This window comes from Periplaneta americana, chromosome 3 (genome assembly GCF_040183065.1).
Source record: "Periplaneta americana isolate PAMFEO1 chromosome 3, P.americana_PAMFEO1_priV1, whole genome shotgun sequence".
In the NCBI taxonomy this organism is placed as follows: Eukaryota; Metazoa; Arthropoda; class Insecta; order Blattodea; family Blattidae; genus Periplaneta; species Periplaneta americana.
Window position 1 is genome coordinate 24,298,902 of NC_091119.1, and position 72,089 is coordinate 24,370,990.

Genomic DNA, 72,089 nt, shown 5'->3' on the forward strand with positions numbered 1-72,089 from the left:
CATCTTATTAAATAATTATAATTTCATTTGTTGCAGTAGTTGTGTAAATTGTGAAGAAAATACGTTAAACAAGCCAACAATGAAACTGTTCCCATAGCAATCAAACGTTTTCTATGAAACAAATGAAACTAAATATATAACTAAATAAGATACCAAACTTTCAGAAAAAAATAACATGTTGTCATTTAAAAATGTTGTCGATGATATCACATTCTGTACAATAATAGCTGATTTTTTTTTCTAAAATTTTCCTTTTAAATTATCAAATTTAACGTGTTCGAGCATTAAAAAAATGAGTTATTTTAGTTTTATTTGCATTATTCCTTACTCATGAAAAATCCTGTAGGCCTCTATACAAATTACCAACCCACAAAATTTAAAAACAATTGAACCAAAACTATAGAAAATGTCAAATTCAGTCTCAGTGTCCCTTAAAGGGACTCTATTCAGGTGGAATTGTGTCACGAGGACCAGGTTTTCCCTACCCATCCCTTAGTCCGATCCAAGAGGAGTGGATTCTAATAATATAGCCAATCAGCCATTGAAATCGATTCTTTCCTTCAGTTACCGTACTTTTTATTTATTTTGCCGCACTCTGCAGTTACAGTGGCGACTCGTGATATTTTTTGTATATAGGATATGAGATTGACGACTGATGACCAAGGCAGAAACTAATATTAATAATAATATAATATTGGTAATAATATTAATAATAATAATCCGTGGCGCCACAGCCCTTGAAGGACCCAGACAGACCAGCCGGCTGCTGGCCTCACTTTCACATGCAGAAACAGAAGTAGACGATCATCCAACCAGAATGGGGTGTCGTGTGGTTAGCACGATGATCCCCCCAGCCGTTACAGCTGGCTTTCGCAATCGGATTTCGCTACCTATCGTAGCTCCCCAAATGCATCACGATGCTGGGTGAGCACCGGTCCCATACACTGGCCAAAATTTCATGAGAAAATTTCTCCCCCAAATAACAATAATAATAGAGCATGCAAAATCAATACAAGTAGCCCTATGTTAGTCTTTGACTCACCATTCTGGAACTGGCAATTTATTTGTAGTGAAGTTCTATTCTCCTCCCCTTTTAGTTGTGAAGATGGCTCCTAAGCCATTGTACTGCCCGATATTTACCGATGCTCCGTCGCACGTTTGCGCAATTAATTTCTTGCTACAGTTAAATTCTTCTAAATGATCAAATACAACTTCAGATATTCTTTCGGCTGTCCTGTCATCTGAAAGTCCTGTTAATTCTTGTATTTATTACAGCTTATTTTATTTATTTTTATGTAATTTTGTTTTTTATTCATTTTACTTTTTATATTATATCATTTTAAATTATTTATTGTTTCGTTTATTCTATTCTTTTAAAATGATCAATGAACTGCATTTAAGAAGGTTACAAGGGTATTTGAAAATTCTTTTTGTAGTCTCTGAGAGGGTCTCCATCACCCAGAAAGAAGGATCGTATTATTAGGATACGCGGTCATATCCTCAAACGCGGTTAACTCAAGTAATACCCCTCCCTCCGCACTCACCCCTGTTCACTAACTTCACAGCTACAAAAGATATTTGGATGGTTCCTCGGAAATTATTTCTGAATTGTGCAGTGGCGACAACTCACGACAGAAAGTGGAAGCTTAAAGGAAATTATTACGTCGGGACGCATTGAAAATCAGAATCTGTAACTAAAATGTTTTCTATCCTCAGAGTTACGAAATTAAACTGTAGGATCATCCTCATATCCTTCATGGAGTAATCGCCACTGTGTATTGTCGGACCATCGGATCTGTGCCCCTTCAGCGCTGTCGTCGTTCTTGGAAAAGTTAACGCCTATACTCACTCCATTCCACCCGCTTTCCTCCCACCACGTTAAACAGGAGGCCACGAACCTTGCCAAATAGGGATGTCGCCAAACTTCCGTCAAATGATGTCATAAATAACTGGTCCTCCATGCGACAATATTATTTATTTTTTTTTAATTGGGTTATTTTACGATGCTGCATCAACATCTAGGTTATTTAGCGTCTGAATGAAATGAAGGTGATAATGCCGGTGAAATGAGTCCGGGGTCCAGCATATTGGATTGAGGGAAAACCCCGGAAAAAAACCTCAACCAGGTAACTTGCCCCGACCGGGAATCGAACCCGGGCCACCTGGTTTCGCGGCCAGACGCGCTGACCGTTACTCCACAGGTGTGGACACAATATTATTTCTTTCAATCAAAATACATCTTGTATTTCTACATTTTTTAAACCTAAATCCCATGTCTCGAATCACTTTCCGTAGTTTTTCTCTCCAACCTTGGAAATTATTACTTCTCTCGCAAGCTTCAGTAATTTCTTCAATGTTGAAACTTCTTTCTGAACGGTATAAAGTTCTTGTATCTTAAAATACATCGGTTCATATCATTTACAATAATTAAAAGTTCCATTGGTCTGTTCTTCACTGGTGATACTAGCTTTTCATCTCCTGCACAGACTCCCTCTCTTCTGATTTTCTTTATTAGGAGTTCTGACCTGTCTATATAAATTACATAAAATGTTGTATTATTAGTATTAGTTAAGTAAGTAATTTTAATACATAATGAATTCAAATAAAATAAGCCTCACCTGTGATATCAGTTGCTCTTTTCGTTGCCTGATTTATAGGAAACAGATATTGACCTGTTTGTTTCTCTTCATCGCAAAATGCTATTACGTACTTGCTTAATAATATATGCAAATCAAGCTTTCAGGTATAACTCCCTGTAAAGTTGATTTGAATAATTTCGAGGGAAAAATTGTTCCGGATACCCGATACCCGGCTCCGGAACAATTTTTCCCTCGAAATTATTTTAATAATATTTCTTTCGCCACTCCGTGCTACAGTATTCATGTTGAGTTGACAACACTGGACTGCAAGTGCAAATATTGTAAACTGTCCCGCAAGAAGGCCAAAATTGTGAGTAGTGACGGACAGAAAGGGAGAGAGATAGGAATGCAGAGAGAGAAATGAATTACCGGGGCTGAGAAGGAATTAGAGTTCAGTTCGCATATCTTACGGGGGCACAGATCCGATGGTCCGACTGTAGTTACGTCTTTAGTACAAAAGGCTTTCAACTTTCAAGTTCCGTTTACCTAGCTTTTGTGGCGATGAACGAATTCTGACTGTATGTTTGACACTTTCATGGACGAAAATGAATCCGGACAACTGAATAGGTCTATATATGGTATGATCATGTGTTCTAGCATTTGATGCACATGTAGAAATTATAATATCGCAGTTCAAATAAAGTGTAACCGCAGTTCTTGGCTGTCCTATCGAGTGGAAAATAATGCTTATCTTTCAACTTCTAACCTTTCGCGTATAACGACATGAAGACAAAATTCCAGATTTTCTGTTTTGGACTGTTTTATTAATGAGATAAACTTTGATACTTCTATTTCTGTTCAGTAAATAGAAAAAAAAAACAGTTATGTCGACGACATTTGTATATCAGTTCACTTCGTAATTTTCAGCGAATTGATAATTTAAATTGGCACATCTTCTATTCTGTTAAACAGAAGCAGTATGAATCCTAGTTTAGTTAATTTGTCTTTACAGTTCACCGTTTAGGACACTGAGAATTCTATGGGTGTATAAATAGGTAGGCCTACTGTGGAAAAATTAACGAGTAGATGAACTCAATCATTAAAATATTCGTATAACGAAGGTGATACATGCTTTCTCATTATACAGGGCTCCTACAAAAGGCCTTTCCGGTTTCGAACACATGTAATTTACGTTCTATGAATCCGAGGTGCATGAAAATAGCACCAATGGAAAGAGAAACTCAAAATGCTTATGATGAAGGATGGGTAGAACGGAGAAAAATTCTCTCCGGCACCGGGACTCGAACCCGGGTTTTCAGCTCTACGTGTTGACGCTTTATTCACTATAAACTATTATACTATGAACAGTGGAATGTAACGCAGCACATTGACGTCATTGTTTACATTCACAATACCTATGTCTGTCTACTATGTTCAAGGAACTCTATAGTCCAGTTGTGCGTAAATTGGTTGCTAAAGTGTCCCGGATCCTAAGCCTAATTATAATCAATATTATTATTATTATTACTAGCCGTACCCGTGCGCTCCGCTGCACTCGTTAGAAATAAATATAAAGTAATTACATAATTAAAATATGACATTTGATCCAGGGAACATTCGTGTTTGATATAAGGATAAATCGTTTATTATATTACTTAATTTAAATTGTATTTGCATAATTAAAATGCGATCATTTTGATCCAGAGACCACTCATTTGGTCATAAAAATTATTTTAGGAAATACAGGAAACGAATGTAGAGAATAGCCTATCAGGTTTTCTGTGCATAAGAAGCTACTTTAAACCTTACTTGACCTCGATTCACTCAGAAGTTACTGTAATAACATTATAGCATTATGTCCATCTAGAGAAACTATACTTTCCAATGGTGAATTAATAATTAATTATACAAATCGGTTAATTTAGCTTCTAATATTACTTCATACAAACACAGAAACGTTATCTGTAGGCTATCTTTCATAGCTTTCGATTGTTGCTGTCCAAGGCTCCTTATAGACGAAGTCATTTGTTTTTTAATTCATTACACGGCCTTAGATGCCAGTTATTTTAATTTTAAAACTCATTTATCTCATTAAATATCAGTCCTATCAAAATTTTCAAGGAATAAAACTTATCGAAATTATTTTTAAAGAAACTTGTGTTATGTAACATTTTCCACAAAAATCAATAATAAGCGAGATATTTCGATTTATTTAATTCAGGTCCCCTTTATAACCCCTCTTTTAAATAATGTATTTTGAATGCCATATAGCCTAAAATCTAAGTTACAACGAGCTTAATTTATATTCCAATTTTCATCGAAATCCGTTCAGCCATTATCGCGTGAAAAGGTAACAAACATACAGACAGACAGACAGACATACAAACAAAAATTTCAAAAAAGCGATTTTCGGTTTCAGGGTGGTTAATTGTATATGTTAGGACCAATTATTTTTGGAAAATCGAAAATACCAGAAAAATTTCGGCTACAGATTTATTATTAGTAATAGATTAAGGAGCGGATTTCTATGTAATTAAATATTATTTTTGCGTGTGATAAAACACAATTAACAAAGTTAAAAATTCCGAACATGAAGTTTCAAGTTTAAAACCCGAATTTTATGTCACATAAAAACACATATTTTCACAAAAAAAATTATGTAAATACATAGGCTATTTTCAGGAAATCTATTATAAACACATAAATCTTGGAGTTTTTTTACTTAAATAATTGTTTTTACAAGAACTTTTAAACATTTTAAAACTAAATCAATTATGTCACTCAGAGGTACGTTATATTTTTAAGAATTCTTAGTTGCTTCGTGTTTCTAAGCGCTGTGTGGTGTATCCATGATCCATTTTTGTAATAGTATCGCCACAAGTTCTGAGAACTGCTAGGCAGCATATCAGTGTTATTATTAGAGAATAAATTAACATGGACAAGGAGGAGAGAGCTTGCAACACATAATTATGAATGTTTATTGTTGCTGAAGATGATTTCATTTCACGTTTTGTTTGTGAAACACAACAGATAAGAGTTCGGGTATGAACATTATTTAATTTAAACAAATCTCTCGCCTCTCGCTCATGTCCATCAAGTAAGGCAATACGTCTTGTTGTGATTCCCTGTTATCGGGCTTGGTCAATCGATATCCTTCGAGATATACTGAAAGATGGTTGTTTAAAAAGCGATTTGGCTTTCCTATTAGCAAATCTAAGCTTTTTGTGTGACACCATAAAAAAACTCGAAACATAAAAAAATCTGTTGTCTGAAACAGGGAGGTGCGTGCCATGGAAATTAAACTAAACCTGCTAACAGGTTCAGAAGTACAATTACTAAGGGACAAATTCCAGAATGTGTTTGGGAAAAACAGTGGATATAAAAAAAATGTGTAAAGTTGCTCAACTATTGGAGGGTGTTGCTGTAGGTGAAATTGACGGTGTTTGTGTTTGTGACATTCCTCTCTTTAAATATGCACGTCTGACGTCTTGTGATATGGAAAGATCGTTTTCACAGTATAAGTCGTTGTTCAGAGATAATCGGCATGCATTTGTGATGGAGAATTTGGAGATGACCTTTGTTGTTCACTGAAATTCTCGGCCAACTACTAGCACTCAAGGGTGGTTGGTGAGTACCTAGTAACATTTTTTTTTCCAAGCTAAGTAAGGTATTTTTGTCATATTAAAAAAAATATTTTTATTTTTATTTTTAGCACATAAAAAATAAATATATTTAAATTTTTTAGCACATAAAAATCCGCTCCCTAATTATGATCATCATCTTCCTCATCGCCACTAACTATATCATTATGATTACCATAGGCCTATTATTAATCGCCATCTTTTACTATCATCACTACCTTTATCATCTTAATCATCATCGTCGTTGTGACCACACCACCCCACCACCATCACTTGACTCTCTTTTTATGTTGAAAACGTCGCTAAATAAATTTAAAAAATAAAGTAACAAAACGAAGTATAATTCCATAAGAAGGAAAAGATTACCTGTGTACAAGGTCAACAGGACGATTATGACATGAATGTATGAAATTTCCTGGAGTTAAAGTTCTGTGCAGATTGTTAACTGGAAGGTAGCCAAAGCGGAGAATTGAACTGTCAGTTGTGTGTTGCGCATGTGAAGATGTTGGTAGTGGTGTCTTATGCCTTTACATCTTAGAACTTGTTATTGTTTCTGTAACTACACAGACATCGAACAGGTTAGGTAGGTTTGCCGACAACGAGTTTTATTTTTGTTTGGGTATTTAACACATCTCAGACTGTACGTCAGCTTCGCGAAATGTGTCACGTGTTGTACCACATAATATTGTGTTATTGGGCACACATATCAATTTTTAACTATGTGCGACAAATGTTCAGTGGATTAAATTTGTATTATTTATTGCCTCGGTGAGTTTAGCCTGGTTTCTGAAAAGAAATACAATAACATTACGCAGAAGTGTCTATGTTTACTTACTTACTGGCTTTTAAGGAACCCGGAGGTTCATTGCCGCCCTCACATAAGCCCGCCATAGGTCCCTATCCTGAGCAAGATCAATCCAGTCTCTATCAACATATCCCACCTTCCTCAAATCCATTTTAATATTATCTTCCCATCTACGTCTCGGCCTCCCCAAAGGTGTTTATAAATAATAATAATAATAATAATAATAATAATAATAATAATAATCATCATCATCATCCGTGGCGCTACAGCCCATGAAGGGCCTAGACCGACCAGCCGGCTGCTAGCCTCACGCTCATATGCCGAAGCAGAAGTGGACGATCATGTTTATTTTTTTTAGTAGGTTATTTTACGACGCTTTATCAACAGCTTTGGTTATTTAGCGTCTGAATGAGATGAAGGTGATAATGCCGGTGAAATGAGTCCGGGGTCCAACACCGTAAGTTACCCAGCATTTGCTCATATTGGATTGAGGGAAAACCCCGAGAAAAACCTCAACCAGGTAACTTGTCCCAACCGGGAATCGAACCCGGGCCACCTGGTTTCGCGGCTAGATGTGCTAACCGTTACTCCACAGGCGTGGACATGTTTATAAATTATTGTAAAGAAAAGAAGACTTATGACAGCAAATCAGATGCGAAATACGGCACCCTGTAATAATCGATTTGAATATAAAATTTTACAGAAATTTCACTTTGTCCACGCAGTGTTTTTCGAACTGAATAAACATCTTAAATTGTCCTTTGATTAGTAACCCTAAGGCGACAGCCAAAAGAAGTTGCAGAAAGTATATTCCTGAATGCGGAAAAAAATTAAAGGAACTTCAGATCCCTTTCCAGTTTGTTACAGCTAAATATAATAGCTACCATGAAAAAATATTTGATCTAAAATAAAATAATTAATTAATTTCTGCCACCCTCACAATCACATAAACACTTGTACGGTATAAGTAATGCAGTATTAGTTTTGCGAAAACGATTTGAACTTGCGAAAAATAAATTTGTGTTTATCACGAAAATAGGTCTACTCTCTCAGATATTAGAGCTACGAGTGAAATCTTCAGGAGTATTATTATAGGGGCCATATTCATAGACATTCTTAGTGCGGGCTTCCGGTGGATGATCAGCGAACTAACGTTTTTCGTATTCATAAACCAGTGTTAGCGATATGGCATGATATGAATCCTGTACAAGTAATCAGTCGATAGCCGGGGCTAGTTTAGCACGCTCGTAGCGCGGGCTAGCGAAATGTCTATGCATAGCACCCTAAAAGTTTAATGGTTAACCACAGTCTAGTATATACAGTCACGAAGCTCAATACGTGGTAAATATGCATCCATAAATAGTTGTTAACCACTAGGATCGCTAATATCGCCTCATTACAGACAATGCGAAATAGTACTGGCACAGTCTATTGTTCCTAGCACCCTCACAACTCAAGCTTCGTGACTGTATATACTAGACTGTGGGTTAACACTGCAAGCTGGTATGTTCTGAAATGTGTCGTAGTCTATGTAATGCTTAGGCCTAAGGTTTCTATTTTAAATAAGGATATTGCAAAAATGAATCTGCCTTCCTGAAAGCGACTACGCCTAGTCTTTCAATAATGTGTAGAACGTGACGTGTAGAACATGTGATGTTCTTATCACATAATGTTCATAAAACTATGTATATTTGTTTTGTTAAACAATGCTAATAAACGTTAGAATAATATTATTTATAACCAAAAAGATAGGCCTATTGTATTAGCAATGTAGCGATTATTAGGTTATATGAAATTGACAGAGGATATATAAGTTAGGCCTAAATGCTTAGATAAAACCTGGAGTGCAACAATTTCGATACAAACTTCCAGGAATTTTTTAGAGCAGCCACAACTCCGGTCTTCTAAAGCAGTGGTATTCAAGTATGTAAAAATGTTGACATATTTTATTATAGGTGTTGACAGTTATTGTAGTTTACATATTTTCTTTTATGCTCGACCATGCCGAAATGTAGTAATTATACACTTGGTAATAGCCCTTTAATGCACCTCATTAAAGTATACCTATTCATTATAGTTCAGTTGTTCAGCCAATGAGAAATCACCATTGTACTATTATAAAAGCGCAAGTATCGATTATTCTCGGATATGCAATCAAAAGACAACTAGCGAAAAGTCACGGAGGCTGGAAATCCAATACTGTCGCAGAAGGTTATGTTCTGTTACTATAATAATTAGCGTTAATTGTAAATAATATTCAAATAAATTCAATTTGTCATCTCGTTTTTCAATTCTAAATCAATTTCCAGGTTATATCAAGACTAATGTTCATGTTATTCTCTAGATTATATCAAGGTCAATGACATTCGTTCCTCGGAAAAAATCAATACTTTCGCGTCTGCGCACATCTCACAATTTAGAAAGTCAGTTCCCCTCCTCACTTACATAACCATAACATGAATACTTATGAATAATTTCAAGTTATAAATATGGTCGAGCATAAAAAGTCGTATGAAACTTGCCTATAACGGTAATTAAGACGCTCGTTTCATAAACAAACATACTCGCGTCTTAATTACTACCATTATAGGCTCGTTGCATAATGTACTATTACAATATCAACTCTTGTTTTCCCTCGCTTGAAGAAAATTTTACTCAATTCATTAAATTATTACTATTATTATTGCATCAATATGTTGTATGTACAGTAATAATTTACTTACTTACAAATGGCTTTTAAGGAACCCGAAGGTTCATTGCCGCCCTCACATAAGCCCGCCATCGGTCCCTATCCTGTGCAAGATTAATCCAGTCTCTATCATCATACCCCACCTCCCTCAAATCCATTTTAATATTATCCTCCCATCTACGTCTCGGGTCCACACCTGTGGAGTAACGGTCAGCGCATCTGGCTGCGAAACCAGGTGGCCCGGGTTCGAATCCCGGTCGGGGCAAGTTACCTGGTTGAGGTTTTTTCCCCGAGGTTTTCCCTCAACCCAATATGAGCAAATGCTGGGTAACTTTCGGTGCTGGACCCCGGACTCATTTCACCGGCATTACCACCTTCATTTCATTCAGACGCTAAATAACCTAGATGTTGATACAGCGTCGTAAAATAACCCAATAAAATAAAAAATAAATCTACGTCTCGGCCTCCCTAAAGGTCTTTTTCCCTCCGGTCTCCCAACTAACACTCTATATGCATTTCTGGATTCGCCCATACGTGCTACATGCCCTGCCCATCTCATACGTCTGGATTTTAAGTTCCTAATTATGTCAGGTGAAGAATACAAGGCTTATTGTAGGGATTCGTAACAAGCTGTTTTTTACGGTGATGGGTTGTTAGCCCTTCGCCCAACCCCCAAGCTGGAGGACCACCCCTTATCGGCTGTCCGCGACTGCTTATTCAATATATTCGCAGCTACCCTCCATATCTGGAGGCCGTCTCCTCTATCCGCAACGTGAGGACGCGCCATGCCGTGGTGATAGGGATGCACCATATATGGGATAATAATAATAAAAGGTAAAAGGTAAAGGTATCCCCGTAACATGCCATGAAGGCACTTGGGGGGCATGGAGGTAGAGCCCCATGCTTTCCATGACCTCGGCACTAGAATGAGGTGGTGTGGTCGGCACCACGCTCTGACCGCCTTTTACCCCCGGGAAAGACCCGGTATTCAATTTTATAGGAGGCTGAGTGAACCTCGGAGCCGTTCTGAAAGTTTGGCAAATAATAATAATAATAATAATAATCAATTAGTCTTTTGTTATTTTTTATATAATTTCAATGCAGTTTCGGGGTACGAAGGTAAAACAATGCATTTTGAGAGTACGCTAGCTTAAAAGATTGAATAGCACTATTCTAGAGGACAGTTCAATTCGCGGTTGTGTTTTCTGAGTTACCGCTAGAGCGGCTTCTGATGAGGAAATATTTTTAGACGAAGATATCAACATAGTAGCATAGCAAAGTTCTAAAAATCGTATTTCAAGCTCTAATGAAGTCGCATACGCGCGCAGTTGCGTATGTTGCATCACAGCTCCAAGGAAAACCGCAAGTTCATCTTTATCTTTAACGGACGTTGATATATAGCAGCTATTGCGAAGCAGAACAAACTGGCTGTCGCGTGTATCGGTATTAATTCGCTGCGATCTGAGGAAGTGAGGCGTTGCAGGCCAGTTACTCGATAACAACTGGCGCAGCATGGACGAAAAGCTCCTCCGCCTGTCAAAAGTGCCTTTGCAATTCGCGTTTTTAATGTTAATGTTTCATTACATTTCGGCAGAAGTTAGCAATTTTTGTAATACAACTCTGTTTGAGACAAACAGTACGGGATTGCAATTTACAAAAGAAGTTAACACTTACGACTATGCTATAGTCGATCGCTACAAACAATTATCGTGCTGTGCAAAAGGCTACACGAACATCACATGGTAATACTTGAATAATATGTAATGGCTTCTTTTTAAGAGTTAAAATATAAGAACAGTATGCCATACGTAAAATATAACTGGATTCTTGTGGTATGTTTTATGTGTGTATTAGAGAAAAACGGGGTTTGTGACCTGTAAAGAAAGTGACTTTCACAAACTGTTGCTGTCGGTGTCGCGCAACAGTGGAAGGTGTAAACGAATCAGTGGCGGGAATTTTAAATAGCTATGATGAAATCTTCATTTTAACTTCGTGTAAATAACAAAGTTTTAATCTCCTACGGTGTATGTGAAGATAAAAATCAATTGAATGGGTTATTTATGAAAGGGCCTAAGTAGCTAATTTTGTGAAAATGAGTTTGTAATGTAATACTGCTCTTTGGGTGCAGATACATAGATTTAGATATGAAGAGGACTAAGTTTCACACTCTATAATGCTGAGTAGAATTTATGATACAATTTTTATTTCAGCCTTAATTTCAAAATTTCGGCCAGTAAGCAGTTTTTCTTAAATTGCTATTTAATTTAGTATTAAAGACTTAGGCCTTTTCATAAATAACCCATTCATAGTGTGATAATAGCACATTATGCAAAGAGCCTATAATGGTAGTAATTAAGACGCGAGTATGTTTGTTTATGAAACGAGAGCAAGCGAGTTTCATAATTTTCATACGAGCGTCTTAATTACCATTATAGTCAAGTTTCATACGACTTTTTATGCTCGACCATATTGATTTTTTCCGGCAATTGGTGAAATGAATTTGCGGGAATGTGCTTTGTGAAAGACTGGAAGATGACGGTGAATTGATGTTAATTTGTGTGTTGTTTTTCTCAACTGAGTTTAATATTGTCTAATCTCGCGCTAGTTGTCTTTCGATTGCATATCCGAGAATAATCGATACTTGCGCTTTCATATTGCTGCAATGATATTTTCTGATTGGTGGAACACCTGAACTTTAATGAGGTCCATTAAAGGGCTGCTACCAGGTGTATAATTACTACATTTCGGCATGTTCGAGCATAAAGAGACAATTACGATTTTTATTCATAATACACTACCTATAATACGAATTAACCAGTGGTGTATTTCTAAACAAAGTAAGTGTCCTGGTTCTGGAATTTCGATAGTACCGGTAGTAATTGTCTTCGTCGTTTCCATCATTGTTACAGATCTCGGATTTTATCTCTGCCGGTGGGCGATGTCGTAACTGCGGTGGAGAAGAAAAGGGAAAGCAGCGGTTGTACTAGTATTTAACAATGACAAGCGTTCGAATCCCAACTGCCAGCGTTCGAATCCCAACTGCCATTCACCGGCAGAGATAAAATCCGAGATCTGTGCCACTATTTGCGCAGGAATATGTATGACATGTCAGACGAAAATACATGAGTTCGAACCTAGATATAGGGGTTGTTAGATCTGCGGAGTAGACCTCATTATGAAATTGTTTAAATATGAATAAAATATAAATTATTATAAATGCAAAATTTAACGATAATATGAAAATCATAAAAGTGCCCTGGCGCCGACGAGCCTCGAAAAATTCATATATATTAAACAAGAGTGGTGGTAAAGAGCGACCCTGTTGCACTCCACAGTTTATTGATTTCCAGTCAGAAAATTCTGCCTCTATTTTTACTGCTATTACATTAGACTTATATAATTGAAGACCTCCCTGGAAAAAAAAATGTCACATCAAATTATTGAAATATACGTAATGAAGGTGGAAAAGGTAATTTTAAAGCATTTATTTATAACAATAAATTATTCCATTCAATGGCTGAATAATCTTGTATCCTTCATTGGTCAAATGGTTGTGATATTAAATATAGGCAGACGTCTCCAAAAGTCTACTCGCGAGTAAGCCCCTGAACGGAACCGAAGCCAGTACGTAATGAGCGCGCTCCGCCTCACCCATCCCCACTTGTACTGTAGTCAATGTTTATGCGAAAACGAAGAGCAGTGGCGGACTGCCATTATCACTGTGTTGGTCGGCGTGTTCCACCTTTTCACAATGTCTTCTAATCATGGACGTAGTACATTCAAGGATGAATAGGAAGAGAATTTTTTTTTGAGTTAGTGGGGAGAATGTGAGAGCTTAATATGTTCGAAAATTCTTAAGGGTGTGTTAAAATTCAACATGCGCCGACAATACTCGACTCTTCACATTAGAAAGACAAAAGATAGAAATGACAAATACTGTATCATACAATTACAGTCATGTTCGACATGTGAAAATAATTTATTTTGGGGCTATCTGTATGACTGTTGGTTATATATAATAATCAGTATATTACAATGCGTTTACACTCAGTTCCGCATGACAAACATATAGTTTTTCGTTTAGTTTTAGGTGAAATGCGTAGGCCTACAAATATTTTGATAAATATAAAACGAAAAAATACAAACACAAATCACCCCGTGTCCTCAGTCTTAAACAAAAAAAAAAAAAAAAGCTTCTTGCTAGCTATGTTCTAGCTTGGAATATTGGAAAATCAATGAAGCCTTTTACAGACGCATCATTTGTAAAATCGTGCACACAGAACGTTACTAAAATAACAAAGTCAAAGTTTAAGAAAATCAAAATGTTTCCAATTAGGCCTACAGTTCAGAGAAGGAATTTCAAGATTGCAAATGTAATTGAATCTGAAGTCGAAACCACAATTAACCAGTTTGTTTGTAGCTTACTCACTTGCATTGGACGAAAGCACAGATAGAAATGACAAAGCTCACCTAGCCAATTTCATCCGAGGAGTTAATGGACATTTTACTGCCTGAATGTCTTCTAGATGTAATTACAAAATACAACTGGAGGCCCTGAAAGGCACCATAGAACAGAAGAGGTTGAATTTGCAATGGCTTGTGTCTATAGCAAGAGACGGGGCTCCAGCTTCATAGTATGTCAAAATAATATACAAACGTATGATATTTCTTATTCTTTTGATATTATTTGTAAACTTAAACAGGCCGTTGCCACGATCCCCCACTGATTGCTCCCATCTGTTGAGGTACGAGTCTCTTCCCCTTCTCTAGCCTTACAGCACACTGTGTTCGGCGGGCAGCATTGAGAGCACAAATGACGATACGCTTTTTGGAGACCTCTGAATATAGGCCTAATAAAATATGCCCCTGAAATAATTTTCCTTTCTCCTGAAACATGAATTACAGTTTTGTTGGTTATATCATTATTCGGGAGGATTTCCATTGGAAAATTGTATGTATTATTTGATTTGGAGTTTCATCACCTGCTAATATTTCTAACAACTACTTCTCATCAATACGAACAAATGCCATATGAGTTTCTTTATTAGATTCTTTATATATTTTTTTTTAATTGAAAGCTTTAGTTGAAATAGTGATCAGCAAAAGATCTGCTCTCCCAGTAACCATTTTATTCTTCATCAAATTTTCATAATGAACTTCTAGTTTTCTGGCTATACAGGGTGATTCACGAGGATTTACCGTCCCTTACGAAGCTTATTTTCGAAGATATTCTGAGCAAAAAATGTCATATAAACATTTGTCCTAATCTCAATATTTTCAGAATTACACCAATTTGAAGTTGTTTGTAAAATACCATTATTCTTGAGTTTTAAGGGTAAAATAATATTGCAGATAATGAATAAACTATGCAGGAGTATCAGTTCTTTCATTAGGTAATATTCTGAAGTTAGAAATGTGTTGTGAATTCCATAGTTGCTTCGTACAGATTTTTTTATCCGATTTTTAACTACAAAATTGCATTTTCTTATGCATTTATCACAAAAATTGTTATAAATCACGCCACTCTTGTAAATTCTTTAATATATACATTAGGATGCATAATTAAACTGTAAAGAATCAAGTTCCTAAAGTCGTATGATTTGTAACAATTTTTGTGATAAGTGCATATGAATGATGTAAATTTTAGTTAAAAATTTAAAAACAAAATCTGTAGAAACCAATTAACAACACATTTTTGGCTGCAGAACACTAGCAAATTTAAAAAAATGACACTTCTTAATAGTTCATTCTCTATTTGTAATATTTTTTACCCTTAAAACTAAAGAAGAAAAGTATTTTACTAACAACTTCAAATTAGTGTACCGGTAACTCTGAAAATATTGAGATTAGGATAAATGTTTATATGACTTTTTTGCTTAGAATGTCTTCGGAAATAAGCTCCGTAAGGGAGGTAAATCCTCGTGAATCACCCTGTATATCATTATAAATATTTTATATCCGTTGTTGAGAAGACTTATTCCTCTATAATTTTCACAATCTTTCAGGTTTCCCCTTTTAAAAATTGGTACAACAGCAGCTTTCTGTCAAGATTCTGGTGGATCTTCTCTTACCTACATTCTATTTAGTAAATGAAGAATCTTTAATATGAGACTCCGATCTGAATATATGAAAAATTCAATGTTAATTCTGTTAATATTCATTGCAGCCATTCTGAGAATACAGATAGTAATGTAGAATAGGTTTGGAAAAAATGGTAAAGTGGGCCTTTTCGGCACTTTTTAAGATTAGTAATAGTAATAGTAATCTATTCAACATAAGATTTTTACAATCTTATTTCTAGGTCTTAATCTAGTTTCTGATTATACTATAGGCATATTTATGAATTTGTAGCTTTGTTATTGCAGGACATCTGCTGTTATGATTTAAGATGAATTGTACCTAAGATAGTATAATAATAATAATAATAATAATAATAATAATAATAATAATAATAATAACACCAACAAAAACAACAACGACCACCTCTGTGGTGTAGGGGTCAGCATGCTGGTCTCTTACGCAGAGGGCCCGGATTCGATTCCCGGTCGGGTTGAATTTCCTGGTTGAGGTTTTTCAGGGTTTTTCCTCAACCGTAAGGCAAATGCCAGGAAATTCACGCCACAACATCCCTGAAAATCACCGGCCTCATTCATCACCGAAATCATATTCATAACAAATCAGTAACATATATACAGTCGCCATCTAGTTCACAACAATAGAACCAGTCTCAACAATAGTACACAGGCCTTTGGATTTCAACCAAAGATTAACTCGCGATATGGCCAAAGATGTTAAAGCGAGTATAAATAACAGCGAAGGGGGGGGGGGAAATAATAATAATAATAATAATAATAATAATAATAATAATAATAATAATAATAATAGAAATGTTCTTAAGAGCAATAACGACCTATATGCCTTCACAATTACGCATTAGTAGGCACTTTCATGCAAGGTCTAAAGACATAAATTCCTCTACAGTATATGCCATATGATGCAGCAGCAACCTGTTGACTATGCTTTTAAACTTCTTTTGTTTACTACTTATTATGGAACTTGGAATTTTATTATACATGTTTATGCCTCTATGTAAAATACTTTTAAGACTTGTGGTAATTCTATGAGTGGACAGATGGATACGACTTGATGTTCTTGTTTAATACATGTGGTAGTCTGAATTCAATTTGAATTTTGCTTTGTTTTTATGAATGAAAGACACTGTTTCTAGAATGTATATACAAGGCACTGGCAGAATTTTGAGTTCTCTAAAAATTGCTTTACTTTCCGACTTTATAGGGGGTTGTTTCATAATTTTTATAATTTTCTTCTGTAGCTTAAACATTTCCGTAATTTTGCTTGTTGCGTCCCATAATGGTATACCATACTGAATCTGGGAATGTATATAGCCAAAATACATAGATCTGAGAACTTCATTAGAGGTTGTTTTGCTTAAAATTCTGAAAGCATATATATAGCGGTTCAATTTTTCTATAGTTTTCTCAACATGATAGTTCCAGGTTAAAGCAGAGTCAATCCAGATGCCTAGAAATTTTGTATTTTTAACTTCCGTTATGTCTTTATCATTTATTTTGATAGGAGTAGAATTTTGATCGCTGTTATTGTCTTACTAATATTCAGTTGTAACTTATTTTGCTGAAGCCAGTTTTGGAGGTAGCCATTGCTCTGACTGACTGTATTTAGCAACTCATTTTTATCATTAGAATTAAATAGCATATTTGTATCATCAGGAAACAAAACTGTCTTAGCAAAAAGTATATGATGTGGGAGATCAATGATATATAATAAAAAAGTACTGGTCCAAGAACTGAGCCCTGCGGAACACCGTGCTTCATAGAGGTGGAAGTCGAACGTATTGTGTTTATTTCTACAAATTGTTTTCGACTGTCAAGATATGATTTAAACCAATTACCTGCTAGGCCTCTTATACCATATGACTCTAATTTAGCTATTAATAGATCATGGTTTACCATGTCAAAGGCTTTACTGAGATCTATAAAGAGACCAAGACTATTTTCTTTCTTATCTTTTGCTTCGAAAAGATTTTCATTGAAGGAAAAGAGAGCATCGTTTATTGTCTGATTCTTCTGAAAGCCAAATTGAAAGTTTTGAAAAACATTTTGCGATACAAGAAAGGGAACTAGCCTGCTATACATTATTTTTTCTAAGATTTTTGAGAATACTGAGAGCAATGATATTGGTCTATAATTTTCCATATTTTGTTTGTTACCTTTTTTAAAAGACAGGATGGACTTTTGCTATTTTTAAATATTCTGGAAAGATTCCCATCGATAAGGAGTTGTTACATATATCAACTAGGGGCACAGAAATGAGGGGTGTACAACTTTTTATTACATAGTCTGGTATTCCATCGGCACCACATGAAAATTTATTTTTTAGGCACCGAATAGTTTTGGTGATTTCTTCATTATTAACAGGGGACAGAAATTCTGGCAATATCAATTATAAAATTGTACTATATTCATCATAATAACTCAATATGATATTTACTGGAAACAGACAAAATTAAGTGTTGTCGGAAAGCTCTCAAGTGTTGTCGGAAAAATTCACCATTAAAATGGGACACACTCATGGACAGGAGAACGCGAATTCGATTATGCGCACTGTTCAAAACATACAGAGGTGAGCCTGCCTGGAGAGAAATAAAAAATAGGTTGCAGCCGCCAAATTACTCTTCAAGGAACGACCACTCATATAAATTGAGGGAAAGAAGACAGAGGACGGACACTGAAAAGTTTTCTTTTCTCAATCGTACTATCAGAGATTGGAATGCTTTACCTGCAGACTTACTAAAGGCTTTACCAACAACCAAAAATGTATTTAAAAATAGGCTTAAGGACTTTACTAATAAACGGTAATTATACACAGTATTTAAAGGGTGTAAATGATATTTTGTTATTTAAGTGTTGTATCAGTGAAGAATTATGTTGTGTCAGTGAAGTGTGTTGTGTAAGTGAAACGTGTTTTTGTCAGTGAAGCTTTATAGTTTATAGTGGCAGTGCAAAGTATTTGAACAGTGAAATGTTTTTGAAGTGTTAGTGAAATCAGGATAGAATCAGTGAAATGTGTCGTAGTTCCAGTGCAGTGAGTGAGTTGACAGCGAAATGAGTGTAATGTTGAAAAGTATTTGTGCAGATATGAACATATCATACTCGTGGGTTTTAGTTCGAACTTAGGTTTAAGATACAAATTAGATTTATTTTAAATGATATTTTAAGTGATCGTGCTTCATTTAATTTAGGATATTCCCTGTTATTATTATTATTAATTATTGTTAGTATTAATTATTAATTGTATTTTTAATTAATAAGTTTATTATTGTCATTATTGAGTGTAATTGGTTACCACTGCCACCGGGTATATACCCATTGCAGTGTGAATAAATACATACAAACATACATTAAATTGTTGTTTATGGTCATGAAAAGTAACGTTATGATAAGTTCAAGTTCAGCCCATAATGTCCCTTCAAGGCACGGGCCTCTTCCTAGGAAGACAGCTGATTAAGGTGATCCCGGTTAGCCATGCTGGGAAGAATCTTCCTTTAAGTCGTAACACTTTTTGCACGTGTTCTTTTAGTTTCTCCCTTGCTGCTCTCTGGTCCTCTGCGATGCACTCTTCTGTGTGTTGTCTCATTGTGGGATGTTCTGCGATGCTGTGCTGATATGCTGCTTCCACACTGTCCTCTCTCTGGCAGCTGTTGTCCATCAGTTCCCAAAGGTATTCCTGAGATCGTCGACCCAACGTATCCTTTGACGCCCCACGCTCCTTTGTCCGGACCTGGGGTCCCAGACTTTCGCCTTGTGAGTCCATCCGCTGGAGTTTAGCCTCATGATGTGGCCCACCCAACTCCATTTCAGGTTTCTGCTGGCAGTTACTGCATCATTTATTTTTGTTTTTATTCTTAGTCTCATTTCGCATTCTGTCCTTCCATGTGACGCCTAGTATCTTTCTCTCCATTCTGCTTTGGCATACTTGTAACATGGTTCTGTCTCTCTAAATAGTGATACATAATTTTCATTTTAAATTTAGAATGAATAGAATTGGATACTTTAAAGTAGAAGGGTGCAAAGTGCCAAAATGAAACATTGGGGATAAGATAAAAAAATGTAGCTATAAGAATAATTGTACACATATTTGTGTCATGTTTTTTTTTACTTATAGAAAACAGCAATAGTACAGTGTTTACTCATTAATAATAGTGGTGTGTAAAGACATTATTTCTCCATATTTAATTATATAACACAGATTGTGAACAGGGTTAAGTAATGGGTACAGTTGCAGTAGAATGGTGCAAAGTCCAATACCTATTTTTTCCTATTCTGGAGCAATTTTTACTCACAGATCTGCCTGTAGAACTGCCTATGCTCCTAATTTGGAAGATAGGGAGTCATTGCTAGTAGATCCCCCTTCTTTTCTTCAGTAATTTCCCTATTTTATGCTTTAACCTGAAACAATGCTGACTGCACATCTTTCATGTTTTTTTTTTTCCTTTTTAAGCACTTTAATGGTATGCACTGCTTCATTATCATGGGACTATTTCGCAGAAACACTACCTGCTTTACTAACATCACACTGAATGCAACATGCCTTAGAGATATTCAAGTTCTTGATGGAAATTTGTTGATCAGCAACATCTTGCATATTAAGGAAATATGACTCTAGCATTGAAACGGTTTGAAATGGTTTTACAACTTTAGAGTCTTGTACGATTTTAAGCAGGTCATTAGGAATGAAGGCTTTTGTCACTTTCTGTCGTTTTTCAATCAAAGCGAAATCAGAATCGCATTGCAAGAAACTGTGGCTGCTGAGAAGGAAACATTGTTCTATGTGCTCAAATAAGCCAATGGCAACTAAAAAGAGACACATGAAAACCATTACACGATTTTTGTTTTCAGCTGCACAGTTATCAGATTCTTCTTGTTTGTTATGTCCTTATTCATCAGTTTTAGTACACATGAGGCAATCTCATTGGCACCTCTACTCGCGATGCTTTCATCCCACATACACATATAAGACTGCATTGTATCACATGCATAAACTCCAAAGTTATAACGTGAAAGCTGACATCTGTAAAACATTTCGCTGTGTGTAAGTTTGGGCACAAACATGACCTGTTGAAGATCCATTGCATTCTATGATGCAGCTCAATAGGGCACTTACTGGCTGACACTGCATGGTGCTGGCAACGTAACATCTAAATATCTCGCTTAAGAAACACAAGTGGATGTAGCCTCTTTCATACATCATCCTCCGAGGTACATTGCACTTTTCTGCATAATAATTTCGTTTTCTATGATTTTGGCACTTTGCACCTTTCTGCTTTAAAGTATCCAGTTGTATAAGGCATAGAATAATGAGATAGAATATTACTTCCATTTCTATTTTAATTAATGTACGCTTTTTTATTGGAAATTTAAATTAGGTACCTACTGTTTGTTACAGGTATAAAGATGAGAAACTGATTTCTCCAACTAACGAAAATGTTACATTTCATTTTTACTTCGAAAACAATCAAACTCTGGCTACAAAAAGAATAACAGAATGGGATAACGGTAATTATACCTGTAAAGTATACAATGGAAGTGACTTCATTAAACGTGATATTCGACTGAAAGTTTTTCGTAAGTATAATATTTACATTTTATGTAAGCCAAATAATAGGATCATTATAATACTAAGTTGGGTGCTCCTGTTATGGTCATGTTCCTGATATGGCCACCCTCCTATTGTGAGTTAGTTAACCAAAAAATCCGCTAAATCGCAGCAGCATCCAGTGAAAGGGCATCCTGGTATGACACTTGATCGTTTTCCATCCAGTCAAGTTAAGCGATATGGCATCAGTTGCCTGTTTTGCGGTTTTCATGTGACCTCTTCTTATTTTTCTCTGGTAAGTCTCCTTTGTTTTATGATGTTTTTCAAAGACTTGTTTCATGAAAACCATCGTACTCCATTCAGTTTTTAATGTTCTGTTGATTGGTGTTGTAGTTGATAGCGTATCTTTTACGAGTTATTCATAATCAAACGATTTTCGTGAAAGCTTACCTGCTCCTGATATGGCCATATCAAATGCACCATGGCCATATCAAATTCACCATGACCATATCAAGTTCATTTCATTTTTATTTTTTCACCTGACAAATTTACATTCCTTATAGCTGGGATTATGCAAAAGTTTTGTGTTTTAAGAAAAACAACTTAATTTTTTATGGAAAAACCTGTTTTGACTACACTTTTGAATTACGGTATATAAAAAGATTATTAAGTGTCATTTTTATTCATTTTACACCAAAATTATTTAATTTTAACACAACTGCGCTATCAAACTGAAAACAATCACGATTTGTAGAACATGGAACAAGGGTGGCCATATCATGTGCACATGTTCCTGATATGGCCACTAGGTAGACTTTTGGAATTTGGGACTTTTTGGACAATTAAAGCTATTTTTATGGGGAAAGGAAATTGTTTTAAGAAAGTCCATTAGACTGAGAACGAGTAAGAAAAAAGTGGTTTACATTTTTTTCAAAATGGCGGCTAGAAAAATTCTCAAACCTTAGCATGGCCATATCAGGAACACCTACCTTATATGTTGTCGTCTTGTACAGGTGTCACATTAAATAACATGTTATGTAGGCCTGCGATTTAAAATAAAAAATGTATTCTCATGATATCAAACATAGGCCAACGAAACCTGAGTTATTTTTAGGTTTAAGTTGATTTGTGGTGGTGGGGGGGGGGACGGAAAAACACACACACGAGGTAGGCTGCGTGTATAATACTCGTACATAAGTTTTTGTGAGAATACCGGTACTAAACAAGAGAGTGAATTGTAAAATGTCAATTATCATTTACTATGACAGAAATGGAGGATTTTGCATACCGGTGTATAATTTATGATTTAGAAGTTTAATTTTCGTTCTCCTTACCAGATTTAATGTGTATTTCCCGTTAATATAAAATTACTTCAAATAAGTTGAATATTAATTATTATTATTATTCTTTCAATCAGCTGAAGAGAAATATCTTGGAAAAGCCTTACTTACATACATATCTGAAGATCAGTATGCCCAAATAGGAGAGAGCGCAAGATTTTTCTGTGAAGCATATATAGGTAAGTATAATTTATTATCATGTTGTAAAGATAAAAATATCCGTTTAATTACGTTCAGTGCATCAATTCTCCAATCAAACCATATAAAATTGATTTGTTAATAATAATAATATTTCATAAGTTGTAAAAGAAAAATATTTCCAATTTATTGTTAGGTTCACGATCCATTTTCAACTCCTGGAAGACAGTCTAGAAGAGCTCTTTATTAGACGCTTGTATAATTTATATTGTACCGAGAATAAAACCTTATTATCAACTGCTAATTTATGCAATACCGGTATCGGTATGTTTTCTTTTAAAATCTGACTCAAACCAGCCTATTATTAGAGTTTTAATAGGTTCCTCATTTTGTATTCTTGTGCTTAGGTATCATAATATATGTCGTGGTTCATTTTACGTAGCCTAATGCTTTTTGTAAAAACACTAGTATAGGCCTATATACAGGGCCTCTGACAGAATTTATGGGCCCCTATGCAATACTATACTCAGACTCCCTTGAAAAAGTACCAATTACAAGTTACCAGTTATTCTAACCATAATAATTATTTGCAAAATAAATAAAAGAGAACTCCATACACAGATACGAACCTAAAAATATACACTTTTATTACATTGAAACCTTTTAGCAAAACTTCACATTAACACAATATATTATATTCATAAAACATTATTCCTAAACACCTGTAATTTCTAACTTGCAAACTACTCTCCTTGGCTTCATTGATGCAAAATCATCAATTATATCATCAAAATTTAAAAACCTAGCAAGATAACTCTCCAGACTAAGGAGATCAAGGTTGCTCTGTCGTTCTTGACACATTGTTTATCTGAATACGGTATATTTTTTATTTTCTTCATTTTGCTGAAGGGTCTTTCAGCATCAGCAATTGTCACAGGAATTGTATAGAATATTCTACTGGCTGACCAGTTTTAATTCCCTCAGACTATTTAGGAGATTCATAGGTTTCAGTGGGGTTGGTTCTAAATTAGAGGCATGAATTGATTTTAAATATTTCGGCTCATCACTGATCTCTTTGTTAATGTCTTCATAATATTTTTCAGGATTAAATGTTAAGTACAGAAACGCCATTTCGTAATTTCAATTAAGAAACACGCCAAACGAATTAATTATCTTTACACCAAAAACGGATGCTCCCTGGACCAAACTTTTCACGCAGTCTAGCACCCATATTAATATCTTCTAATTTTTTCTGTCTCTCCTTGTGCTTCTCAGCTCCCGACTTATGCCTGTACTTGTCCATTGTGCAGTTAAACTGTAATCGGTAACACTAATGAACAGAATTTACTAGACAAACGACAACGAAAAGGCGAAAGTTTCGACACGAAACATACAATGTACTGAAAAGGAAACGTGATCCCGTGACTTCGGTTTGGAAGAGTCCACTAGCATATTGTGGTGGGCCAGCCAATAAATAATTGAACGTGTTCGGTACAAGTAATGGGAACATAGTTCAGGCAAATGCCGGGACTCTCAAGTGTCGTGTAGGTGAATGTTAATGCGGGAAACCGATATTCTATTATATAAAAGTCAAATATTTACATATGAAGTGGTAATTTGCATTAATTCTACTATTGTTGAGTTACTATGTCAAATTTATGTAACAAATATTCTTACAAAATTTTATAGTACCCGTATGTATCTACGAATAATTATTCATAATAATAAAAAGTAATCAAACTCACTTAAGCTGACGAGCCCTTATTGCTCATGGGCCTATATGCACTCGCCCCCTTTGCCCCCCTGCCTATATAGTTGCAAGAAAATTAAAGAATAATATTACCTAATACAGGCCTACCATGTCTGTGAGTGCATACTCACTCAATATCTGGATTTTAATGGTAGGTCCTGTGTCCTGGATTGAATTATATTTGTCCCAGAATAAAAAAAAATAGAAAAATCCAATTTTTTGTTCATTTTATAAAGTGCTTTTTTAAAATTCTTTATTAATTTTTCAAGACCTACCTACCGACCTATGTCGTTGTTAACACCGCCTCCTGCTGGGTAATTTTCGGTGCTGGACCCCGGACTCATTTCACCGGCATTATCATCTTCATTTCATTCAGACGCTAAATAACCTAGATGTTGATACAGCGTCGTAAAATAACCCAATAAAATAAAAAAATAAAAACACCGCCTCCTATAGGGTTCGAATGAAATAAAAACGATAATACTATAGCATGTAACTGAGTGGAAACGTTCACTGATGATGAGGACAATAGTATGTATTAGGTCTATACTTACTTACAAATGCTTTTAAGGAACCCGCAGGTTCATTGCCACCCTCACATAAGCCCGCCATTGGTCCCTATCATCATATCCCACCTCCCTCAAATCCATTTTAATATTATCCTCCCATCTACGTCTCGGCCTCCCCAAAGGTCTTATCTACACCTGTGGAGTAACGGTTAGCGCATCTGGCCGTGAAACCAGGTGGCCCGGGTTCGATTCCCGGTCGGAGCAAGTTACCTGGTTGAGGTTTTTTCCGGGGTTTTCCCTCAACCCAATATGAGCAAATGCTGGGTAACTTTCGGTGCTGGACCCCAGACTCATTTCACTGGCATTATCACCATCTCATTCGGACGCTAAATAACCTAAGCTGTTGATCAAGTGTCGTAAAATAACCTACTAAAATTAAAAAAAAAAAACCAAAGGTCTTTTTCCCTCCTGCCTCCTAACTAACACTCTATATGCATTTCTGGATTCGCACATATGTGCTACATGTCCTGCCCATCTCAAACGTCTGGATTTAATGTTCCTGATAATGTCAGGTGAAGAATACAATGCGTGGAGTTCTGCGTTGTGTAACTTTCTCCATTCTCCTGTAACTTCATCCCTCTTAGCCCCTAATATTTTCCTAAGAACCTTATTCTCAAACACCCTTAATCCCTGTCTGTGAGTGCATATTCACTCAATATCAGGGTTACCAGACATCCTAAATTTCCCAGTATTGTTGGATGTTCTGGATTTTAATGGTATGTCCTGTGTCCTGGATAGAATTATATTAATTGTCCCGGAATGTAAAAAAAATTAGAAAAAAATCCAATTTTTTGCTCATTTTTATAAAGTTATTTTTTTAAGCTCCTTATTAATTTTTTTTAAGACCCTGTTCAACCTATGTTCAATGTCGTTGTTAACACCGTCTGGTGCCTCCTGTCGGGTTGGATTGAAATAAAAACGATAATACTATACCGGTAGTATGTGAGTGAGTGAGTGAAAACGTTTACTGATGATGATGATGATGATGATGGTTATGAATGTAGTATGTATTAGGTATTATATACCGATAATATCTTTATTCTTTAATCTCTTTGGAAGTTGAGTTATTATTCATAGGATTTAAACAATGTATCATGCATTTTTCCTGTATAGGTCAGAGTGTAAAGTGACATTATTTTTCCACACTTTATCAATAATTCAAAGAAAATTTCATAATCTAGCAAAAATTTAACAAAACTAAAAATTTAGGCAAACCCTATATAATTGAAATACATAAAAACGAATAAAATCAACTGTATTGCAAATTTAATTAATTCAAATGTGTATTTACGTTAAGGTATGCAGTATCATCACCTGTCCTGGATTCCTGATTGTATTTTATTGTATTGTATTTATTAACATTCCATGGTTTCATATATTGCTTACAGCTACAATATGGAACAAGTCAAAAAACTTAATACTATTATAAAATCTTAATTTATAGCCACAGTCTAGATGGAAAATATACAGACGAGATTTACAATATAGTCTACTAGTACAACACAAAGTTTTAGTATCAATTTCATGAAGTGTTATTGAATGTCATGAATTCACCTACAGAATAGAAAGCGTGAGAAATTAGGTACTTCTTCAATTTGGCTCTAAATAATTTTATGTTTTGAGTTTCATTTTTTATATCGATAGAGAGGCTATTAAAAATTTTTACTGCCATATAACGCATTCCTTTTTGATAGCACGATAGACTTGCCGATGGAGTATGAAAGTCATTTTTTTGACGTGTATTTATGCTATGAACTGTTGAATTAGTTACAAAGTTTTCACGATTACATACGAGGAAGATTATTAATGAAAAGATATACTGACAAGCCATGGGCATTATTTGTAGTTTTTTTAAAATAGTCCTACACGATTCCCTAGATTTGGCACCTACTATTATTCTAATTACTCTTTTTTGTAATAGAAATATACTGTTACTATCTGTGGAATTTCCCCACAATATTATTCCAAAACTCATTACCGAGTGGATGGGAGAATCTGGCAACCCTGCTCAATATAATATGATAAATATTTAACATATTTATTGAACATTATATTTCATACTCATTTGCTACATAAAAACTTCCTAACAAACTTCAAACTTGAGAACTTGCACAACTTGTGAGCTTTGTGGTGCATGAAATGACCATGAAGCAGGTTTTCCTTTTCGAGGGCATTGGTGTCCCCTGCCAATCTTATTGTTCTATTGTTCTGTTCTCATCATTATGCTTCCCATACTGTACAGTAGTAATGGAAACAGGTCAGCTCTGGACTTTCTAAAAGAAGTCGCAAGGCATTACTGCAGAATCTCTGACTAGCTGAAACATTCATTTTGTCATCATTAGGGTCACCATAAAACGGTGAATAAAATGCATCATAATCGGTAAATAAAACTATTATAATTCGTGAAAAAGTCGTTATTTAAATATGTAAATCAAGAAAAGTCGGTATTCAAACTTGTAAATCGTGAAGAAAACATTTGAATTTAAACATGTTGTTGTTTTCTAATGCCAGACATTTGACAATAAAGTCATTTGACCTCTTGCACTCCAATATTTTTCAATCATGGTTAGCCACTGACGCACAGATTTTGAGATGTTCTGAATCCATTTCTTGATTTGAGTTGCATAATGGACAGTTAGGAGACTGATATATTCCAATTCTATGCAGATGCTTGGCCAACCAGTTGCCAATCTAAATGCAGCTACAGACGATTTGCGTGGTAAATCAGGAATCAACTGTGGATTATGATGCAGAGAGTTCCATTTTTTCTCTTGAGATTGTGTTATCAAATTTTGTTTGTTGAAGTCTAAGTATGTAGATTTAATAAATCTTTTCACAGAGTAATACGTAGATTTAGTAACAGGTCTGTAAGTAGCAGTGCTGCCCTTCTTTGCTAAAGCATCCGCATTCTCGTTTCCCAGGATTCCACAATGGGATTGTATCCATTGGAATATAATTCTTTTATTGAGTGTTATTAGTTGAGAGAGCATTTTAGTTATTTCTGCTATTTGAGATGAAGGTGTGTGTTTAGAGACTATTGATAGAATAGCTGCTTTGGAGTTTGACAATATAACTGCATTCTTAAATTTATTGATGTGGCATAGAAGATTCCTGAGACTTTCACTTATTGCAGTGATTTCTCCATCAAAACTTGTTGTTCCATATCCAAGAGATCTATAAAGTGAGAAGAGACAGCACGTAACACCTGCACCTGCACCTTGTTCCCTGGAGATCAAGGATCCATCGGTGTATAAATGAAGCCAATTTTGTGGAGGGTACCTAATATTAATTGTCTCTAAAGACAATTGTTTCATTATTTCAGTGTTTACTTCTGATTTCAGTATTTCTTGTGTTAAATTTAGATTATACTCTATATTTAATAGAGTTGAAGGGTTTGATTTAATTTGTAAGTTTTCTTTTAAATTCGGGATGTTGATTTTCTGTTTTAATTCTTGAACCATGGATATGAAACTTTTTTGAGTTTTCAATCTACAGAGAGGACTGTATGAATGCCAATTGTTTCCTGGTAATCTGATAAGTTTTTCATATTGAATCAGTGCTTTTTCTTCTATTATCATTTTGATGCTGTTAATATTAGTGAGGACTCTCATAGAATCTATTGGAGTTGTTTTGATTCCACCAGTAATGAACCTGAGAGCTTGGTTTGAACACGTTCTATTTCGTTTATGAAAGGTGAAGTAATTAAAATTGAATTTAAACATGTAAATCACTTTTAAAAATTCATAATAAAACACTCATTCTCCTACAGATTTTACCACTGTTAATAAGGCCAGTTACATGCCTATAGATTGAGGAAAGTGTCATGTGAATAACAATAACGTTAGACCTATGTTCATTTGCATACCGTGACAGGCTGCTTGGCTGTTGAATAATCAAAATACATTAGTCCTTAGCCTGGCACAAACTTTCCTATTACACATTTTATTCGGTACCGTAACTCTTAAAAGTCTATTTTACGTAATCTTACGTCAAATGTATTGTATGCAACCACAGTCTTAATAGATGCGACTATCACAATGTTTCTCGTGCTTATGAGGAAAGTTATCTTGCATAGAAACTTCATATAATTTTCCTTATATCATTATTTCTAGGCCATAGAAAATGTTGGCAGTTCTACACAACAGACCCAAACAGGCATTCATCTGTGAAGTGTGTACTCTTATACATCTTGATTACACAACTTTTAACATTGTGTCACTTTGGAATATGTATTATATGACTGTCTTGTGTTAAATTCTATTGTACCTGGTTTACATGTTTCGACCTATTATGGGTCATCCTCAGAACTCCTCCTCTGAGGATGACCCATAATAGGTTGAAACATGTAAACCAGGTACGATAGAATTTAACACAAGAAAGTCATATAATACATATTCCGATGTACTCTTGTTCAAAAATTAGACATAGACATCAAGTGTCAAACTATTTTAGTAAAAAAAGAAGAAACATTTACTATAAATTGCCACTGTTAATCTCTTTTTGACGAATATTAAATAGTACTCGTATGTCTTTCGTTCACTTGTAAGTGCAGGATAACAAAAGTCATCATATTTACATTTTAAAAATTATAAAAATATTTCCTATTGTCTTTAGGGAATGAGAAGATCGTGAGAATGACCGACAAAGTGCGAAATGAGGTACTTGGTACAGATATAAATTATTAAACAAGAGAAACATATTGCATTATGGTGAAGTAGATATTTCTGGTACAGAGACGGCTAAGGAAGAGACAACTAAGGACTTAGTAAATAAATTGAAATATGAATTAGAGGAGTGTAATAGGAAGTTAGATAAGACGATAGAGGTAATGAAAATAGATAAGGCGTTTGATGGAGGAGGCTAGCTAGGATAGTGAAGTATAATGTGTAGAAAATTAGTGAGATCTGAAAATGAAATGTACACAAGAAACAGACATAATAACGAACATATTGGACAATGATGTAATATGTTTTAGTAACAACTATTAGTAGAAACAGTGTGTGTTCGATATAGTCTAAGTAAACTGAAAATCTAGAACGGAGTGATAAAAGTGTCAATTTTGAATGAATTAGAGGAGTGTAATAGGAAGTTAAGTAAAACGATAGCGGTAATGAAAATAGGTGAGGATTATGGCGGGGGAGGCTAGATAGGATAGTGAAGTATAATATGTAGACAATTAGTGAGATCTGAAAATGAAATGTACATAATTAACAGACATATTAACGAACATATTGGACAATGGTGTAGTATGTTTTAATACAAGTATTATTAGAAACAGTGTGTGTTCGATATAAGTGTACTGAAAATCGAGAACAGAGTCGTAAAAGTGTCAATTTTGAAACATCTAAATGGGGTCGAAAATTAAATTATAAGGCGTCTACAAAAGGGATAACTGTAATGAATGTAATTGTGGCACTGGATACAAATTGTGAGGTCCACATTACATGGGTGTAAATGTTGACATCAAATATATGACCTATCATATCATATTGCATTATCTATTTGAGTAGGTACTTCCAGTTAAATTTCAGAAGTGCACAATATCCTCACAATCGTTTTGAGAAACCACGCCTCTAATGAAAATGACTTGTTCTTTCCTGGTACCTACTGGTCAATCGAGGTACGGTACAGTAGAATTACAGGGTGTTTCAAAAGTGATGATAAAAAATTTAGGGATGAAAAATAAAAACGAAGAGAAGCAAAACAGTTCCAGTAAACATGAGTCCGCAAATAAACCCTAAATGTTTTAACATTACTTCTGAAACACCCTGTGTAATATAGCCCATTTGTTTAATTTAGTTATCTCTGCATATCGGATGTGCTTTTGTTCTGTTAGCAGACTGACAGAAAAAGAGTATAAATAATTCTGTAGATATTAATTTTTTCAGAGATGTAATTCTTCCTTTGATAAGAACTATACATATATATATATATATTCATTTGTCAGTATATTCTAAGTACCCGGTAGCATAATAAAAAAAAATCACTAAGAAAATCTTTACATTTTATGTAGGTCTATTTCTGATTATTTTCAATAATAATTATTCACTAAAAATTATTAGAACTTTTCATGCAGGTAAAATCAGGCTAAATTGACTCGTAGGTGTGATTATGCGCAAATCCTTTAATAGTTAGGAGAAATTGCTATACATAGAAAGATGTCTCCATTTTTTCTGTATTGACAAGAATGTTGAGAACATTTATTTATGTGAGCATCACGAAATATATATATATATATATATATATATATATATATATATATATATATATATATATTAAGTACATAACAGTACTTTCTCTTTAAAATTTGTATAATGTCAAAATAAAACAAAAGATAAAGTAAAAAATCTTTAATGAATAATGATGCTTACTAGTTTGAGAAATTCTCATTCTGTGCTACAGATTTTTGGAGAAAAAGAATTTAATAAGTTACTGACAGTTAAAATTGATGTTAATGTTTAATGAAGAACAATTAAAATTAATTATAAATTAAATATTAATTAATTATTAAAAATTAAGTATTATATAAAATACCGGTATTACTTACAATTAATTTAAAACATCATCTAGTAATAAAATAATGCAAATGCCACAGGAAAACGAAATATTAACAACTTCATGTTTTTTTATGTTTAAAGGTTATGGAAAGCGAAGTGATAGTCAGGTTATGTGGGTGATGAATGAGGGGATGAAATTTGCAGATACAGCTGACGGACACAGATGGATAGAAGAAACAAAAAGGTATGTACAGTTGTCAAAAGAAAAAGTGGCCACTCTCTAGAAGCAAAGTTCCCTTCGGATATCTTCGCTACAATTCGGAAACAGATGGTGTTACATGTTGTTGGACCACGTTGCCTGATATCTACAGTTATAATTAAAGTATTCTGTGTGTTGCTTTATAGCGTAATGGTAGCGTTCCAGCCTGGTATTCGTGAAGTCCTGCATTCGAACACAACCTAGTGCTTTTTATGTTTTTTTTTTGTTTTGTTTTTAAGAGAGAGAGAAAATATACACAATTGCTCCTGTCTCTTTTATGATTATTTTAGTAATTAACATCAGGTTCATGAATGTATTATGTCATGACTGTATCATTATTTATTTTGACATTATGGCTGCAAATGAAAAGAAAAAAAGATTTTATTCTCAATAAAAATATCTTTCGTGGCATAAACAAAACAAACTTAGGTACTGGCGTCTGCCTTAGAACATTCAAATAATTAAGCGTTCAAAAAACAAAACAAAAAGCCACAATTCAATATTTAAACTATCTTCTCCATATCTCGATCACATTTTGCAGTCGAGTGGACATGGAATCGACTAGTCTTTGCAAATAGCAACTGTTCTCAGACACGACATTCCAGGCATCTTGGACATACATACATAAGTGTTCGCCCAGGGCCAGGTCTTCCACTGCAAACCCAGCATTCTCCAATCTTTCCTATTTTCTGCCTTCCTCTTAGTCTCAGCATATGATCCACATATCTTAATGTCGTCAATTATTCTTCTCAACCAGTGACTCAACCAGTTCCTTTTTCTCTTTCTAATCAGTTTCAGCATCATTCTTTCTTCACCCACTTTATCCAACACAACTTCATTTCTTATTCTCTCTGCCCACTTCACACACTCCGGTCTTCTCCACATCCACATTTCAAATGCTTCTATTCGTTTCTCTTCATTTCGTCGTAATGTCCATGTTTCTTCCCATACAATGCCACACTCCACACAAAGCACTTCACTAGTCTCTTCCTTAGTTATTTTTCCAGAGGTCCGCAGAAGATGCTCCTTTTTCTATTAAAAGCTTCCTTTGCTCATGTTTGCAGTTTTTCTTGGGAAGGTTAAATGCGGTAACTTCCCGTTGCTTTCCATGCACCATTGTCTCTTTCGCATCTTATTAGATCTCAGGGGATCCAAGCGTGGAGATGAGGAGAGTGGATTTGACTAATTGGGCCCTCTAGACTTCACCTAAATTCATCGCAAGGGTTAAATATTAGTTCTATTAGGATTTTTGACCTGATCAGAGACTGGGAAATCCCAATTAGCCCTTGTCTCCCACATCGAGCTTCTACAAATCATCAGACAATCTCGAGGGGGATTGAGTCAATTTTTCCGCAAATGTTTCTATACTTGTGCCCTCGTAGCTCAGTCGGAAGAACATCAGAATTTAGATGTCAACATCTCAGGTTCAATTCCTCGTCACTTCTTTTCATTTTATTGTGTTTCAAGATAGTATAATGTAATAATATAAAAAGAAAAAACTAACACCAGTATTATCCAACTGTATTGTTCCAAACCTAATATTAAATTTATGATATTTATATCGCTAAAGAACGATAACTGAATATAAATTATAACTTGAATATTATTTATATCGCTAAAGAACGATAATATAAATAACTTGAATATCATTTATACAATAGAGCCACCGGCGTAGCTTGGTCGATTAAGGCGCTTGCCTGTCGATTTGGAGTTACGCTCGGGCGCGGGTTCGATTCCCACTAGGGTTGATTACCTGGTTGGGTTTTTTCCGAGGTTTGCCCTAACTGTAAGACAAATGTCAGGTAATCTGTGGCGAATCCTCGGCCTCATCTCGCCAAATATCATACCGCTATCACCAACTCCATCGACGCTAAATAACCTCATAATCGTTAAATAATAAAGCAAAAAAAAATAATTTATACAGTAACTTATTTCTAAAGAACGATAACAGAATATAAATGATAAATATCAGTTTGTTTAATTAATATAAGATGTTATATAATATATAATTAATTATTTAAATTTAATAACCTATTTTACAAAGAAAAATGTTTATTTATATTATAATAATTACACATAAAATACAGATTATTTATGTCGCGAAAGAACAATAGCAGAATAAATGATAACTTGAATATTATTTATATCGGTTAAGAACGATAACAGAATATAAATAACGTGAATATTATTTATATCGTTAAAGAACTTTAACAGAATACAAATGATGACTTTATTATTTATATCGCTAAAGGACGATAACAGAATATAAATGATAATTTGATATTAATTATATCGATAAAGAACGATAACAGAATATAAATGATAATTTGATATTATTTATATTGCTAAGGAACGATTAAAAAATAAAATGAAAACTAGAACAAGGCCCGAGCTCACAATCTTCGAATCACTAAGCGAGCACTCTACCGCTGGTCTACGAGACGCAAATATGGAATAATTCCATAGTTCCGGAACTGCTTCTACAAACACATGCATCGTGTAACATCACCGTGACCCGAAGTGGACTTAAAAAATATTCGCTGTTCACAAGTGTGGCCACTTTTTTTTTGTTGACAACTGTACAGTATGTATAGGGTATCATTTAAAAAATTAGTTTGTCACACCTGTATATCTGAAAAACTGTTTTCGAACACTAGCATAATATTGTATGGTTTATCTCCAACAGTTTTTGTATAAAACTTTTTTTTTTTGTAAAATTAAAATAAAAAAGTTATTAACAATATTCCACATTTATTGTTCACCCTATATAAATAGCAATAGATAATTTTGTAGTATGTGTCTTATAGGTATCTTTGAGAGGCAGTTTCTCAGCTTTGGAAAATTATTTACTAATTGCAGTTGAAAATGCCTTATTTTCAATTTCTTTGTAATTCCAACAATTGTAATTTTAACGTATTATTACTTCTAGAATATGTATTATATGTCTTTTACGTGTTAAATATTACTGTACCCGGTTATACATGTTTCGGTCTGTTATTGACCTTCTTCAGAACTGGTTGTTGCTGGTCTTGACGCCTTTTGTTTTGTTTCCTGTGGGGGTGTGTTTGTGTAATGTAATGTGGAGTCAAAGAGTATGTGTGTGTTGGTATTGTACGAAATATACAGACACACAAAAACACATCCAACTAAAATTCTCAACACACAACTCAATTTCAGAACACACACTCTTTGACTCCACATTACACTACACAAACACACCCTCACAGGAAATAAAACAAAAGGCGCCAAGACCAGCAACAACCAGTTCTGAAGAAGGTCAATAACAGACCGAAACATGTTAACCATGTACAGTAATATTTAACACGTGAAAGACATATAATACATATTCCGAAGTGATATAGTATTAAAAGTTGTGTAATCTGGATATATTATTACTTTTCTTTCCAAGGGATGACGGTGTTATAATCGGAGAGTACTTGATGATTAAACCAGTGATGGAAGAAGATTTTGGTACATACAAATGTTCAATATCTAATGGTCATGATCCAATAGTTTTTGAAAGGCAGCTCATACAGGGAAGTAAGTATAGCCAAATTTCTCTAATCTTATCAAGTCTGTAAATACTATACATGACACGAGCAGTATCGTGTGATTTTGTTACTTGGAGAGTGAATGAGTGACTGCTAACAAATAATATTCTACTTTCACATATGTTGGTACCAGTACCATACTGTCATCAAATTTAATTGTTTAACGTAGCAGATATGGAGAGTTTTTAAATTTGTTGCTTGCTGTTTCATTATACTTCTTCTTTTGTGAAGTCTTGATTTTCTGAAAAATCTTTCCTGACTATGAGGTAAGCTTATTCCGTTCATAAAACCTTGAAATGAACATTTAAATAATTGAGTAATTGATTAACTAGCAGACTTACAAGTGTTAATTATTTAAGTCTGTGCGGCTTACAGCTGTTTCGGTGGTTCATCACACCATCCTCAAAGCCTACTAGATCTCGGCGTCATCTCGAACTTCTCTGTCTGTTGTGTGGGTGGATTTGATTGTTGAAAAGTGTTGAAAAATGGAGTCAAATAGTGTGTGTGTGTACTGAAATTGATCTGTGTGTTGATGACTCCATCGATGTTAATTTCCACTTCAGAGAAGGCCTATTAGTTTTATATGTATGATTTCAGTTCTGTAACTTAAATAGGCTAAAATAAATAGTAACTTATGCATGTATTAGACTTAGGAATGAATATTAAATTTATTTGCGAGTTATTGACTTCGACATAATTATGTTGCAGATGATCCTCGCATTCGTACATCATATAAAGCAGCTGTTGTCATCATAGTGGTGTTCACATGTGTGCTCATATTGATAACAACAGTGATATTAAGATGGCATCTTGAGTTACGTCTCTTTTGGAAGGACCGCTTTGGGAAAATTGAAGAAGATGGTAATAAAAGAAAGCACTGTAATTAATTTTCGATATATTTAATTTCAGCTATTAAAGGAATATTTTCATGCATAGATGTTAAATTTAATAATGTTTGTCCATATATAAATACAGTATAGCTTCATTAACACGCTCATCAAGGGACATGTACTTAAAGCGTTAAGCAGGACAGTGCTATAGATGGGAAATGATTTATGAAATGGGGAAAACAATTTAGACACACTTCATAGGAAATATATTTTATTTTGCATTAGTTACAGTGCAAAATGCAAATAAGAGCTCATATCAAAAAATCTTTGATTGTTGTTTGCCGTTTGTACTGCTATTATGAATAATAACATTTTCTCTGCAATTCATGTAACTACAGAGAACTTCACTTGATGAACTGCTATGAGTAACACTAATGTAGAATAACTCTTCTCGGGTTCTCAGCCAGGTGAGTTAGAGATTTGCTTTCAAGCTTTCGATCGCTAGCTCTGCCATCTTCTTCAGGGAATGAAGTGATGTGGGACCAAGTCTAGCCGGTATATATGCAATAGTAGGGCTTCCCACTGCGGGTCAATCAGGAGCTAGTTCCTAGCCCCGACCGCCAGGCGCATTCTGGTTGGTGGAAGCGGTAGCCAATCAGGACCTACTTGCTGGTCCCGACTGTCTACCATGTGCTGGTGGTCTAAGTGTATTGATGGCAGGTTTCCATGCTGCACTCAGCTGTAGACCCCCGTCTCTGTTGAAATTATTGCCATCTAGCTGGATTTCGATGGCTTCCTTGATAACCAAGTCCCAGTAACCTGATGTCTTGTCCAAGATGGTGGTGACCAGTTTCTAGGCTGTGTTGGGGTACTGCAGACTTATCGGGGTAATATAGTCTTATGCTGCATTGATGTTCCTTGCAGTGTTCCATAATGATGCGTCCCGTCTGCCCGATGTAGCATTTCCCACACTCACAAGGTATTTTGTAGACACCAGGTGTCCTAAGACCAAGGTCGTCCTTAACTGGTCTCAGCAAGCGCCTTGTGGTTGGGACTAGGAACTAGCTCCTGATTGGCCCACAGCGGGAAGCCCTACTATTGCATATATACTGGCTAGACGTGGTCCCACATCACTTCATTCCCTGAAGAAGATGGCAGAGCTAGCCGTCGAAAGCTTGGAAGCTAATCTCCAACTCACCTGGCTGAGAACCCGAGAAGAGTTATTCTACATCAAACGCCAGGAAAGCCTCAAGTCATACAACACTAATGTAATTTTTCACTTATAGACAGACATTTTTGCTTTGCCATTTTGCACTATCAAACTTACTGCACACTCCAAAAATTTCAAAGAATGGCTAAATTTTACACAAAAGGACGGGAATGTATTGACAAAGAGACTTTTGAGTGTTAAAATACTTTCATTTTGCTGACATTATCACCTTCATTTCATTCAAACTTTAGATAACCATATCAGTTGATAAAGCATTGTAAAATAACCAATTAAAAACAATGTAGTAAAGAGGATTTAGTGTTTGAACAGAAGAGGAGGTTATTTTTTATTGCAGTGGGGGGAGGGAGGGTATTTCCTCGTTTCCCTTAAAAATCGCGTCTCAGAATTATAGGGAAATGATAGTAAAAATCTTATTAAGTTTTACACATCGAAGATTTTGTTTGCATCTGCAAACTCATGGCACTTCGCCATATTAAAACTTACGTACTACTAGGTTATATTAATAACATTCGTATATTTGATCACAGAATTATTAATTCCCCAGATCTAACACCATGGGAACTTTTAATTCTGGAGAACACTGAAAAATAAATTACACGCAGCAAATACTCATACACTGGAGGAACTTAAAGAAAACATTCGAACACAAATTCATTCCTGTAAGTGCAGAGGAACTGATGTGTGTGAATGATAGGTTCTTATGACGATGTGAATTATGTATTACACAAGATGGGTAACACTTCCAGCAGCTACTGTGAGGAGGGTTAGTACCGAATGTTATTAATATAACATAGTATGAAGCGAAGTGCCATGAGTTCGCAAAGTGATAGTGAAGGAGATCTGCCACTGGTTAGCCTACAAAAACACCGGAAATGTTCGCAGGGATTAACTGTAGTATTTTTAATGAAATAAACAGTAACATCCAACAATTGAGGGGTTCGGGGGTAAAACATAGTAACTTACATTTTGGTCAAAAGTGAGATTTGTGGCGTATAATATGGTATCTTACATTCTGCGTCCAATACAGTAGCAGTTTTCCAACATCTCAACAGATGGCAGAGGTATACATATTTTACTTCTCTGGTAATTATACAAACTGTTGCATGTATAAATGTGTACCTATCTAATAACTTCAAAACACTAAAACTCACTTACCATGTTTTACTCACGAACCCCTAAATATTTTTAATAGGTAACTCTGTAATGTTTTGTTAGTAATGTAGTGCCTCTGATTGTAATGCAGTGTTTATCATTGCGTTTGTCCATTTCAGATAACAAGGAATATGATGTGTTTGTATGCTACGATCAGACTGATGCAGAATTTGCTCTTGGAGTTTTAGTTCACAAGTTGGAAAGTGATTATAAATACAAATGCTTTGCTTATGAGCGTGACAGTACTGCTGGAGATTGTAAGTACTGAAACATCAATTATGGTAGTTCATAATTATTTTCTGGGTGTATTTTGAAGTGTTTTATGCTCGACCATGCCGAAATGTAGTAATTATACACCTGGTAGTAGCCCTTTAATGGACCTCATTAAAGTACACCTATTCATTATAGTTCAGTTGTTCAGCCAATGAGAAATCACCATTGTAGCATTATAAAACCGCAGTATCGATTATTCTAGGATATGCAATCGAAAGACAACTAGCAAAAAGTCACGGAGGCTGGAAATCCAATACTGTCGCAGAAGGTTATGTTCTGTTACTATAATAATTAGCGTTAATTGTAAATACTATTCAAATAAATTCAATTTGTCACCTCGTTTTTCAATTCTAAATCAATTTCCAGGTTATATCAAGACTAATGTTCATGTTATTCTCTAGATTATATCAAGGTCAATGACATTCGTTCCTCGGAAAAAATCAATACTTTCGCGTCTGCGCACATCTCACAATTTAGAAGGTCAGTTCCCCTCCTCACTTACATAACCATAACATGAATACTTATGAATAATTTCAAGTTAGAAATATGGTCGAGCATAAAAAGTCGTATGAAACTTGCCTATAATGGTAATTAAGATGCTCGTATGAAAATTATGAAACTCGCTTGCGCTCGTTTCACAAACAAACATACTCGCATATTAATTACTACCATTATAGGCTCGTTGCATAATGTACTATTATCTTTAGATAAATATATGTCTTGGTATTAAATGTATCGTCTGAAGTTCATTTTTAGACAGGAAAAAAACTTTGATTGACCAAAATATGATAACTACTAATTTATACATAACTAAATAAATGGAATTATTCATTCATTAATGTTGTTGTTGTTTTCTAATGCCAGGTGTTTGACAATAAAGTCATTTGACCTCTTGCACTCCAATATTTTTCAAAGATATTATCATGGTCAGCCACAAGGAAATGGCAAGTTGTAGCCGATTTAAGTGAACACCATATTTTAACGTTTTGGTGGCTACTTCATTCACACACAACCCCCAGAATGTCTGGAGGACCACACCTGCTGTTGGTCAACGGGTCCATTGGGCCTAGATGGGAGATCTTGTTGATCACCAACTTTCCCTCCTTAAGCCACTGGAGGACGATTTTAGTGCCATAGCAGGTCAGCACTAGGAACAAAAAAGTAGAAAGAGGAGGAAGGAAAGTGAAATGAACCCCTAGGCCTCGAATGCTCTAATGCCGTCGGGTTCGAAGAAAGTAAGAGTTCAGTCAGAGGACTGGATAGGAAAGGGTAAAGAGGGAATTAGGTATTGAATAGAGAAAAATTATACCAAATTCAGTCATTAACTCATCAAGCTGACTAGTGCTAATTGATGAGTAGCCCCTCCCTTCAGTTCAGCTTGTAAAATTATGCTTACTAACAGCTGCACCACGGGAAGGTAGGGATGGGACATTGGGTATTTGTCCAGGTTGGTTCCTTAAAGCCTTCAATGGGAAGGATTAATGGCTCTCCCACCTGTATCCGACAGATACCCTTTTGCAGCCTCATTCATTCAAGTATCACAAGCGTTAGACCTAACCATCATCTGTATTTTCATTGCCGTCATATATACGAGGGTTGTAAATAAAGTAGTGGCAACATAGATGTACGAACATATCATTGAGTTTACATGAAAAATACATAGACATCCCTTCAATATAATCACCAGCATGTTCCTGTATCTTTTGCCAAATCCGTGGTAATCGTTGAATGCCGTTAGTGAGGTTGTTTCTGTTTATCTCTCTGATGGACTGCCCTACTGCATGAAACACTGATGCAATATCTGGAAACCTCTTGTCTCTAAGTGGCTCTTTCAACCGTGGAAACAAGTCATAGTCACAAGGACTCATGTCAGGGGAATACGGAGGATGTTCCAGCACTTCCAATCCCGTCTCTGTAGCAATTCAGCCATTGCTCCTGCGACATGACAACGAGCATTATCATGCAAGATGAAAGGTGGATTGTCTCTCAGGAAATGTGTACGTTTGTGCCGCATAGCTGGACGTAGGTTGTGTTCGAGAAAATGTTGGTAGTATGGTGCATTGACATTTTGGTCTTGAGGTACAGCATGGATAATGATAACACCTTCACTGTCGTATGTCACCATCAGCATGATTTTCACCTAGAGGGTTCATATCACACTTTTTTTGGACGTGGTGATCCTTTGTGGTGCCATTCATTAGACTGACGCTTTAGTTCAGGCTCATATCCCTGTGCCCACGTCTCGTCAATGGCAACAATATGTCCCCTCCATTATGATATCTCTGTAGGTGGAGTTGAGGTACGTATTGCGTATCGGTGCCACTTCTGTGCTTCTCTCAGGGGAACAGATGCATTATAGGACCCACTCCGAGTATTCCATAGTATCGATTGTACATTGTATATTTTCGATTATTATATCAAGTACCGGTATGCCATCTTAACAAAACTAAATACATAGTACTATAAACATGTATAATTTAATAAAACCAACAACAATGAAATTAAGCTCATATTAGTCACCTTTGTTATACAATATATTAAATTTTATTCAAAATAGAGTTAAAGAAACAAACTAAAGCTAAACTTAAAACACAGTAACATTAAACTTTCAAACAATACAACATTGGTATTAATACAACGATAAAATTAAGTTCATATTAGTCATCTTTATAATATATTATAAAATACTAATTCTACTCCTTTATACTGCATTTTTGGTCCAGGGAAAATACTAGTCTTTCACAAAAACACATTTTTACTAGTATTTTCCCTGGACCAAAAAATTAAAAACAAAATTGGTGTAAAATTAGCATTTTACCATGGATCTCACTGGAGATGTTCCGTTTCATCTTCTCCATTATCCGAGTGATTTCACAAAGTGCTACGATACGGCATTCCTGTATCTGTCATTTAATACCTTGTAATTTCCAATGACATCTCCACAGGAGTTCATCTCGTTTACTTTTAAATTTCTTCAGTCTCATCCCAGGATTACATGTTTCTCAAAACAGTTCACTCCTAAGTAAACCACATTCGCATAAAAAACTATAAACATAGCCTACATGTCTTTATTTATGGATAAAGAAACTAAAAAGTTTACAACTTATTTATAATTCCATAATTTCCATTTCGAGGCCTACATTTTAAATCAAGAGGGAGAATTTGATCCCCTTCTTTTTTATATTTAACTGTAGCATTTGAAATTGCTGTCATGATTATAATCAAACTAACTTACAACAATATTGATTGGTTGGCAACATAATGAAAACAATATATATCGATCATTTAATTGACCGTTTTTTGTGGCTTTGCATATTTTTATATTTAGAGTGGGTCCTATAATGCATCTGTTCCCTCTCAGGTTATGAAGAACTCAGCGTGCTGCAATTTTTCTCATGTGGAGGTTTTTCTCCAGGATGTGCCACACAGTTTGATGATTGGTCCAACCTCGATGGATAATTCTCGTACAGTTCAGCGATGGTCAACAGACTTTGCACTAACTCCACTTGTTCGCCACCTGTGCAAGCCACATGTGTCGTCTCATTTTGACCAGCACGAAATGCAGAGACCCATCTTACAACCATCCAATACGATAGTGCATTGTTGTTACAAGCTTTAAGTAACCTTTGATGACATTGGCGTGCATTTCTACCACAGGCTACCTCGATTTTTATCCAAGATCGCTGCTCAAGTTTAGTAAACATGCTTTAGAGCAATGCTCTACATTTAACCACATGATAATATCTTTGAAAAATATTGGAGTGCAAGAGGTCAAATGACTTTATTGTCAAACGCCTGGCATTAGAAAACAACAACAACATTTAACCACGCACAATAACAACATCTGTTGTCATAGCAACCGGTTTTATTATTCTATACAACGACAATATCTCCAACTACGATCTCTGTATCACTTGCGAATACGCATGACCTATTCCCAGCAGTGTTGCCATTACTTTATTTACAACCCATGGGCCATGTATAAAGAGAAAATAAAAAATAGAACAGCAACAAAGGACCAATATAGACTACTGTAGATACTTAGGGATGACAGAGCTTGTCACACTTTACGAAGAAAATAAACTAAACTTCTGACCTCATAGACAACAAACACTATATGGAGCACCTCAGCAGCATGGAATTACATTACTAAACTTTAGTAGTCTTGCATTATACTTTATATTTGGTCTTCCTCTTACCTTGCTTGACGCATGCACACACACATCTGAACGCATAACTAGACTAGCAAATTCACAGTAAACAGACAGGCCTACCGTAATCATATGAGTAAAATAAAAGAGGAAAGCAAGGAAGAAGAAAAGAAATGAAGAATGACAGAAAGAGGGAATAATAAAAATTATACAAAAAGAAAAAAGAGAGGCATTTGACTTGATTTATAACTAGTATCATTTAAGTACAGTGCACAGTATATTTTAACTTTCCAGAAGCAAGAAGGAAAATTATGTAAATTATATTGGTAATTTGTTTCAGGGATCCCAGAAATATATACAACAAAGATAAGGTCGAGCAGACGTTTCCTAATGGTTCTCTCACCAGCAGTGGCTATTAATAACTGGTGTACATATGCGTTGTATGTAGCAATAGCAGAAATGCTGAATCTCCATTCCAAGATAATCTGTGTTGTTCTTCAGGTTTGTTATTCTATGTTATGACTTCACTATCAAAACTAATTCCCATTACGTGTTATGTAGGTAAAGGCTTTGTGTGAAAGTTAATTTCATAAATCTTTGGGATTTTCGATATAATGAACTTCTGCTACTAGTTTGTTTCACTTATATACACAATATAAATATATAAGTGAAACGAAAATATAACCGATCTTGAATCTTGCGTACACTACTTTTAACACTAATATATAAATGATTGGTTGATTGGCAGACTTACTCGTGTTAAATTACATAAGCAACTGTGGCTTAAAGCTGTTTCGGTGCTTCGTCACACCATCCTCAGAGCCTACTAGATCTCAGCATCATCTCGAACTTCGCTGCCTGTTGTGGGGGTGCGTTTGCGTGTTGAAAAGTGGAGTCAAATAGTGTGTGTGTTCTGAAATTGATCTGTGTGTTGAGAATTTGATCGGGGTGTGTCTGTGTATTTCATATTGTTCTAGTGTGTTGAGTTTTTGGTTTTTGGGTTGTATGTGTAGGATTTTCATGTCTGTATTTAAAGCAATAACCAGAGGACACAATACATCCACACATGCCAAACACATAACTAATTCATTCATTTATTTTATACCATAGATCTTACATGAGCAATGAAGCTTTAAGATGTGGAACAAGTCAAAATTTTACAATATTACAATTACAATTTTTACAAATTTTTATAGTTTTACAATTTACTAATTTTCTACAATGTTTACAATTTTGTGCAATTTTTTACAATATTTTGGCGAGATGTAGTGAGATGAGGTGAGGTCCGAGGATTCGCCAAAATATTACCTGGCATTTGCCTTTTGGTTTGGGGAAAACCTCGGAAAAACCCAACCAGGTAATCAAATCAAAGGAGGGTAATCTAATCAAAGGGATTGATGCCAAGGACTCCCCATACACCATCCGGTTCCAGTCCCACGGCTGTGGAAAACCATACATACAATAACATAAATACAGACATGGAAATCCTACACATACAACCCAAAAACCAAAAACTCAACACACTAGAACAATATGAAATACACAGACACACTAAAACACACCCCGATCAAATTCTCAACGCACAGATCAATTTCAGAACACACATACTATTTGACTCCACTTTTCAACACTTTTTAATACGCAAACGCACCCCCATAACAGGCAGCGAAGTTCGAGATGACACCGAGATCTAGTAGGCTCTGAGGATGGTGTGAAGAAGCACCGAAACAGCTGTAAGCCACAGTCGCTTATGTAATTTAACACGAGTAATCAACCAATCATTTTGAAAATATAACATAAATTTAAGCGAATTTCTTTTCTCTTTTCCTGGCTATTGTTTTCCTGATCTTTTATTACACTCTCCATCTGCCATTTACCGTATATAATTGAATTAAGATACATTCAATTAACATTTGTCTTGCAAATAAGAAAAGTGTAAAATATATATTGACTGAGTTGCTTAAGAATTGTTTATTTCAGAGAATATATTTCATCAAAACTATGTGTGAAGTACGATGAAAGAGTAATGGAACTGAGAAAAATTCTCTCCGGCGCCGGGATTTGAACCCGGGTTTTCAGCTCTACGTGCTGATGCTTTATCCAGTAAGCCACACTGGATACCACCTCGGCGTTGGACAGAATTGTCTCTGATTAAGTTCCAACTCTTGGGTTCCCTTGTTATGAGTGACTAGTTGGCCGGGATCCGACGGAATAAGTGCCGTCTTAAATCACGAAGTGATTTACGCATATCATATATATTATTTTAATGTATCGAAGTAGATATGATATTTCCATGCAGATATTCTGCATTATCATACGATGAAAGAGTAATGGAACTGAGAAAAATTCTCTCCGGCGCCGGGATGACGCAGAATATCTACATGGAAATATCATATGTACTTCGGTACATTAAAATAATATAATATGTGTGAAGTGCCGAATCTCAACATATGAAAAGCTAACATGTCTCAAAGACAGACAAAGTTCCATGTCTTCAAAGCTTTTTTTTAAAGTATATATCTGCATACAAAATCACGTGAGTCTCTGTGTCTCTCTGAAGTTTTAGTGCAGAAAAAAATCCTTTTAGTTGTCTTGATAATCCATGTTGAATCTTTCGTACACTACTTTTAACACTTGAATATAGATAATTGATTAAATGGTGATCTTACTCGTGTTAATTATGTAAGCATGTGTGGCTTACAGCTGTTTCGGTGCTACTTGACACCATCCTCAGAGCCTACTAAATCTCGGCGCTATCTCAACTTCGCTGCCTGTTGTGTGATGAAGAGTTGTGTCAAATAGTGTGTGTGTTCTGAAATTGATCTGTGTGTTGAAACAAACTCAACAAACACAAAAGCACACAAAACACAACACAAACACAAGAACACAAGAAATACATCACACTAACATACGAAAACAAAAAAACACACAAGATCGCATCCTCATTCAGAAAACAGAAATACAACATAGCATACAGAACAAAAAACGCATTACAAAGACATCTCAACACACAAACAACACAAACAAATAAATACAACTACACAGGCATATACAAACTCACATGCAATAGTTGCGACAGTTTCTACATTGGACAGACAGGCAGATCATTCCAAACTCGATACAAAGAACACATTAAAGCAATAACCAGAGGACACAATACATCTACATATGCCGGTCACATAACCAATGCTAACCATACATACAATAACATAAATGCAGACATGGAAATCCTACACATACAACCCAAGAATCAAAAACTCAACACACTAGAACAATACGAAATATACAAACACACTAAAATACACCCCGATCAAATTCTCAACACACAGATCAATTTCAGTACACACACACTATTTGACTCCACTTTTCAACACCTTTCAACAATCAAACGCACCCACATAACAGGCAGAGAAGTTCGAGATGACACCGAGATCTAGTAGGCTCTGAGGATGGTGTGAAGAAGCACCGAAACAGCTGTAAGCCACAGTCGCTTATGTAATTTAACACGAGTAATCAACCAATCATTTTGAAAATATAACATAAATTTAAGCGAATTTCTTTTCTCTTTTCCTGGCTATTGTTTTCCTGATCTTTTATTACACTCTCCATCTGCCATTTACCGTATATAATTGTCTTAAGATACATTCAATTAACATTTGTCTTGCAAATAAGAAGAGTGTAAAATATATATTGACTGAGTTGCTTAAGAACTGTTTATTTCAAAGAATATATTTCATCAAAACTACATGTGAAGTGCCGAATCTCAACATATGAAAAGTTAACATGTCTCAAAGACAGATAAAGTTCCATGTCTTGAAAGCTTTTTTTTTTTAAGTATATATCTGCATACAAAATCACGTGAGTCTCTGTGTCTCTCTGAAGTTTTAGTGCAGAAAAAAATCCTTTGCCCCCGTCCAGGATATATCAAATGCTCTTCTAGTTTGTAGAGAATAATATTCATGTTGAATCTTTCGTACACTACTTTTAACACTTGAATATAAATAATTGATTAAATGGCGATCTTACTCGTATTAATTATGTAAGCATGTGCAGCTTACAGCTGTTTCGGTGGTATTCGACACCATACACACACACTATTTGACACAGCTCTTCATCACACGAATGCACCCATACAACAGGCAGCGAAGTTGAGATAGCGCTGAGATCTATACTTGTTTTTTTGAAAGATAGGACATGTATGTATGTATGTATGTATGTATGTATGTATTTATTTACACTGCAAGTGGGCAAGCACCGGGTGGCAGTGGTATATACAATATAAACATTACACAATAAAATGATAAGCAATACACAATAAAATTTACAATACACAATACAATTTTACAATACATATACAATTTTATAACAATACAATAAGAATACACAATACAATTTAACACAATAATAATAAAACATAAATAAAATACCTAATTTTACAATACAACCTACATATGTATAGGCCCTACATAAGTTTCAATAGTCTTTCACTTTACTCTCGTCTCATTCCCTGTAGTGGCACTATGACACATTTCACTGACACTCTGTAACACATTTCACTGACACTATAGAACACATTTCATCACATGACAGTTAAACGGCCGAGCTTGGAACTACAGTGCTATGTTGCCACATGCTGCCAGCTGATGGAAGCAGGACGTTAAAACATTCATTGACAATTGATTGAATCAAACACGAAACGTACCAATGCTAACATTGTGTGCACAATAAATGTCGCCAAGACAGCTATTAAGCACTCGCCACGTGAAACGATAAGTTTGGCAACTCAACCATTGTTACCACAGCAACAGGCCTACCATACTATGTGACATTCAGTTGTTTTTCCGATCGCAACGCTCCTGTCATGTCCCATCTTTCAAAAAAATAAGTATAGTAGGCTCTGAGGATGGTGTCGAATAGCACTGAAACAGCTGTAAGCCGCACATGCTTACATAATTAACACGAGTAAGATCGTCATTTAATCAATTATTTAAGGGAAGACTCCACTGAAAATCATGAAAATTTTTCCAAATTGTTTTTAGCTATTTCACTTATTCAGAATTTATATTTTCATACTCCAAATGGATTCAGCTCAATTCTGATTACAAATACTCGTATGTTTACACTTTTTAAATTAAGGCTGGAAGGGGGCGTGGAATTTAAAGAGCTGTCAAAATTGTTTTTCATCGAAGAATTCTTTTTTAAAATTTCTGATTACAAATCTAGTAACTTTTTGTTTGCTCCCTGAAGTTACTAGGTGAATGTAGCGGAGGAGAATATTAATTTGCATAAATATTCATTTTATTTTCAAATCTATTTTTCTGTGTTCATTTTTGTTGATTCAACACCAACTTTCTTATGCCAAATATTAATCAATCTGGATGAAATTTTTACTGCAAGTATTTATGAGGTAGCTGCATGTTTCTATGCATTTATTTTGTGAGAAATGCTGCTAGTTTATTTTATTAATATTTTTCTTGATACTGCTAGTTTATTTTATTAATATTTTTCTTGATACTGCTAGTTTATTTTATTAATATTTTTTCTTAATGCTGCTAGTTTATTTTATTAATCTTTTTTCTTAAGAAAAATATTAATAAAATAAACTAGCAGCATTTCTCACAAAATAAATACATAGAAACATGCAGCTACCTTATAAATACTTGCAGTAAAAATTTAATCCAGATTGATTAATATTTGGCATAAAAAAGTTGGTGTTGAATCAACAAAAATGAACACAGAAAAATAGATTTGAAAATAAAATGAATATTTATATAAATTAATATTCTCCTCCGCTACATTCATGTAGTAACTTCAGGGAGCCAACAAAAAGTTACTAGATTTTTAAATCAGACATTTTAAAAAAGAATTCTTCGATGAAAAACAATTTTGACAGATCTTTAAAATTCCACGCCCCCTTCCAGCCTTAATTTAAAAAGTGTAAACATAAGAGTATTTGTAATCAGAATTGAGCTGAATCCATTTGGGGTATGAAAATATAAATTCTGAATAAGTGAAATAGCTAAAAAAAATTTGGAAAAATTTTCATGATTTTCAGTGGAGTCTTCCCTTAAGAATAAGATTATTCTACCAACTGCGCTAATTTTGGTTTCAAAATACTGCATTCTAAATATTAGTTTATGAAAACTGAGATGGACCACATAACACCAGGAAATTATTTCTCTTTTACGAAGAAAAAGTTTAATTAAAATCTTCTTAATATGTGAATAACTTCAGTTTTAGTAATGGTAAAATCTTGATTATCCTTTCAGGACATTCCATGGAAGAATTTAAAGCCAATTGATAACAAGAGTGATCGAACTCTGCAGCACATTCTGAGAGTTGTAAGGAAGGTTCAATGGAAACCATCTGTAACAAAGAAAAGTCGTTCTGGAGTGAAGATATGTGCTGCCCATAAACACGAGTTACACACTTTACAGTCATCGGCAGATGCATGCTGTGGATCTTCAGAAGAGAGTTTGTCCAGTGTAATTCTTGACGGATCAAAGGAAAATATTATGAACTCCACGAAGAATAATGATCGTGGAATAGATTATGGCTCTTGTAAATTTTGGACATCATTAAGAATACACTTACCACCAAAGAGACCTGTAGGTACAAAAAATCCATCTTGAAAAAGTCACTTGTCAGGACAGATGAACTGTATCCTGAAAATCTGTATGGGTGTCATATAATTTAATGTTCAAAGTACCTCGTAATGTGTACAGGCAGTACTTTTGAGTGTATGCGTCATTTGATAAAAAAAAATACAAGAGCAGTGTTAGAGAATGTTACTCCTAATATCTGATTTGAATAACAAGATAAAATACATACCGGTACCAGTTTAAGTACAAAGAACTCTAAAAGTTAGTGTTGCCTATTACGAAATAGGCTTCAGTACCTGGCAGTTAGGCATTTTATTGTGTAAGATGAACCTGTCTTACTTGCTTCTTTATTCAGTCTATAAGTTATTATCACAAAACATAAAAATATAATTTTTATTTCTTATCTCTTTTGAATCATTATTAGTCATTTCAAAATTAATTCACTTTAGTTACAAGTTCCATTACTGAAACAGGAGTTATTCTCAGAATAGCGACATTTTATGTGGTTAATAAAATCTTGTGTTCTCATATGGTACTTACGTTTTCTTCATTTACTTAAATTCTTTAACTTTGCTTCTGATTGAAAAGACCACGACTACTATAGGTCTACATAAATATTTTAAGTTTTTTTTTTTTTTTTATAAAAATAGTATGGATACAGTGAAACTTCCCATAACGGACACTTCCCAATAGCGGCCTCCTCTCAATAGCGGACATTTTAAAATTCCCCTGCAAAATAACATTGGCACTTATGATAAAATTCTTCCAAATAGCGGACATTCTCAATAACGGAGGCAGACACTGAAATGTATCTCCCAACAACAATTAAAACTTCCAAATAACGGACAGCGTGAAAGAAAAAAAGAAAAAGACGGTTGTAAATTAAACGGAATTCCTTGCAACAATCATTATCGTGCATTTGAACTTTCATCCTATTTTATTGAAGGTAAGCAGCACAGTTGTTAGTTGTGATACTGTACGTGAGCAGTCCGTACTTTCTTAGTTTGTCAAGTTGAGTGTTCGGAAGTACAGTCACATTAAAAACGTCACAAAAACGTAAACGTTTGTCACTAAAAGCCAAAGTGGATATTGTGAAGCATTGTGAGAAGGAGAAATAAAGTGTTTGTGAGCTGGCCACAAAGTTTAATGTGGGAAAAACTCAGGTTAGGGAAATTTTGAAAAACAAGGATGTTATTTTAAAATCATACACTGAGAATGCAGTTCTAGATTTCTTTGTGTAAAGTGAAGTGGTACAGTGATTGATGTTTATTTCATTTACAAAACATTTACTGGTACGATTTCTCTCTGGATGAATACTGTAAACAATCTCACTGTCTACTGTACTGTACTGTAAAATATAGTGTTGAATATGTATGAAAAATTTTATGTACCGTACTGTATACATTCTAATGATTTTCTAAATAGCAGACACTTCTCAATAACGGACATTTAATTTTTCTCCGGCGGTGTCCAGTATTGGGAAGTTTCACTGTATCTCAGAATAATTTTTTTGGTGTTTATATGTAAATTTGAATATGATGTACCTGAATAATCATATTTGGGCTTAAGTGCACAATACTGGAGCGAGCGAATGGTAATTGCATAAAAGACACCAGCTGTTCACATATGCCACTTTTGAACTACTGTTACATCTCTTAAGCATTACTGGTAACTCGGATACTTTTATCTAGGTTGTTATACATTATGTTGGTTTTTGACGGTTCAGGAATAATATAGAAGGGTTATAGCAAAGGTATTTTGGGGGGCAGCGGGGGGCTTGCTATACGCTATAAGACCCCTGGCTGTATCGTAAATGCAATGAATATCGTCTTTTCAGGTAGAGGAAGCATTGATACACAACTGGGCAGTATTTGAAATACATTTGTATTTTGTAATTTGTAAGGATTTTCGAAAGTATTTTGTATTTAAATACATAAAATTGATGTATTTTGTATTTCAAATACTCAAAATACTTTTTTCTTCTTCTTCTTGTCCTTCAAGTTTTGGATTTGGATTCGAAGAATGAACTTTTGTCTTATTTGCCTACCCATTTCAGATGTACTAGCCATACATTTAGTTTTCTTGCCACAACTGATTTCCTTAATGCCATAAAGAAATCTCCAACAGCATCAAGGATTCATCACCCAACACTTGCTGAATGTTCAGCATTATGGAGTGCGTCTAAGACACCCAAATCCTCAGAAATTAGATCAGATGTCTTGAAATATTCATTAAAGTTTCCTTGCCCAACTCGATGGAATTCTCTTTATGACTCAATCTCTCAAATATTGCAATTCAAACATGATATAAACAGTATATGTGAAAAACTGGGATTGCCAACCTTCAAAGATGTTGAGTTTCAGTACCTTGAAGAATATTGTGCAATTCTGAAACCCATTGCCGTAGCCCTTGATTTAATGCAAAATGAGAAGACGTGCTATTACGGCCAACTTTTGTCCACATTAATTTCCCTCAAAAACAGATTACATATTCTGTTATCTAGCAATCTACACCATCATTCCAAGTAACTCCAATCCTAATAAGTTCACTTTCATCAAGATTTAAAGCGATATTTGATCTGACTCCAGAAGTAAATTGAGCTATTTTGGCAGCTTGCTTCCACCCATCATTTAAGATGGATGGCTACCTGACACTGCCTCACCAAATGATAAGAGGATACAGAATATATGTGTGAAATCAGTTGAGCAGTTCTCTGCTACACCTTTCGTCAGTTCAGACGATGAAAACAATTCTTATGCGCAAAGGGACAACCCTGTGCACTCTAGAGAATTACCCAACAGTGAAACAAGCTTTTATGAAGTATAATACAAGTCTGTGTTCCTCTGCGCCTGTAGAAAGACTGTTCTGTTTTGCAGGATTTATTCATTCACAAGCAAGGGGATCCTTATCTGATAAACTTCTTGAGAAACTGTTTTTTTTTTTTTAAAGGGAGCAGTAATTATTCATATGTAGCATAATTTCATTGCTGACTGGGAAAAGGAAGAATGTTCAGTTACAGTGTTTATATAAAACTTCGAAGTAAAATACTTTTAATGTTAATATAATATTTTAGATTTTCAGTAATATTCTTATTTCCTTAGGCCTATATATTGTATCGAGTATTTGAAATACAAATGTATTTTGAGTATTTGAAATACAAATGTATTTTGGTTAATTTTTTTAAAGTATTTTGTGTTTGTATTTCAAATACAATTTTTTTAAGTATTTTGTATTTGTATTTGAAATACTTGGATGTCAGTATTTTGCCCAGCCCTGCAAATATATATAGATAATGTGTAATTTTAATACTCAGCTTATATCTAATTCGCGTCTTCATTCGTACTTTTGAATTGTTAATGTGATGTTTTGAAGTAATAAAACACTATTAACATGCTGATTAACTCTGTCGTGTTAAGGGAACGTCTGCTTAAACCCTGTTTTCAATACTCTGAATTGACATTGTTGTTGATGCCATCTTGTGTAGGGTTTATATTAATGATATGAAGGTGTATTTATGTTGGAGATTTGAAGGTTGTTCTCGTAACTTGACTTTGTAGCATAGTGATTAAGCTACTAGTGTGTCGAGTTAGAGATTGGAGGATCGAATCCCGTTTAGAAAAGGTAAATAATTTTAAAATATAATATACATTGTAGACAGTTTAATGTAGGTTAAATATAAGTAATGTGTAAAATTAGTGACATTGTGAGTCAAATAAAATAGGTGATATGATATGACAGATGGAGGAGGAAGAGAAGGAGAGTAGTAGGAGAAGAAGAGAACAGGAGTGTAATTTCGTTTTTATTTCCGAGTAAATAAGATGACATCATGACTGGCGGTATTCAAAATATTCGCCGCTCCGGTATTGTGCACTTGTTTCCATATTTGATTATTTATATGATTTATCTCTATAATAATAAGGCTGTTTCTTTTTAAAAATAACATTTCATCAAGTTTTTAAATTGTGCTTATGGAATTACTGTGAATAAATCAATCAGAACAAATAACATATTTAGATAAAAATATTATAGCCATTAATCATTGCATTATAAAATATATATCCTACCAGAAACCTAGTCCAAATAAAGGTTGTTGGGAGAAAACAAGATATCTTTAGCGATTTTATGGTATATAGCGCATTCTATAGGTGACAACTGAGACTACATAACTGTCCAATCACAAAAACTTTAAAAGTAGAATTAATGTCCGTGTAAGGTAAGGTTAAACATTTGGTACATTGGTTAAAAAACAGGAATGTTCAGCTATTAAAACTTGTTTCTCTCAATAATGATGTTTTGTGATATTTCCTCTTTTCCCCCTGACACCCTTCAAATAGTGAGAACATTTATCAATTAACAGGACTTTATTACGCAGTCGTAAAAATAGAGTCTCCAAAACCTAGTATAGTGGGAGCCGGTGATTTTGGGAGACGGATTTTGTTAATCTGAACTCCAGAGTTATAAGCACAAGATTGGTACAATGTACAGCATTTGCAGACGATATACTACTAATAGCAAGATCAAGAAGGCATTAATCGAAAAGCTGGAAACTTTAATGGAAAAATCGGCACAATATGGATTAATCATATATGCAAAGAAAACAAAATTTTTAAAATGTTCAGCCGAAAATAATGAACCAGAAAACTTACAGATGGATAATACTATTTTTGAAGGAGTAAAATCCTTCAAGTACTTGGGATCAATAGTAAACGACGAAAACAATATCGAGGAAGAAATAAACAATAGAATTGTCATGGAAAATAAAGCATACTTTGCAAATCTCTAAACAAGCAAAATTAAGACTATATTTAACAGTAATAAGACCAATTGTAACATATGCAAGCGAAACTTGGACCCTAACTGAATTGTCTAAGCAAAAGCTCCTGGTTTTTGAAAGGAAAATATTACGAAGGATATTTGGTCCAATAAAAGATGCAAACGATGAGTGGAGAATTAGAAATAATAAAGAGTTAAATATTTTAATACAAAACCAACACATAGTAAACTATATCAAAGCGCAAAGGGTGGCATGGTTTGGCCATATCAATCGTATGGACGAAGGAAAAACAGTTAAGAAAATATACAAATGGAACCCCATCAGTAAAAGAGCAAAAGGAAGATCAAAACGTAGATGGAAGGAAAACATAACCAACGATTTGAAAACACTGAATGTAAAGAATTGGTCAAATCTTGTTCATAACAGAAAAGAATGGCGTAAATTAATTGAGAAGGTCAAAACTTCGACGAAGTTGTAGCACCTACTGAAGAAGAAGAAGAAGAAGAAGAAGAAGAAGAAGAACTCCAGAGTGAATTATTCACCGATGTAAGGTCGGCTGATATCTCTGTCGAAAGCAAACTGAAGCTGGAATGGATAGGATATAAGGGTAAACATACAGGCCTGAGATCCAAGTGGACTTGGATGGACAGTTACCTCCAAGAACTATGCTAAACTATATAACTACAGTAGTCTATAATGTGTGCATGTACCATGAAAACGGAATGGTTCCTGGCACACATTTTTCGAGATAATTCCAGTTGCCGCTGCATAGCTTTTTCCTCATTACTATAAAAGTATGAAGATAACCTGTATAATAAAAAAAAAAATATATATTCTATAATCAACAGACTGACTGATTCGTCACCTTAAATCTCCTTAAACCCTGAGTGTAGGTTTCTGTTAATCCTTAAGAATTGTTTCTAAAATGTATAAGGAATGTAAAAAAAAATTCAATCTCATGCACTCCCTTCAAATAACTTTTGAGGTTTTTTCTACCTCCTAACGGAGCAGAGAGGAGAGAGAAAGGCGTTGACGGTTTTAAAAATTCACTAAAGTATATTTAACTAGCCGACAGAGAGACTTAAAATTTAAAATGAAAGTTATTCTCCACAATTTTGATTAAACATTCGTAGATTTTTTAAATACCGTCTCCTAAGGTAGATACCGGTGAAAAGGCAGAAGGAAGTGTGAAATCTCATGTCATCCAATCTCGACGAAAGTCGATATTTGGGGATCTTCAGTAAGTTACTATGAATTATATTAAAAAAAAAAAAAAAAATCGAAAATATCGGATAATGCAGATAGACATAAACATAGTTCACATATGCATTTAAGGGTGTATGTAACACCTTTCAATGGTATAAATTTAGTAAAATCCAAAAATTTAATATCTAAATATCCTGAATGAATTTTGTGCTGGAATTTAGTATAGTCATCAGCCAATACCTGTAGATTAATAAACAATTTTTAAGAATCCATAAAATATTTATTGTGAATGGTAATTATATTTTTCAATTGGTGCAATTTGTGCAGGGAAAATTGGTGCAGGTTTCTCCGATGTTTTGTACGATTTTGAATATTTTAAAATGCCTTATTTTCTGGTTTATTCATAATGTGTGTGTTAAGAAATCCTACCCTTACCAGATCAATATGCTATATATATAACTTAATGAGAAATATTTTTTTCTTTTGCTGCGAATAACTGTAACATTTATTTTTTACATAGTTGCATAAACGTCTGCAGATAAAACAATAAATCATTTTCTACAAAAGAATGACAGCTAAAAGTGTAATTTTTTTACACAAAAAAAGACCAATTTTCACCTATCCCTTTCCTTGTGGTGCTGGAGAGTTTATTATTAAGTCGCTTGTATATCAACTGCAATTAAATGCTCCTCGTCGCTATTTTTAAAACCCGGCAACCTTATACACATGTCAGTGTTGTACTGCTTAATCAGCTGTTTACACCAGTGTTGCCAGGTCTTGAAAAAATATTTCCGGAGGTTGTAATGAAAAAAATCCGGAGATTTGTCCACAATTTTCGTAGGCACTTTCGAAAATCACATAAAATGTTATTATAACCTTCTAACTATTATAATACGTGAACCTATAATAAAAAGATTTCTACTTTAATTTTTCTACTCACCAATTTGATTAGCAGTCACCACCTTCCTCTCCTCATAGATGTCACCCTAGATCATATATACTAACAGATAGCTCTTTTATATAGGCTTTAGGGTTTGCAGTCGAGGCCGGCTTGATTTAGTTCAATAATCGTCAACAGATGGCACAATGACCAACACCATCACGAGACACGAACTCTAAATCGATTATTTCTTGCTTACGAGATAATCTCGGTATGTACTGTCGACAACTGATGACCATGGATAAATATTATTGGCCTATATGACCTAGGCAAGTTGGGAACGAGGCAGTTCTAATTATAGTTGTCACGTGGGCGAAGCGGAGAGATAAGATAAAGTACGCCTTTGTATTGAATAGAATACAATGCAGAGTCTCGCGCAAAGCCAATCTACCTAGAATTTTTAGACCATGTTATAAAGTTATCGGTGGGCTAAATTATGATTCGTTATCTCTTCTGTTTTTATATATTTGTCGTGAATATTATTTATATTATCAACTGAGTGTATAACATAATTTATCCGTTAATTGATATTTCACTAATGATAAATCCAAAGAACAATGGGAAATAAGGGACTAAACACTGAAAAATAAATAAAATAAGATAATTTGACGTTCATAATTATAATGTTGTCGGAGTTTTGTTATACTTTACTTTGAATTATTTTAATTTGCACCACAAAAACTTATGAAAATTAATGTTAACATTACCTATTTAGTTATGATAGTAGTATATTGGAAAATTTGTGCTTATAGCCTGATTACAATATATAAGTAATCCTATCCTAACCTAACCAATGGTAGTCTTGTTTATTTCAGATATGTTCGTATAATTATACAAAAACAAGAATAATCTAGTTTGCAGCCTGTGATATTGTCTCGTTTACAGTATTATATAATATACATATTACGATATTTACTAGGTACTTTAACAATATATAATTAATAATATTATAAAATATACAGGCCTAATCCATTACCAAGAAATAGCCCTTCCCTCACATGTTCAATACTGTTTACCTCAAAAGGCCTTCAAACCTTAAAAACTATTAGACACTGGATTAAAATAGCCATGTTGATGTAGGCCTACAACATTACATTTTTTGTCACTACTCCTGATCCCATTCTAACAGTTTCAGGTTTTGTAATTTGTAACAATACTAACAATACTGATGGGTCATTCCATAGTCACACACATAACATTTTCGAAGTAACTATGATCTTCACATGATACTTAATCAAATACTTAGGAGTTCATGAAAGATACATCACTGTTTTTTAACGTAAGCATTCCAAAATATAAACAGAAAATCATAATGAAAAGGAATAATTAATAATGTAAAAAATATTAAATATTATATGGTGTGACACATGAACATTTTCTTGCCACTTAATTTATTACCAAAATGGAAAATGTTCATATTATTGTGCCAAATGTCATAAATGCATTTAGTTGTTTTTGAAACAATTAAGGCATTTGTGAAGTACATGTAACTACTAAATCGCATACTTTAATAAAAATAACAGTGCCATTAACAAATAAAATATTACAAATTATATTGTGACACACGAACATTTCTGTCAAGTTGATTACTAATCTTTTCAAATGCATATAGAGATTTACCGTATACACTGTGCCTACAGTTCTTATTATACAAAGCAACACTTGATTACACTAAAGTGTCCACACCTGTGGAGTAACGGTCAGCGCGTCTGACTGCGAAACCAGGTGGCCCGGGTTCGAATCCCGGTCGGGGCAAGTTACCTGGTTGAGGTTTTTTCCGGGGTTTTCCCTCAACCCAATACGAGCAAATGCTGGGTAACTTTCGGTGCTGGACTCCGGACTCATTTCACCGGCATTATCACCTTCATATCATTCAGATGCTAAATAATTTAGATGTTGATACAGCGTCGTAAAATAACCCAATAAAAAAATTACACTAAAGTACACTTTCAGATTTAAAATATCCACAGTTGTTTACAACTATATGTGGTGATATCTCCTGTGTAATGTCACGTAACAAATACATCAATATAGGCTATCCACTTTTTCTGCCATTTGTAGTACTTCTCTTTTTTTTAACAACACAGACGCTTTAAATTCTTCGCCACTACAAGCTTTTGTAACTTCCTCTGCTTATCTGACGTCTTTTTTTAAATTGATTATTTAACGATGTTGTATCAACTACTAGGTTATTTAGCCTCGATGGAATTGATGATAGTGAAATGATATTTGGCGAGATGAGGTTGAGGATTCTCCATAGATTACATGACATTCGCCTTACAATTGGGGAAAACCTCGGAAAAAACCTCAACCAGATAACTTGCCCCAATCAGGATTTGAACCCGGGCCCACTCATTTCACGGTCAGATGTGCCTACCATTACTCCAGCAGTGGACCGAACATGGGTTATGTACATTAATTCTTTTGACTTTCGGTTAGCTTTCTTAAGAATACGCATAAAGAAATGTAGTGTTTTCCAGGCTATCCTTGTAATATTAGTGACTTATTTCAACCAGTTTGTTACTAAAATATATACAGTACGTAAGTGTTTACTTGTGACACTGGTGATCCATTTAATTGTATATGAGACGAATTTAATTTTGTGTTTTACAGAAGGATACATATTGATTTACTTTTGCTCACATTGATTTTAATTTTATTTGTTGTAGTCCAGTTTTCAATAATGTCAAGCTAGTTTTGCAAGGCGGTGATATAAGATTTATCACTAATTTTTTCTGTATATTATACAGTCATCCACGAATAACCTTGCCTGAGAAGTGACATTTCTATTCAAATCCTACAATAATTTCCAGTAAATATTTTGCACCGAGAAGCTATTATACATTTAATTTTACTTCTGAGACCAGTGAAATATATGCCAATTTTATTAGAAAGGTGCATGTATAATTATCCAATAGCATGATATTATCTGCAACAAAAACTAAAGGGCATGAAAGAAAAGAAGAAAACATTAATGCTGTGGTTCTTAGAGTTCCATTAGAGTTACACGTTCATTGTCCACTGAAAGTTGTATTTCTCTATTGAAGTGTAAAAGAGAAACTCTCATAAATTATGTCAGAAACAAAGAAAGGCACCACCCAAATATGTGGGATAATTAATTTAATAATGTTATTACTGGGACTTGAAAAAAGCAATCATATGTAATGGGTGGGGAAAAAAATACTTTTTAATCGCGCTTCTATAGTTCGACAATGCTGACTATTCAGAGTTTTGCCTGACAGGTGAGCTACCATAAATTCCTTGAAGTCCTAGTTATTACTGAAGCCAAATGTGTGTCTCTTGTCAAGAGTCCATTTTATTTATACTTGTTAAGACATCATTCATAGACTAGTTACCGCTTTCAGTTTTGATACTACATACACTGAAATTAATCTATTATTATTCGTCCTATTTATACATTTATATTGAATGATTCGGTCTACCTTCATAACACATCTCATCAACAATACTCGATAAGAGTTGAATTAGCTTCCATGCTGCGTTGTATTTATTTTGTCATGTTCCTATAGCAGGAATATTAAATAGGAATTCCTTAAAACAGATTTATATTCACTCCTATGCCTTTATATAGAATACCAGTACATATACTGTATTTCTTAAGATTTGGTTACTTTATAAACAGTATGTTAGTGCAAGAACTCTTTTTTTCATATTTAATAATTCTGGCATGTGTCAATAAATATGCTTGAGACCTCTGTCTCTCTGAATTACTCTTTACTAACTGGAAACATATTCCAAATTTATATTTTAAAAAAGTATTAAAATATCCTCACAATTTAGAGCATAACAATTCCCGAAATAATCATCCTACATTAAATTATTAAGATAAACATGATTCAATCTATCGCTTGTAACAATACCTTTATGGTCCTAATAAATTAAGAAATAATTTACATCCAACAGATTTATTTTAAAATGGCCTGCAGTTATTATTTTGAATTTTATTGTACCTTAATAAATTGAGTTAAGGTACAATAAAATTTCAAGTTTCAAACAAAGTAATTCCATCTTTCCAACAGGGGGACAATAAATACTTAAAGTAATGCTAAACTCGAAAAACTTATTGATGCAACTTAATTTCATATTCTATACCACTAACACCAAAAAAAAAAAAAAAGTGTCCTATTGTTCATACTGATTCAAGATGAATAGTTTCTTAGTGTTTGTCCATTCCACTTTTTTTATTGTCCTTCCCATTTCTATTTCTCTCATTTTTAGTAGGTACTTCACATGTAGTATATATTTTATTTTAATACATATAATGACCATGAAGATATTTGGATATGTCTTACAAAATTCTTGCTGAAGACCATTGTGGTAATATTCTGCCGCATCTGTAGTTTGTACATTTCGAAATTTTCGTGCTTCAGCCCAGAATTCAGGCGGGGGGAGGGGAGGTTGATGTGCCAATGTAGTTTTCCAGAATATAATAATATTCAAAACATTCTCTAATAGGAGGGGCCTCTGATATTAGCTCTGCAAAAAATCTGTTGCTGGTAAATAAGAAAGAACGAAATATAAACATTTTTAACCACTTTCGAATTTCAGGTGCTTTGTGTCTCAGCTGCTGATTTGATATACTGTTTGTTTCCTTTAATTTTCCAGAGCAAAAACTGTCCTAAGCGAAATTTACACTCTGTAATTTTAACACTGGGAACATTTATTTTGGCAGCATTGTGTGATGCTATTTCATAATATAACAAGAGCTTTGAAATGATTAACTGCTAACTACTTACCTGGGTGAAGCGGTTCCTGTGATTTCTGAAGTGAAAACCGTTCAATTTATAAGGAATTTTTTTGTGGAGATGCATTTGATTGTATATGCAAGGTGTAAAAGTGCCTAAACTAACTGACCCCAGTGCTGTCATGGAGGCCACACGAGGCCATATATCGTATGGAACCTACAATTTTTTTTAATTAATCGTATGGGGAAATGAAAATTTTGTCTGTAAGGAGCCATACGGTATATGGGTGCCTAAGTTTTGTACGTGGAGATCTATACAGATCCTAGATCATATCTTCCTGTTTCTACTGTACCTACCGCCTATTTTGTTTGATGTTCATAAACAAAAATTATCCACCTCTTCAGCACTGGAATCCAGAATCATATAAAATAATGGTTGAAAAACAAGAAGTGCTGCAAATATACACTCCAAGATTCATCGAGACAAGTGTGCATCTATGGTGGTGCTACATGGTGTATTCTTTAAATCAAACTTGTACAATTAAATTGTAAAGCAAAACAATTTCTTTACTTCTTCTTTAGTATTAAAAAAAATAATTAAATGACAATTGGAGAAATAGAGAGAGGAGAGTAAAATATATTTCAAGGGAGAAAACAAGGGGTGGGGTGTATGGCCAAGAAAAAAATTACCATGACAGCACTGACCAAACCTAACCTGTTACAGACTCATGTATGTAAGGTGAATAAGCTGAGTATGAAGGAAACTATCTCATCGCTAATTTAACTCTTATAGATGAACTACATAAAGAACTTCAAGTGTCAATATTGTCTCAAAGGTTTCTGTGTAACAAACTTCATTTAGAAATGCCCATCTGCGATTATGTTAACTGTAGAAGAAGGAAGAAATATTGTCGTCATATGAAGTTACTCAAATTTCCAATTAAGGACAAGGAAAGGCTACAAAAGTTATTTTTGATTTCACCCTTATAAATTGAACGATTTTCACTTCAGAAATCACCGTAACTACCTCAGCACTAGTTTCAGTAATTTAAGGACCAGTATAAAGTAAATTTGATTAAAGTGAGAAAGAAATTCGTAAGGGAGGCGGTCAGGAGGGATTGAGGTTGTCTACTAATTCGTTGCAAACAACTATTATAGGCTATTTCATTTGACTAACGATGATTTGTAGAGAGCAAAATACCTACAGTAGGGTAAAGAATCTAAATCAGTACGTTTGAGAACGGATATAAAAGTGTCAGGAAAATAACAGAATTACCGTATATTGCAATTAACTCTGCATTGGCAGAGAAACCGCACAGGGTATCGTAAATCTGCTGAAAATTAGAAAATTGTGTAAAAAAATGCATTCAGAGCGAATTTTCCAGCCTGATAATATCTCGCCCACGTTATGGACATAATTCAATACCGTAAGACTGATATAAAACGAATACTAGAACAATTTGTTAACCAAAGACGATGTTCAGTAGTTATTTAACAACATACAGAGCAAATAAAAACGCAAACGCATATTCTAGCAATAGTTCAGATGAAAAGAAAATGATTAGTACGACCGCTTATTCGTAAAAAGAACACTGCCAGCTGTGTAGCCTACATGAAGCAATATATCAGGTCTACGTTATGAACACGTTGAATTTAATGCGGACGAGAAACGTACAGTTATTATTTATCTGCTTCCATATCGCATCATATAATACACCTGTAAAATGAAAACATATAGGCCTAGAAAAGAGGAAACATGTTTGGGGGGAGGGAGTTGTAATTCTTCCCCTTTCGGATAAATTTCAGAAGAGGGATACCTGCTTTTCCTTCATATTCAAAAATTGTAATCTTGTTCACACAAAATAAATTAGTGCCTTTTCGTGAGCATAATGATGTGCATTCAACAAACGCAGGCAAATCTGCTCTTTTTAGTATTTTGCGATAATTGTTGCTAGGGAGGTATTGTATACTGAAAATTAAAAACAATTAGATTTCGTACATAAAATGATGACAGATTATATATTGAACGCAAACAACATTATATCAGCCATGTACCAAAATGTCATCTATGTGTGTTGATGAATTTGGGTAAAACAAGCTTCTGTATACTACAATTTAGCGACAAATCAAAGTCTTATTGTATCATAACCTCACATTACAATGAGAAAGAAACTTGGAGGTGGCATGACGTAAAAAAGTCATCCCACAGTCGTATTACTGTATGTACTGTCCTAGATCATATATACTAACAGATAGCTCTTTCATATAGGCTTTAGGGTTTGCAGTCGAGGCCGGCTTGATGTAGTTCAATAATCGTCAACAGATGGCACAATGACCAACACCATCACGAGACACGAACTCTGAACCGGTCTGGTCGGTCTAAATCGATTATTTCTTGCTTACGAGATATTCTCGTAAGCAACGGTATGTACTGTCGACAATTGATGACCATGGATAAATATTATTGGCCTATATGACCTAGGCAAGTTCGGAACGAGGGAGTTCTAATTATAGTTGTCACGTGGGCGAAGCGGAGAGATAAGATAAAGTACGCCTTTGTATTGAATAGAATACAATGCAGAGTCTCGCGCAAAGCCAATCTACCTAGAATTTTTAGACCATGTTATAAAGTTAACGGTGGGCTAAATTATGATTCGTTATCTCTTCTGTTTTTATATATTTGTCGTGAATATTATTTATATTATCAACTGAGTGTATAACATAATTTATCCGTTAATTGATATTTCACTAATAATAAATCCAAAGAACAATGGGAAATAAGGGACTAAACACTGAAAAATAAATAAAATAAGAGAATTTGACGTTCATAATTATAATGTTGTCGGAGTTTTGTTATACTTTACTTTGAATTATTTTAATTTGCACCACAAAAACTTATGAAAATTAATGTTAACATTACCTATTTAGTTATGATAGTAGTATATTGGAAAATTTGTGCATATAGCCTGATTACAATATATAAGTAATCCTATCCTAACCTAACCAATGGTAGTCTTGTTTATTTCAGACTTGTTCGTATAATTATACAAAAACAAGAATAATCTAGTTTGCAGCCAGTGATATTGTCTCGTTTACAGTATTATATAATATACATATTACGATATTTACTAGGTACTTTAACAATATATAATTAATAATATTATAAAATATACAGGCCTAATCCATTACCAAGAAATAGCCCTTCCCTCACATGTTCAATACTGTTTACCTCAAAAGGCCTTCAAACCTTAAAAACTATTAGAAACTGGATTAAAATAGTCATGTTGATGTAGGCCTACAACATTACATTTTTTGTCACTACTCCTGATCCCATTCTAACAGTTTCAGGTTTTGTAATTTGTAACAATACTAACAATACTGATGGGTCATTCCATAGTCACACACGTAACATTTTCGAACTATGATCTTCACAGGATACTTAATCAAATACTTAGGAGTTCATGAAAGACACATCACTGTTTTTTAACGTAAGCATTCCAAAATATAAACAGAAAATCATAATGAAAAGGAATAATTAATAATGTAAAAAATATTAAATATTATATGGTGTGACACATGAACATTTTCTTGCCACTTAATTTATTACCAAAATGGAAAATGTTCATATTATTGTGCCAAATGTCATAAATACATTTAATTGTTTTTGAAACAATTGAGACATTTGTGAAGTACATGTAACTGCTAAATCGCATACTTTAATAAAAATAACAGTGCCATTAACAAATAAAATATTACAAATTATATTGTGACACACGAACATTTCTGTCAAGTTGATTACTAATCTTTTCAAATGCATATAGAGATTTACCGTATACACTTTGTCTACAGTTCTTATTATACAAAGCAACACTTGATTACACACCTGTGGAGTAACGGTCAGCGCGTCTGACTGCGAAACCAGGTGGCCCGGGTTCGAATCCCGGTCGGGGCAAGTTACCTGGTTGAGGTTTTTTCCGGGGTTTTCCCTCAACCCAATACGAGCAAATGCTGGGTAACTTTCGGTGCTGGACCCCGGACTCATTTCACCTTCATATCATTCAGATGCTAAATAATTTAGATGTTGATACAGCGTCTTAAAATAACCCAATAAAAAAAAATTACACTAAAGTACACTTTCAGATTTAAAATATCCACGGTTGTTTACAACTATATGTGATGATATCTCCTGTGTAATGTCACGTAACAAATACATCAATATAAGCTATCCACTTTTTCTGCCATTTGTAGTACTTCCCTTTTTTTTAACAACACAGACGCTTTAAATTCTTCGCCACTACAAGCTTTTGTAACTTCCTCTGCTTATCTGACGTCTTTTTTTAAATTGATTATTTAACGATGTTGTATCAACTACTAGGTTATTTAGCCTCGATGGAATTGATGATAGTGAAATTATATTTGGCGAGATGAGGTTGAGGATTCGCCATAGATTACATGACATTCGCCTTACAATTGGGGAAAACCTCGGAAAAACCTCAACCAGGTAACTTGCCCCAATCAGGATTTGAACCCGGGCCCACTCATTTCACGGTCAGATGTGCCTACCATTACTCCACAGCAGTGGACCGAACATGGGTTATGTACATTAATTCTTTTGACTTTCGGTTAGCTTTCTTAAGAATACGCATAAAGAAATGTAGTGTTTTCCAGGCTATCCTTGTAATATTAGTGACTTATTTCAACCAGTTTGTTACTAAAATATATACAGTACCTAAGTGTTTACTTGTGACACTGGTGATCCATTTAATTGGTATATGAGACGAATTTAATTTTGTGTTTTACAGAAGGATACATATTGATTTACTTTTGCTCACATTGATTTTAATTTTATTTGTTGTAGTCCAGTTTTCAATAACGTCAAGCTAGTTTTGCAAGGCGGTGATATAAGATTTATCACTAATTTTTTCTGTATATTATACAGTCATCCACGAATAACCTTGCCTGAGAAGTGACATTTCTAGTCAAATCCTACAATAATTTTCAGTAAATATTTTGCACCAAGAAGCTATTATACATTTAATTTTACTTCTGAGACCAGTGAAATATATGCCAATTTTATTAGAAAGGTGCATGTATAATTATCCAATAGCATGATATTATCTGCAACAAAAACTAAAGGGCATGAAAGAAAAGAAGAAAACATTAATGCTGTGGTTCTTAGAGTTCCATTAGAGTTACACGTTCATTGTCCACTGAAAGTTGTATTTCTCTATTGAAGTGTAAAAGAGAAACTCTCATAAATTATGTCAGAAACAAAGAAAGGCACCACCCAAATATGTGGGATAATTAATTTAATAATGTTATTACCGGGACTTGAAAAAAGCAATCATATGTAATGGGTGGGGAAAAAAATACTTTTTAATCGCGCTTCTATAGTTCGACAATGCTGACTATTCAGAGTTTTGCCTGACAGGTGAGCTACCATAAATTCCTTGAAGTCCTAGTTATTACTGAAGCCAAATGTGTGTCTCTTGTCAAGAGTCCATTTTATTTATACTTGTTACGACATCATTCATAGACTAGTTACCGCTTTCAGTTTTGATACTACATACACTGAAATTAATCTATTATTATTCGTCCTATTTATACATTTATATTGAATGATTCGGTCTACCTTCATAACACATCTCATCAACAATACTCGATAAGAGTTGAATTAGCTTCCATGCTGCGTTGTATTTATTTTGTCATGTTCCTATAGCAGGAATATTAAATAGGAATTCCTTAAAACAGATTTATATTCACTCCTATGCCTTTATATAGAATACCAGTACATATACTGTATTTCTTAAGATTTGGTTACTTTATAAACAGTATGTTAGTGCAAGAATTCTTTTTTTCATATTTAATAATTCTGGCATGTGTCAATAAATATGCTTGAGACCTCTGTCTCTCTGAATTACTCTTTACTAACTGGAAACATATTCCAAATTTATATTTTAAAAAAGTATTACAATATCCTCACAATTTAGAGCATAACAATTCCCGAAATAATCATCCTACATTAAATTATTAAGATAAAAATGATTCAATCTATCGCTTGTAACAATACCTTTATGGTCCTAATAAATTAAGAAATAATTTACATCCAACAGATTTATTTTAAAATGACTTGCAGTTATTATTTTTAATTTTATTGTACCTTAATAAATTGAGTTAAGGTACAATAAAATTTCATCAAGTTTCAAACAAAGTAATTCCATCTTTTCAACAGGGGGACAATAAATACTTAAAGTAATGCTAAACTCGAAAAACTTATTGATGCAACTTAATTTCATATTCTATACCACTAACACCAAAAAAAAGTGTCCTATTGTTCATACTGATCCAAGATGAATAGTTTCTTAGTGTTTGTCCATTCCACTTTTTTTATTGTCCTTCCCATTTCTATTTCTCTCATTTTTAGTAGGTACTTCACATGTAGTATATGTTTTATTTTAATACATATAATGACCATGAAGATATTTGGATATGTCTTACAAAATTCTTGCTGAAGACCATTGTGGTAATATTCTGCCGCATCTGTAGTTTGTACATTTCGAAATTTTCGTGCTTCAGCCCAGAATTCAGGCGGGGGGAGGGGAGGTTGATGAGCCAATGTAGTTTTCCAGAATATAATAATAATCAAAACATTCTCTAATAGGAGGGGTCTCTGATATTAGCTCTGCAAAAAATCTGATATCAGTACTTCTGTTGCTGGTAAATAAGAAAGAACGAAATATAAAAATTTTTAACCACTTTCGAATTTCAAGTGCTTTGTGTCTCAGCTGCTGGTTTGATATACTGTTTGTTTCCTTTAATTTTCCAGAGCAAAAACTGTCCTAAGCGAAATTTACACTCTGTAATTTTAACACTGGGAACATTTATTTTGGCAGCATTGTGTGATGCTATTTCATAATATAACAAGAGCTTTGAAATGATTAACTGCTAACTACTTACCTGGGTGAAGCGGTTCCTGTGATTTCTGAAGTGAAAACCGTTCAATTTATAAGGAATTTTTTTGTGGAGATGCATTTGATTGTACATGCAAGGTGTACATGCCTAAACTAACTGATCCCAGTGCTGTCATGGAGGCCACACGAGGCCATATATCGTATGGAACCTACAATTTTTTTTAATTAATCGTATGGGGAAATGAAAATTTTGTCTGTAAGGAGCCATACGGCATATGGGTGCCTAAGTTTTGTACGTGGAGATCTATACAGATCTTAGATCATCTCTTCCTGTTCCTACTGTACCTACCGCCTATTTTGTTTGATGTTCATAAACAAAAATTATCCACCTCTTCAGCACTGGAATCCAGAATTATATAAAATAATGGTTGAAAAACAAGAAGTGCTGCAAATATACACTCCAAGATTCATCGAGACAAGTGTGCATCTATGGTGGTGCTACATGGTGTATTCTTTAAATCAAACTTGTACAATTAAATTGTAAAGCAAAACAATTTCTTTACTTCTTCTTTAGTATTAAAAAAAATAATTAAATGACAATTGGAGAAATAGAGAGAGGAGAGTAAAATATATTTCAAGGGAGAAAACAAGGGGTGGGGTGTATGGCCAAGAAAAAAATTACCATGACAGCACTGACCAAACCTAACCTGTTACAGACTCATGTATGTAAGGTGAATAAGCTGAGTATGAAGGAAACTATCTCATCGCTAATTTAACTCTTATAGATGAACTACATAAAGAACTTCAAGTGTCAATATTGTCTCAAAGGTTTCTGTGTAACAAACTTCATTTAGAAATGCCCATCTGCGATTATGTTAACTGTAGAAGAAGGAAGAAATATTGTCGTCATATGAAGTTACTCAAATTTCCAATTATGGACAAGGAAAGGCTACAAAAGTTATTTTTGATTTCACCCTTATAAATTGAACGATTTTCACTTCAGAAATTACCGTAACTACCTCAGCACTAGTTTCAGTAATTTAAGGACCAGTATAAAGTAAATTTAATTAAAGTGAGAAAGAAATTCGTAAGGGAGGCGGTCAGGAGGGATTGAGGTTGTCTACTAATTCGTTGCAAACAACTATTATAGGCTATTTCATTTGACTAACGATGATTTGTAGAGAGCAAAATACCTACAGTAGGGTAAAGAATCTAAATCAGTACGTTTGAGAACGGATATAAAAGTGTCAGGAAAATAACAGAATTACCGTATATTGCAATTAACTCTGCATTGGCAGAGAAACCGCACAGGGTATCGTAAATCTGCTGAAAATTAGAAAATTGTGTAAAAAAATGCATTCAGAGCGAATTTTCCAGCCTGATAATATCTCGCCCACGTTATGGACATAATTAAATACCGTAAGACTGATATAAAACGAATACTAGAACAATTTGTTAACCAAAGACGATGTTCAGTAGTTATTTAACAACATACAGAGCAAATAAAAACACAAACGCATATTCTAGCAATAGTTCAGATGAAAAGAAAATGATTAGTACGACCGCTTATTCGTAAAAAGAACACTGCCAGCTGTGTAGCCTACATGAAGCAATATATCAGGTCTACGTTATGAACACGTTGAATTTAATGTGGACGAGAAACGTACAGTTCTTATTTATCTGCTTCCATATCGCATCGTATAATACACCTGTAAAATGAAAACATATAGGCCTAGAAAAAGAGGAAACAATTTTGGGGGGAGGGAGTTGTAATTCTTCCCCTTTCGGATAAATTTCAGAAGAGGGATACCTGCTTTTCCTTCATATTCAAAAATTGTAATCTTGTTCACACAAAATAAATTAGTGCCTTTTCGTGAGCATCATGATGTGCATTCAACAAACGCAGACAAATCTGATCTTTTTAGTATTTTGTGATAATTGCTGCTAGGGAGGTATTGTATACTGAACATTAAAAACAATTAGATTTCGTACATCAAATGATGACAGATTATATATTGAACGCAAACAACATTATATCAGCCATGTACCAAAATGTCATCTATGTGTGTTGATGAATTTGGATAAAACAAGCTTCTGTATACTACAATTTAGCGACACATCAAAGTCTTATTGTAACATAACCTCACATTACAATGAGAAAGAAATTTGGAGGTGGCATGACGTAAAAAAAGTTATCCCACAGTTGTATTACTCTATGTACTGTTCAGGTACTCTGCCATCTAGTGTTTGTTATTGCAAGCTCATTTCTCGACACTAGCGACGCATAGCGTCCGTTATTTTCCAGTTGCGTCTAAATTTAATATAAGCTTGATCAATCTGTTTTATATATGATCTAGGATGTCACTTACTTATTAACTTAGCAGTCTCTTTCCTCTTCTTCTTCCTCTGCTTTCTTATAGATGTCACTGCTCATGAGTCGAGTGAAGTCCATTGAGCTCTATAATGTTGAGATCACTGGTAATTCGGCGCTAACTTCAAAATCGTAGCACGATGCTGAGTTAGTGAAACTTAGGAGTCTGCTAATTGTCTTGGTTGATAGTCGATTTCTGGTTTTTGTTTTCATTCTATTTATAGTTGAAAACACCGTCTCAACACTGGCGGAAGAATGTGGTAACAACATTAAGGACGATAGTTTTGGAAACATGGGTGCCCCATCCCCCCTTTCTTCACTACTTACAGCCACCCAAAATTCTGTTGGGATTACACTTTTTACTTCTGCTTCAACTATATTTATATTTCTTAGTAGCCTCCACTCAGTATCAAGCTCCTGTAGGTTATCGTCTTTAACTAAGTTGGGAAAATTTGACGCGATTAGCAATTGATAAGATTTTCTTGTTTCTTACACAGTTTGGTTCAAGAGCCTCTAGATCTTTTATTACAGTATCCCCGAAAGAAAATCTTTTGAATAACTGTTGAGCACCCTCGATGAAAAAATCTAAACATCTAACTTTAAAGCCCTTCACTTGTTCGGCACGGATATTTGTGTTTCTCTGGATATTCAAAGCCACTTTTGCACCGAAATATATGTCATCAAGTGACTTAAAACAGGAAGGATTTCGGTATTCTACATCCTTCAATGGAGTTTTCTCAAGATAGCCCTCCTTCATAATTATAGCAGTCTAAAATTGTTCTAAAAGTTCCTTCAACGTCACGATACATTGTATGAATTTGTGGAGTTTCGGACTGAATTTTAATGTTTAAGCTATTGAAGAGAGGAAGGATGAAATCCAGGAACTGAAGATATAGCTTGGTTGTGGGGTCATTCAATTTTTGCAAAATTAAATCACTTGCCAAAAGCCTGTCATTGGCCAAAGCATCAGTAAAAACCAAACTTTAGTGAATCATATTGTTCCAGAAGTCGAGCAACCACCATATGTAAAGAAAGCCAACGTGTTTGGCTGGGATGTAATATTTTGTGAGCTTTCACATTTACAAAATTTTGAAATTGTTTCAGGTCACCGATGCGTTTTGGACTGCTCTGAAAGTAATTATAAACATCCCTTGCAAGATCTTCAATGCCCCTAGGGAGTTTCCTACAAGCGTAAGGAGCACACAGAGCATAGGAATGACAAATACATTTCATTATAAACAGATCAGGGATATCTTGCTTTAATAAAGTGGATAATGAATGGCGCGCCCCTAACATTGCATTTGCTCCATCTACTGAAAACCCTATCATATTTTGTTTATAGGGAATTTCATTATCGTTGAAAAATTTAACAATTCCTTGGTATAATATCACTAGTGGCACTAGTAAGCGGAATAAGTCCAAGAAAGGCGTCCATTATTTTGTTACCCTTGCCCATTACATGTACTACCATACATAAATGCTTAATGCAGC

General features: G+C 34.5%; 1 protein-coding gene across 2 annotated transcripts; it reads left to right on the forward strand.

Moving 5' to 3' along the window:
- The first annotated feature begins 6,720 nt into the window (after nt 1–6,720).
- On the forward strand, nt 6,721–50,325 carry LOC138695858 (X-linked interleukin-1 receptor accessory protein-like 2). Of its 2 annotated transcripts, none has more exons than XM_069820151.1 (9): nt 6,721–6,803; nt 21,199–21,377; nt 22,766–22,867; nt 31,784–31,886; nt 35,311–35,441; nt 36,161–36,313; nt 38,785–38,922; nt 43,430–43,590; nt 49,359–49,856. In XM_069820151.1, exons 1-9 carry the CDS (start codon nt 6,742–6,744, stop codon nt 49,719–49,721), a joined length of 1,392 nt encoding a protein of 463 aa, XP_069676252.1. In that variant the 5' UTR covers nt 6,721–6,741; the 3' UTR covers nt 49,722–49,856. The 2 variants fall into 2 exon arrangements, with proteins under 2 accessions (XP_069676252.1, XP_069676251.1); XM_069820150.1 differs by lacking the exon at nt 6,721–6,803 and adding an exon at nt 11,053–11,456 and having other exon boundaries at nt 49,359–50,325.
- Nucleotides 50,326–72,089: the final 21,764 nt, after the last annotated feature.

Excerpts from the sequence above, each read along its gene's own strand:
- LOC138695858 (XM_069820150.1), top strand. The coding sequence starts at position 11,227 with ATGGACGAAAAGCTCCTCCGCCTGTCAAAAGTGCCTTTGCAATTCGCG. Across the intron at positions 31,887-35,310 it reads TGGATAGAAGAAACAAAAAG|GGATGACGGTGTTATAATCG; the intron begins GTATGTACAGTT and ends TTTCTTTCCAAG. Across the intron at positions 38,923-43,429 it reads TGACAGTACTGCTGGAGATT|GGATCCCAGAAATATATACA; the intron begins GTAAGTACTGAA and ends AATTTGTTTCAG.